Raw genomic sequence first — 71,301 nt, 5'->3', positions numbered from 1 at the left:
ACCTTTACCGCCTTCACTGGTTCTGATTTAAAAGAGAGGTAGAGCTGGGTATCATCTGCATACTGATGAACACCCAGCCCAAACCTCCTGATGATCCCTCCCAGCGGCTGCATGTAGATGTTGAAAAGCATGGGGGAGAGGACAGAACCCTGAGGCACCCCACAAGTGAGCGGCCAGGGGTCTGAACACTCATCCCCCACCACCACTTTCTGAACACGGCCCAGGAGGAAGGAGCGGAACCACTGTATGACAGTGCCCCCAGCTCCCAGCCCCTCAAGACGGTCCAGAAGGATGTCATGGTCGATGGTATCAAACGCCGCTGAGAGATCCAGCAGAACTAGGAAACAGCTCTCACCTTTGTCCCTAGCCCGCCGGAGATCATCAACCAGTGCGACCAAGGCAGTTTCAGTCCCATGATGAGGCCTGAATCCCGACTGGAAGGGATCCAAATGGTCCGCTTCTTCCAGGCGTGCCTGGAGTTGTTCAGCAACCACTCGCTCAATCACCTTGCCCAAGAATGGGAGGTTTGAGACTGGGCGATAATTGGCCATCGTGGCCGCATCGAAAGATGGTTTTTTAAGAAGCGGTTTAATAACCGCCTCTTTCAGCGGGTCTGGGAAGGCTCCCTCACGGAGGGAAGCATTCACCACCCCACGAAGCCCATCGCCCAGTCCTTCCCGGCTAGCTTTTATAAGCCAGGATGGGCAAGGATCCAGGAGACAGGTGGTTGGCTTCACTCGTCCAAGCAGCCTGTCCACATCCTCGGAGGTAACAGATTGAAATTGATCCCACACAACTTGACCAGACAGGACTCTAGCACTCTCCCGCCCCGGCCCTGCTCCCACGGTGGAGTCTACTTCTTCCCGAATCTGAGCGATTTTATCTGCAAAAAAATTTGCAAAATCATTGCAGGAGAACATGTGGCCCGTACTGGGCCCCGATGTTACAGGTGGTTCCGCTAAATTGCGAACCACCTGAAAGAGTCTCCTGCGGCTGTTTTCTGCAGATGCAATAGAGGCGGTGAAGAAAGTCTTCTTCGCCGTCGCTATCGCCACTTGGTAGGCTCGACGTTGAGCTCTAACCCGTGTCCGGTCAGATTCAGAATGAGTTATCCGCCACCGGCGCTCTAGCCGTCTCAACAATTGTTTCATTGCCCTCAGATCCGTGGAAAACCACGGGGCTCTCCGGGCTTCATGCAATCGGAGAGGGCGCTTCGGAGCCAAACAGTCAATAGCCCTGGTTAACTCCACATTCCAGCGGGCCACCAGGGAATCGGCTGAAAGGCCATCAACATGGGATAAAGCAACCCCAACCACTCTCTGGAAACCATTTGGATCCATTAAGTGGCGGGGGCGGACCATCCGAATCGGTCCCACCTCCCTGCAGAGGGGATGGGTCGCGGAGAAGTCCAGTTGCACCAGGAAGTGATCTGACCATGGCACTTATTTCGTTTCGCTTTTACTTAGTGTCAGATCACCAACATCCGTAGAGGTAAACACCAGGTCCAAGGCATGTCCGCGGCTATGGGTTGGGCCAGACTTATTCAGGGACAGCCCCATGGAGGCCATGCTTTCCACGAAGTCCCGAGCGGCCCCTTGTAAGGTCGTGTCGGCATGGATGTTAAAATCCCCTAGGACGACCAAGCTAGGTGTCTCCAGGAGAACATCCGCCACGACCTGAAGCAGCTCGGGCAGGGAATCCTTGGTGCAGCAGGGAGGTCGGTACACCAAAAGGAATCCTGTACTGCCCCTATTGCCCAACTTCCAGAACATGCACTCAGAAAACTGGGTCTTCCCAATAGGACGCCTGGTGCAAACTAATGACTTCCTAAAAATCACTGCAACCCCCCCTCCCCGCCCACATGACCTGGGTTGCTGTGCGTAAGAGAAACCTGGTGGACAAGCAGCGGCAAGGACAGGCCCATCTGCTTCATCCAACCAAGTCTCTGTTACACATGCCAGGTCAAGTCCTCCATCCATGATCAAGTCATGGATGGCAGTGGTCTTATGAATCATTGACCTGGCATTGCACAGCAACACTTTCAGGTCATGTGGGTATCCCTTGCTGATTCTAGTATTCATCCGGTCAGGACCAGACCCAGAGGCAGGGATAGTCCTCAGACAACGACTAAACCTGCCTCCTCTGTAATGACATGGTCTGGTCTTAGCGTAACTCCTCCTCCTACCCGTGTTCACTGAGATCGGTTGTCCCAGTGCATTCCCCCCTGTGAAGCATATCCCAGCCATTTTGTGGGCTGGGGCCCATTCCCCGGCAGCCCTGACCCCTCCCCTTAAGAACAAAATAACCCCTTTAAGAAACAAACAAACAAAAAAAACACACAAATAAGACAATATAAACAAAAAACAATAAAAATTACAAAAATTACAAAAACATAAAATCAAACAAATTCCCAGGCCCAATAAACATCCACCGCACCCCCCCCCCCACATACAAAAAATTCAAAAAAATGCTTCTCGCGGGGCTGACACCAGCCCTGCGAGATTGTTGATGGGTCGAGAGCCCGCAACCCCACCCCCTCTCTAGATCGGGAGTGGCTTTGTTTTAACTCATTACTGAATGTATTTTAAAAGGTAACTATCGTCAAACAAGGAAAATAAAAAATACCAACATAATTTTGTGATTTTACAAAGCATAATATAACTAATAATTTTCTTAAATTATTGGGGGGTTAGGGTTAGGGTTAAAAACGAATTTTTGAGGGGGCTCGGGCCCCCTCAGGCCCCATGGAGTTGGCGCCTATGGTCGTGACCGACTCTGGTGTTGTGGTGCTCATCTCGCTTTATTGGCCAAGGGAGCTGGCGTACAGCTTCCGGGTCATGTGGCCAGCATGACTAAGCCCCTTCTGGTGAACCAGAGCAGCGCACAGAAATGCTGTTTACCTTCCCACCGGAGTGGTACCTATTTATCTACTTGCACTTTGACGTGCTTTCGAACTGCTAGGTTGGCAGGAGCTGGGACCGAGCAACAGGAGCTCACCCCGTCGCGGGGATTCGAACCGCCGACCTTCTGATCGGCAAGTCCTAGGCTCTGTGGTTTAACCTACAGCACCACCCGCGTGCATGCCCCCAAATTCGCCAGGCACTACATTGTGTGTGGAGGTTTAACCCTTTTCTTCCCAGCTGCAATCACTGCAACCCCCACTACTGCTCTTGGCTATGAACCCAAGTTGGGGGTACCTTCCATTGGCGCAATAGTTGCCAATAGTTGCAAGCTATTTAAGGAAGCTAGAAGGTAGTGAAGCTGTAAAGAACATGTCTAAAAGTTGAGGTTTTATTAATAATGGAAACACCATGAATTCTAAGTAATTCAGAGTATTTTATCCACCACTTAAAACGCAAGCACTAAAAATACAGCACTTCAAAGGGTGCTCAAGGCAGGCCTAGTGCTTTCTCACTAAATTTCAAGAATTCTGCTAGAGCTGTGTGTAACAAGAACCACTTATCAGCTGTTTCCTCCAGTTATCGGACGCAGAAAGAGGGAGATTTGCCCAGAATTGTTTCCCTCCCAGTCCAACTAACGGAACTCTTACCATCTACCGAACAACACTTATTTTTAAAAAAATATTCATGTTGACACCACACAGATGGAGTCTATCTTTTCCCCAAACATCTCTCTCACTAGCAATGTGTCTGAAGAACTCCCAAGAGGAAATTTCCACTTTTTTTAAAAAAAAAAATAGCTATACAAAATGTCTATATTTCTCTCACCCACGCCTCCCCCACCCACTTTCTTTACTGTTCTCCTTCAGCTGAGTGTGTTTAAATACAAAAGCATGAGCAGTGCCAATTATTGCACTCATCTCAACTCTGTACTATCCAAGTAGCAAATACCGTATTTTTCGCCCCATAAGACGCACCTGACCATAAGGCGCACCTAGTTTTTAGAGGGGGAATGCAAGAAAAAAAATATTATTTAAAGGGGAGCGCTGAGCTGAGCCTGTATGCATCCCAGGCTCTGCTCAGCACTCCCTTTCGCGAGCCGCGTCGAGTGTGTGTGTGCAGTGCTTGCAGGCTTTTCCCCAAGGAGGGGAAGCTAGAACAGCTAGAGGGAGCGCTGCGCAGTGCTCACGCTAGCTATTCTGGCTTTGGGATACCCCCGTGAAGCCTCCGCAGGGCAGCAGGATGAAGGCTCCCCGTGCCCCACGGAGGCTTCCCGCGGCCAAGTCAGAAGCTAGAACAGCAAGAAGGAGCGCTGCGCAGTGCTCCCTCTAGCTGTTCTGGCTTCTGGAATAGCCGTGCAGCCTGCATTCGCTCCATAAGACACACACACATTTCCCCTTACTTTTTAGGAGGGGAAAAGTGTGTCTTATAGAACAAAAAAATACGGTATGTTCTTCAACCTCACATACTTTGCCTACAATTTAGCTGTCATCCTGTTTCCAGGGTTACCAGGCTCAAAACTTGCTGCTCTTTTAAGTGTCCCTCTAAGCACCTTGACTAGGTCCCCCCCACCCCCCAGGGGGGAAAAATTGCTTTGGAAGGGCTAAGCACAAAGCTTAAAAACTGAGGGCAGGAAAGTTTTTGTTTGTATTTGCTGAACTTGATTTATGTTGCTTAATGTGATGTTCTCCCTGGGTACGACATGCAAACGCCTCTTATTTCCTCACCATGACGAAATCTGTAAGTTAAATAAAAACATCCGAGAGCACGCACTGAATTTGATCCTCTTACGATCCCGGTTGCAACAAAGCATCACCCTTAAGACACCACCCCTGTCAGTCAACCCACATTACAGCTATTAACCTGTCTTAACAACAGCAAGGATGTCAACACCAGGGACATGTGCAGGAACAAAATTTTGTAATTCATTCTGCACCTGTGGCAAATCCTAGCTACCTATCAACACCCTTTCCCTTCTCTCTTATGTAGAGAAAAACCCCTCCAGGTTTAATTTGACCAATAAGAGGGATTTCCAGTTAGGTTTTGGTGAGGTCTTACTGGGTCCCTCCTCAGGCTGTTTACAAGGCACTTGTGCTGCTCCCAGTGGAGTAGCCTGGTGGGGGCACAGGGGTGGTTGCCCTGGGGCACAAAATTGTTAGGGGCACACAATTTCAGCGCCTGGTACTGCCTCAATACAGCCTCCATCACTGGGCTCCATTGAAAACAGCTTCTCTGTGCAAACCAGGAAATCACCACTCCAGAAACTTTTATCTCTGTGCCTGCGATTTCCTAGGTGACACATATGCTGATAGGTAGTTGAATGTGCATGTGTACTGCATCTGTTTCCCTCCTTCCCATCTGCTCCTTGTTGCCCCGGGTGCTAGCAACCCACGCTATGTCACTGGTGCTGCAGATGCAATTTAGCGCAGTGTGAGAGCAGGCAGCTTGGTTCAGGGATGGCTCGTGGGCCAGGAAAAAAAAAATATGTAAGGAAATCAGTGGGACGCTTCTGGCCCATGGGCCTTAGGTTGCTGACCCCTGTCCTAGAGGCTGCATTGCCACACATTTCCCTTACTCCCCCAATACAAGGAAACTTCAGGATGATCCAGGCTCCAGGGACCTACAAACTCAGGGAGCTCCAGCTCTCCACTCCCAGGCTCCACTCCACTCCACTCCTCAACAGTCTGGTGCTAAGGGCTCAGCCCTCTTTTCATCAGGCCCAGGAGAAATAAAGTTGGTGCTGCTCTCTTCTAATTCATCTCTTCTCTTTCCCCTGTGACTTTCTGAATTTAGCCACTCTACTGCTAGCTCATTTCCTTCTACCAGTCATAGCTGTCAACTTACAGATTTGAAAATAAGGGATCAGCAGCCTCGAAAATAAGGGATCAGCAGCCAAAATAAGGGATTTTCAGAGCACAGCTATGTTCAACTTCTGAGCCAAAGGCAGAAAGCCCAGCCAGCAGCCAAACAAAGCCTCAAGCGGTGGTTCCCACAGTGCAGCAACCCGGCAAAGGGGATACAGCAAGGAAAACCACCGTCACCTCTCTGCTGGGAAGCGCTGAGCAAAGGCGAGTCCCCAGGCAACGCGTCCGATTTGATCAGCACAAGACATGCAAGCGCAACCCCCCAGTCATTCTTAGACTCCTTATTGGGTGAGCAATGCAGCCAAGCAACACAGTTGGAGCCTCCCTCCTCCCTGGCCGGCAGGGAGGGAGGGAGAGGAGCTGCTTCCTTTGAAACCTGGGAAATCTAAGGGACATCATCAATAAGGGACAGCAGCGGGACACAGCGCTGGGATAAGGGAGTTTCCCGCCAAATAAGGGACGGTTGACAGCTATGCTATCAGTGGGGCTCTGTTTATGTGGCCTGGCACCTTTGGCCATCCCATTTTCTCCAGGTTTGGCAGGTGGTTCTTGTACCCAAACTGCCCCAGCCATAGCCTAGTTGGTGGCCTGATCTGAATGTTGTTTGCTTAACCATTAATCTTTTTTTCTTCTGTAAACAAGCTGTCCTACTCATCAGATGTTCTGTGTCCTAATAAAAGAGCACATTCTCTGCAATAAAGCCCTACGTTATTTGATTCTTAGTGCTGAGGAATCGGATCAGAGCTAATTCCCTCACGCTAGTGTCAATAGTAATCTGGCGCATTGTGACACTGAACGAAAGATCTTGTTCCAAGTACGGGTGCAATGCAAGAAGGACATGTGAAGTTGAGAAGACAGGTTCAAATGCCACCCTGGGAACTATGTCTGTGGAAGAATATGTTTTTGTTAGGCAAAGGGAAAGATAGGGCTGGAAGCTACAACTGGATTCCTTCCATCCTCATGTGCGCCTGGAAGTTGTCCCTGGCAAAAGGCCTGCTACTATGAAGCCCTTCTTAGGCTTCAAGGTTTTGAGAAACTATTATCTGCGGGTGTGGATGAATTTTCCCTTAACCTGTTGAGCTGTACCATTTTTTGTCCGGGCATATATTTTGGCACCTGAGGCAAACCACAAAACAGAGCTCTCCCTGCCAGAGAAGAAGTGAGGGGAGTGAAGATGTGCATTGGAAACTGGAGTTGGTGGGTACAGATCTACATGCAACACATTCCTTATGAGGCTGGATCTTCTGCCCCTATAGATCCTGCCACCTGAGGAGGTCACCTCACTTTGCCTCATGGATGGCCAGGCCCTGGGTGAACTATTTTTGGACAACAGAGTTAATGTGAAATGGGTTGAGCGATGGTTATCAGGGTAGTGATAAAGCGGGATATCAAATCCAAACTACTACTACTACTACTCCTCTTCTTCTTCTTCTTCTTCTTCTTCTTCTTCTTCTTCTTCTATCTGCCATCAGCACCTGCCAACAGTGGGTGCTTTTCCATGCATGACCTTTGCATGTCCTCCAATATTTCCCTGATGAAAACAGGGACAAGTTATTTTCTTGGAACACAGTGGGTCCAAGTGGTTGTCAAAGAAGCTCTCCTCCCAATGGCAAACGCAAAATGTGACAACTTTGCTTTGATTGGTGGAATTGGCACTGCTACAGGTGCCAGGATGCAGGTGGCGCTGTGGTCTAAACCACTGAGCCTCTTGGGCTTACCAATCGGAAGGTCGGCGGTTCGAATCCCCGCATCGGAGTGAGCTCCCGTTGCTCTGTCCCAGCTCATGCCAAACTAGCAGTTTGAAAGCATGCCAGTGCAATTAAATAAGTAGGTACCGCTGTGGCGGGAAGGTAAATGGCATTTCTGTGCACTCTGGTTTCCGTCACAGTGTCCTGTTGCACCAGAAGCGGTCTAGTCATGCTAGCCACATGACCTGGAAAAGCTGTCTGTGGACAAACGCCAGCTCCCTTGGCATGAAAGCGAGATGAGCGCCGCAACCCCATAGTCACCTTTGACTGGACTTAACTGTCCAGGGGTCCTTTACCTTTACCTACTACAGGTGCCACACAATTTCCGTTCTGCATTTATTTATTCAATTGTTTAGTGTGGCAGCACCTGCACTTGGGAACTCCTTGCTTATTGAGATCAAGCAGGCGTCTTCACGGCACTCTTTTTGGTAAACATTCTTGTTTAGACAAGTCTAGCCAGATGCTTAGAAAGTTGGTGAGATTTTAATGTTTTCGTATTTTAACCTTTGCATGTTTTAAAGTACGATTGTGAATTTTCCTTGACTTTTATCTTTCATAAGCTGCTTTGAGGGTTGTTGTTTTTTTTTTTTTACAATCAAGCGATATATAGATTTTATGAAATAAATGAAAAAATAAGAAAGGAAGGGGACAAACTCCGGCTGCTTGGATATCTGAACCAGCCATTCATGTAGCAAGGTTTGAGTACAATTCTTTGTGTTTTCCATTTCCATTTCAGATACCAAGTGTTCCGACAGCGAGATCTGCATGTAGTTTGACTTGTGTGGATAACATTGTTGTATCATTAAATAACCACAGCAAAACGAACACATTGCGTGCTTTTTAACAATTGAAATCTTGAGTTTGTCCAAGCGTGAGCAACTGAACATGATTGCTATGGATCTTGAATTTCTGAAATACCATGATTTTTACAATGAACTGCAAACCTAAGATCAGCTGATGAAAGACCTCCAGGGATGCAACTGGTTTACAACTCAAAGCTAGAGTTCTTTGCATGGGGAAACATTTTCTAGTATACAACTGCAATCAAAGGGAAAACTTCACCTTTTTGACATTCTGCCTGCCAAGCATCTTATTACCTGTGTGTGGCCGATTTATTTTGGGGCCTCCATGCCACCTGTAAGAGAGGAAACAAATTTGCCCATGACACAAAGGGCATTCAATTGTTATGCAACTTCTTATCGCCTTTTCAGGTTGAGCACAGGACCCAATCCACATAGAGTGTACTTGGCCCAGAAAATCCCTGATGCAAAGATTGACAGGGTTGCAAAATGGTTTTTACTGCTTGCACATTTTTCATGAAACACCTATCCAAGTTTTATTGGCCTGGAAGTAGTCTGGCAACCCTATGGGGACTTTGTTTGCTTTCCCCTCAAAAAACACACCATCCTACATGGCAGATTACTTGAGAAACTGAATTTCTCAGGAGCAGTTTATGATCTGGAGCAGTCAGCAGTCCGCGGCAGTGTAGCAGGAATGCCCCCCCCCCCAATCATTCAGTTTGTACAAACTTCACACACACTCACACTCACACTGCATACGCTATGCTTCTGTTATAAATTCATAGAAAATCAACCGTACATTGGATTTGCACTGTTCCACTTTTATTTTACTCCATGAAGGAAGGACTACAAAATGGGGAAGGTTTGATACAGGGCAGCCATAATCCCTTCAACATACCAGCACATCCACATGAGCCCTGCCCAGTTGCTATGCCAACCCTGATGGTCCTAGACAGAAGACCATCAAGATCACAAAGAACTTGCAAATGGGAGTGGATTCAGCACGGACTGGAACAAAGGACAATAATCAGCTCTTCCCTCTGGGGGCAGGAAACTGCCAACTCCCCTCTGTCACCTGGAAAGTACTCATGGGGAGGGGGAAAGGGGGAACCAGCCAGGTGACAGGACACTCAGGTTACCACCACAACTCCTCCCTCAACCCCTCCTTTCTGTGATGTATGCATGATGTTTCTGGGGGTGGGCTTGATCTACAGGATGGGAATTTCAAAAGTCTTTATAAGACCTTGCAAACCACTTTTTCTGTGTCCTTCCTCTCTCCTGCAAGTGAGGGGAGCACCCTGTTGCAGCAGTTCAATAAAGGCCAAGCCTACAGGCTGCTGTTTTGCTCCAAGTTATCCTGGTTGGTGTCTTTGTTTTTGTCCAAGGGAGCCCTCAGATTTTTCTGTTAACAGCAGGAAGGGGGCTTTTTACTGGGTTAACATGAGCCAAAATAGTCCTTAAGATTTTAGCGCTTTGCTTTGCTTTTAGGATGGAGAAGAGCAAGACATTTCCCTTGGGTTTTTCAGATGCTGACAAATAACTCCCGGATATTATCTCCTTGCAGAATTCTTCTGAACAGGCCGTCATACATTGGAGAACGAGTTTCTGCGCCCCCATCTATGGGTACAAATGTCTGCCACCGCGGAACACAAGCGAGGTTGTTCCCTATTGTCTGTGGGATATTCTTTCCCCTTCTCCTAACCAAGTTTCTGATTAATGATCATTCATTCCTAATTGTCAAATTTCTTTTCTTTCATCCTCTGTCTAATCAGCAGTGACAGAAGCCATTACGCAAATGAGAGCAGATGACTTCCCACAACTGTTGGCATCAGTAAAAGCCTTGTAATTTAAAGCTCTGGTTTGTAGGAGAAAGCTGTGCTTCCCCAAGGCATTCAGGCATCTGTTCCTGTTATTCTGCGAGAGCCTCCACTGTCTCTCCCTTCCCCTGCCAATTAATCCTCTGCTTGCAACAAATATTTGACTTTGCGAGGCAGTAATTAGAGCTTACGTTTCATTGTCGTGGCGAGATGAGAGCTCCTCCGCCTCTCGCACTAGGGCCGTCCACCAAGCTGGAGCAATAAATTACACAGAGGAGACCTACCAGCTTCTCAGCAGTTAACTCTAAATTAAACCCCAAAGACTAGGTCGACGAGGCACTGGAAAAAGACCAATGCTTTTGGGTAGCGGGTGCGAATCCTTCCGTCCTTCCAAGATGGGACCAGCCAGTCACACTTCTTTGAAGTCTCTCAGCCCCACTCACCTCACAGAGTGTTTGTTGTGGGGGAGGAAGGGAAAGGAGAATGTTAGCCGCTTTGAGACTCCTTAAAGGGAGTGAAAGGCGGGATATCAAATCCAAACTCTTCTTCGTCTTCTGCAGACTTGGACCTTGCTTCTAAGATGGAAGCGGTGCAATTGTTGCTTCTTACATGATCCCTTCCTAAGCCCCACCACCACCACCCACGGTGGAGACATAACCTTTAAAAATGTGCTTACTAGAACAAGGCTTGGTATAGACCAAGGGTCAGCAAATATTTTCAGCAGGGGGCCGGTCCACCATCCCTCAGACCATGTGGTGGGCTGGACTATATTTTTTTGGGGGGGGGGGGAGAACGAATTCCTATGCCCCACAAATAACCCAGAGATGCATTTTAAATAAAAGCATACATTCTACTCATGTAAAAACACCAGGCAAGCCCCACAAATAACCCAGAGATGCATTTAAATAAAAGGACACATTCTACTCATGTAAAAACACACAGATCCCCGGACTGCGCACGGGCCAGATTTAGAAGGCGATTGGGCCGGATCAGGCCCCCAGGCCTTAGTTTGCCTACCCATGGTATACAGACGCAACGTGTGGCACTGTGGTGTAAACCACTGAGCCTCGGGCTTGCTGATTGGAAGGTCGGTGGTTTGAATCCCCGCAATGGGGTGAGCTCCCGTTGCTCGGTTCCAGCTCCTGCCAACCCAGCAGTTTGAAAGCACGTCAAAGTGCAAGTAGATAAATAGGTACTGTGCCGGTGGGAAGGTAAACGGCGTTTCCATGCGCTGCTCTGGTTTCGCCAGAAGAGGCTTAGTCACATGACCCAGAAAAACTGTTTGCGGACAAATGTCAGCTCCCTCGGCCAGTAAAGCGAGATGAGCGCAGCAACCCCAGAATCATTTGCGACTGGACTTAACTGTCAGGGGTCCTTTACCTTTTTATGTGCATGCCGGGTTGTTATTTAGCTACATAAGTCAGCCTGGGGAAACCTGTAGTCTCTACAGCATTTACTGACTTGAACTGGTGTGGCGGCAGGGAATGTTCAGTCGCCCAGGGGATCAGAGTTTGCAGCCGAGCTACAAAGCCAGCGAGGGGAGAGCGAGTTGTCAGCTGAGTTGCGATTGAAAATCTCACACAGGGGTGATGCTGAAGGGAAGAGTGCAAGGGACTGAGAAACAGGAAACAGAAGGGTAGGTGGAAGAGAAGTGAAATGGCAAAGAAGAGGAGGAGGCTAGATGCAACTTCACAGTGCTTAAGTTCCCATGGGAGGAAGAGAAGAGGATTAGAAAGGTTGGCCAAGGAACAGGGTGGCAAAACGCTGGAATTCTGCCAGCTGTGCCTTCTCTTGTGAAAGCAACACTGAGACCTGGCAATCACGAGAGGGGTCAACAAGGGCCAAAAAACCAGATTAGGATACGTATATTGATTTGAACATAGGACGTGGGTGGCACTGTGGGTTAAACCGCAGAGCCTAGGACTTTCTGATCAGAAGGTCGGTGGTTCGAATCCCCGTGACGGGGTGAGCTCCCGTTGCTCGGTCCCTGCTCCTGCCAACCTAGCAGTTCGAAAGCACGTCAAAGTGCAAGTAGATAAATAGGTACCACTCCAGCGGGAAGGTAAACGGCGTTTCCGTGCGCTGCTCTGGTTCGCCAGAAGCGGCTTAGTCATGCTGGCCACATGACTCGGAAGTGTACGCCAGCTCCCTCGGCCAATAAAGCAAGATGAGCGCCGCAACCCCAGAGTCGGCCACGACTGGACCTAATGGTCAGGGGTCCCTTTACCTTTATTGATTTGAACTAAAGCAGCCCATTCTTGGGCTGCAAGCTACTAATTCACACAGTCTCTTGCATGCCCCCCAGCAAAAAAGGCACCCTCTTGAATTGTAGCCCAATCAACACTTTTATGATATATTACTGGTAGAGATGATGAATAGAATCTTCTGGGATGTCAGGGAAGGAAAGTCAGTCCCCTGTGCGACAAGCTCCCTCCCAACCACAACCAAATAAAGGCCAACAAGTGAGATATGAAGGAAGCACCAAGGTAAACACACCCACCATGTGGCAAGACCTGCTGTAAAAGGGATACTGCTCCCTCCCTATAAGCTGTTGCTCTAGAGCCAATGCGCTATTGAGCTGGGCTGATAACCAGCAAAGATTTCTCAATGTCTAGATTGGGGTTTCCCAAACTTGGGTCTCCTGCTGTTTTTGGACTGCAACTCCCATCATCCCTGACCACTGGTCCTGCTAGCAGGGTATGATGGGAATTGTAGTCCCAAAACAGCTGGAGACCCAGGTTTGAGAAGCCCTGGTCCAGATACATTGCCAAGACAAGGGTGGGTTTGTACGTACACTCCAGAAGGCCACGGGCAATGAACCTCCTTTGGAAGGGCTCTGTATGTTAGTTCCTGTTTGCCACTGAGCAGCTGCTTGGAGTCACAAGGCTCTGTTTACATTCCAGAGCGAGTGTGGTGTAGTGGTTAAGAGTGGTGGACTCGTAATCTGGGGAACCGGGTTCGCGTCCCCGCTCCTCCACATGCAGCTGCTGGGTGACCTTGGGCCAGTCACACTTCTCTGAAGTCTCTCAGCCCCACTCACCTCACAGAGTGTTTGTTGTGGGGGAGGAAGGGAAAGGAGAATGTTAGCCGCTTTGAGACTCCTTAAAGGGAGAGAAAGGCGGGATATCAAATCCAAACTCTTCTTCTTCTTCTTCTTCTGTTGGAAATCTCATGGGAGACTAGAGACGGATGTGACGTTACTGGTTTCCTGTTTCCTTTGTTTCGGTTGCTCTCTGCTTTCATAGAGAGAGGATGTATATTTCTTTGTTGTCTGTGTAATAAGAAATAAAGCATAGCATGCAGCCATAAATCTCATCACTTCCCTGTGCTGGATTCTCTGCTGAATGGGAGAACGTGCCTTGGAGCCTTATGAAAGGCTCAGGTCGTTCATTATTCGTCAGGAGGGCGATTCTGAAGGACTTGGAGGAAGATGAGCTTTATCAGCTTGGCCGAGCGGAGATCCCAACAGTGTAGGTGAAAATTGTAGTTCCAGAGATCTACAAACACAAGGTTCTAGCAACAGCACCAAGAGTCTGAGCACTACACAGCGAGCCTATGCCACAGCCCTCAAAGGGATAGCCATTCCCACAGTCCTGATCGAGTTCTCTGATAGAGAGGGCCATTTGTTGGGCAGAACAAAGGGAACACCATACTTCTCTTTTTGGACAGTTTTATTTTAAGAACTACGCTTCAGGATGCATTACGCCTTTCCCACATGTCCTCACACATCATCACAGAAAACACACACACACAGCTTTTCCCAATACCACAGCAGGGCATCAAAAGCATAGGATTAAAAAAACACAAAAAACACAAGAGAAGACAGTAACTTAATCAGTCCATCAGTGCATTGTAAACTGAGTTCTTGCACCGGTCAGGCGCAATGATTTATTTTTCTTCTTTTTTAAAAAAAACCAACCGTTAAAAAACTTTCAAAAGTTACCTTTGGCAAAAAGAAATGAGAGATCCGAAGGTTGTGTTTAAGTCCCATCCTCTCCATTCCAAGCGAGGCGAGTGGCCCCTTTCCGCATGGGCTCTATGCAACAGCAAAATTCCACAAATTGCTCCAGTCTCTGTTGGCACCCTGGCCAATACTGCTGCACATCCAGGGCACTTTCCGTGAAGCACAAGAATTGCTTTTGCCCTCAGGCAAAGGCAGAATGCATTTATTAGTACTACCATTTGCCAAGTCCAATCTTGCTCTTCAGAAGCCATTCCATCCCCTTTCCCGATCTATTATCTATGGCAAGAACTCTGGCATTCCACTGCTTCTATGTGGCTGGCAGAGCTAAATCAAACAGTAGGTTTGGCTTATGACAAAGCTCCATTGCTCCCTCATTAAAGAGTCTGACCTGCCCAGTGAAATCTGAACCACTACCCAGCTTTCTCCAGAATGTCTTCAGCTACTGCATTCTGAATTCACAGTAAAAGATTAGGAGTGTGATCCGTACAATAAAAGGATAAGAGTGTGATCTGTCCCAGAAAAGGTGAAGTCATGCTCAGGTGTTGTCCCAGCAAGCTGGTCATGACCTCTCTCCTGCTGGGACAAGCAAAGCTTTTGCAGCGAGGTCTTCTCAAAATTCTCCATTTCACAGAAAAGCACCTCTGTGGCAAAGGAACAAAGCTGGGATCTCTACTCAGCACTCTCGTCTTGATGAAACACAGCCAGAAACACCCACATTTCCTGCCAAGCAGGGAAAAGTGGAATAGAATGGAAAATAGAGGCTTCCACCCTACATAGAAGTCTGTCGAAAAAATCACTGCAATAAAGTGTTACTGTAACTTTGCTGTTCCCCTTCTCCACCTATTTATCCATTATAATCCAGTATGCAGAAGGCTGAGGATGGAGTGAAATTAACATTTCCATGTATGGAAAGAGAAACACAACACAAAGGTGTTTTTTACTGACAAAGGGCAATGGTGCTCATTGTGGAAAAGCCGTCCGGAGTGTAGCAAAGGGAATCTGTGTGTATGGGGATTTCAGCCCGGACTTCCAACAGAATTAAGAGGTCAGGCCCTCCAAAACGCTGTTTTCGATGTTAATTTGGCACAGCGGACTTGGAGGACTTTATTGTCTCCATCCCTACCTTCTCCCTCTGTGTACTTGTAACCATAATTTTGCTTTACATTAGAAAATTGTGCCATCAGAGAGAAGGCGACCTTTGACAAACACGGAAGCTAAACCTCAGAGAAGGGGTGGCGGGGAGATTTCTAATGCCAAGGTGCAGAGGGAAGATCTAAATGGCTTGTCTAGTTGCTTCTCTCACACAGGCAACTATGCAGATGCCAGCATGCAATTGCTTTCACTTCCCAGGCAAAATAAGCAGGCAGTGGAGTCTTACATGGCCAAAGGTTCTCTCCCGCTTCGGGAGACTCTCAAGACTTTGAGACTTACTGCGTCCACCCCTCATGCAACATCATACAATTCAGCTGGTGGGATGAACGCAAACGACTGGCAGGACCAATCTAAACTCTGCTCCCTCCCAAAAAAAGTATTTTGCAATGTGACAGGTGGCAGGCAAGTACCAGGCGCCAATCTCTGTATACTGGCAGGTTGCAGACACATGAGTCCTTGGCAGCTAGGTTCCTACTTCGTAAAGCACAGGATCTTCTGGAAGGTTAAGTGAAGTTGAAAGAGGGATGGACGGGAGTGTTTGATGGTACCAGTCACTCCCTACGTTGGTGCAGGACAGGGCAGAGTTGTGCCAGGAGCACCTCAGTCTTTCAATTTCTGCGTGCGATACTAGCGCCTAGTATCTTCCACTTGTCTGTGAAGCAGCTCACAACATCCACCACCGCAGAGGCCGAGGATTAGTCATACCGCCCCTTAATCATCATATTCAACAAGGGGCCCACCTGTTGAGACAACAACAAAGGAGTAAAACCACAAAAACTGTTGGCTATAGACATATGCCGAATGGAGTGATGTTTGCACAGCCAAAAATCTTCCCAAGATGAAAAACTGTAAACACAGCTGGAAAGAGCAGAACACCGTTGAAGTCAACACTAGAGGTTAATTCTGTGTCCAGGGCGGCTGTCTACCAGCTCCACCTGGTATGCAGGCTGAGACCCTACCTGCCTGTGGACTGTTTTGCCAGAGTGGTGCATGCTCTAGTTATCTCCCGCTTAGACTACTGCAATGCGCTCTACGTGGGGCTACCTTTGAAGGTGACCCGGAAACTGCAATTAATCCAGAATGTGGCAGCTAGACTGGTGACTGGGAGTGGCCGCCGGGACCACATAACACCAGTCCTGAGAGATCTGCATTGGCTCCCAGTACGTTTCCGAGCACAATTCAAAGTGTTGGTGCTGACCTTTAAAGCCCTTAACGGCCTCGGTCCTGTATACCTGAAGGAGCATCTCCACCCCCATCATTCAGCCTGGACACTGAGATCCAGCACCAAGGGCCTTCTGGCAGTTCCCTCATTGCGAGAAGTGAGATTACAGGGAACCAGACAGAGGGCCTTCTTGGTAGTGGCACCCGTCCTTCAGATGTGAAGGAAATATGTAGCTATCTTCTCTTTAAGAGACATCTGAAGGCAACCCTGCTTAGGGAAGTTTTTAATATTTAATGCTGTATTGTTTTTAACACTTGATTGGAAGCCGCCCAGAGTGGCTGGGGAAACTCAGCCAGATGGGCGGGGTATAAATAAATTATTATTATTATTATTATTATTATTATTATTATTATTATTATTATTATTATTACTGTGCATCTTCCAACCCATTCTCTTTTTTAAAAAAATATTTTTTATTAAGTTTTACAATTTTATAATCACCACAATCAACACTGTCTCAAAAGCAAAAAGGAATATAAATCTAGTGAGTCCACGTCTTTACAATATTTCTGTAAATACAACATAAATGGTTCCCAGTCTTTTTAAAAGTCTCTATTGTCCTTGTCTATCTTCCAACCCATTCTCAGTAAAGGATAACAGGCTTGGAACTCAACATTAATGTTTGGAGCCCTCACCCCAGTAGAACAAGCAGCCCTTAAAATCACTGTCAATTGTCACTTGTTTGCAACACCAGTGTGCAATTGTTTACAGAGGTTTTCCCTAACCGTAACATCTATTGAACTCCGAAGACCTTTGAAACCCTGCCCCTTGGGTGAATCAGCCTACTTTTGAAATCCGCCACGTTTCCTGATGTATATAGAAGATCTTATTGTATCTTAAGTTTTGAGAGATGTCAATTTGCCAACGACGTAGTGCTGAACCTCAAAAGTTAAACCGGGATGTCACTTGGCTTTGGGCAAATAGTACCAGAGATACCTCAAATTCGTATGACTCTATTAAAACCCACATTTTGTAGCGGATTTGCTTGTGTTCCTTTTCATTTTAATACCACCCTGGCATCTTCGTAGATGATGTCCGGAGGTATTTTATAATAAATACCATATTTTTTGCTCTATAAGACTCACTTTTTCCCTCCTAAAAAGTAAGGGGAAATGTGTGTGCATCTTATGGAGTGAATGCAGGCTGCACAGCTATCCCAGAAGCCAGAACAGCAAGAGGGATTGCTGCTTTCACTGCGCAGTGATCCCTCTTGTTGTTCTGGCTTCTGAGATTCAGAATATTTTTTTTCTTGTTTTCCTCCTCCAAAAACTAGGTGCGTCTTGTGGTCTGGTGCGTCTTATAGAGAGAAAAAATACGGTACATAAATATATGGCATAATTTATAGCCTTTCTTTTCTCCCAGGGTTAACCCTTCATGCATATCTAAGGAACTGCAAACGACTGACAGAATTAGGCTGTTTTGGTGCTCTCAGGGCCCAATTAGAACTCGGGGGTTTCTGTGCAACTTAGCCCCCGTGGCCCCCAATAACAGTTTCCAGGTTTGTCCTGTACCTCTTGTGGGTTTCCAAGCGCCTCGCCCAGCATTTTCTCTATGTTCCTCATTATTGCCACCTTCTGATGGGCCTTTAGGGGATATTCAATCCTTTTGGGAGTTGGGGCACCCTGGGAAAAACACAAACACATATTTACATTACAGGTTGGTAGCCGTGTTGGTCTGCCGTAGTTGACACAAAATTTAAAAAATGCCTGCCAGTAGCACCTTAGAGACCAACTAAGTTAGCTATTGGTATGAGCTTTCGTGTGCATTCAGTGTATCTGAAGAAGTGTGCATGCACACAAAGCTCATACCAATAACTAACTTAGTTGGTCTCTAAGGTGCTACTTGGGACGCGGGTGGTGCTGTGGGTTAAACCACAGAGCCTAGGACTTGCCGATCTGAAGGTTGGTGGTTTGAATCCCCGCAACGGGGTGAGCTCCCATTGCTCAGTCCCTGCTCCTGACAACCTAGCAGTTTGAAAGCACGTCAAAGTGCAAGTAGATAAATAGGTACTGCTCTGGCGGGAAGGTAAACAGCATTTCCGTGCGCTGCTCTGGTTCACCAGAAGCGGCTTAGTCATGCTGACCACATGACCCGGAAGCTGTACGCCGGCTCCCTTGGTCAATAAAGCGAGATGAGCACCGCAACCCCAGAGCCGGTCACAACTGGACCTAATGGTCAGGGGTCCCTTTACCTTTAGGTGCTACTGGAAGGAATTTTTTAAATTTTGTGTCGACATATTTACATGTGCTCATACTCTCAAAGAGGATCCCCCCACACACACACTTAGGAAGCTTCCAAATCAAAACAAACCCATGGGTGGTGTATAAATAATAAATTATTATTATAATAATATAGACAAAGAGACTAGCATCAAACTTGCAGCGCTCACTCTGGTTTCTGGTTTGGGAGGTAGCAGAAAAACCAAAAGGAAACAGCAGGATCATAAGTTTGTAGCACTTCATGTTACTTGAAAAAACTAACACACACACACCCAAGCACAATAAAACAGTGGCCAATAAAACAGTGGGGGACAAGAGAATGGTTGGTATTCTATTAGCAGCCAAATGGCACAGAGTCATACTAGAGGTCACTGCACAAATGCTGGTCTAGGAAAGGGCTCCCTAAAAGAACCATCACCATTAAACAATTACCGTATTTTTTGCACCATAACACTCCTAGAAAGGGGAAATGCCTGTGTGTGTTATGGAGGGAATGCCTACGGGTGGCGGGGGGGATCTGCTGCAGTCGTGAGCAGAGGATCCATGGTTCCCCTTCCTTCCCTCCTCCGTGGCTTGCTTTGAAACAGCAAAGCGGGAGAAGAGCCGCTGAGTGAGGAGGAGAGAGGGACAGAGAGCCTGCTTCTTTAAAGGAGCAAAGCAGGAGAGGTTGGTTCCTTTAAAGCAAGCAGGCTCTCTGTCCCCCTCTCCTCCCCACTCAGCTCGCTACATAGCAGCAATGTTTTTCAGCTCGCTAAGCCAGGGATGAGCGGGGAGGAGGAAGAAAAGCAGAGCCTGCTTGCTTTAAAGGAGAAAAATGGGAGAGGAGAGGAGCCTCCTCCCCTTAAACCCCTCTTCTTCATTATTAGCAGCATCCTTCTCCACCAACGCCACGCGTGCTCCTTGTCCCTTGAGTGCTTTTCCTTCCCTCCCCACTTAAAATGTGGTTACAAAGCATGGATCCACATGGATCCTCAGGATTTTTGCACTGGGCTACTCCAAACTCACTGTCAGATCACATGTCTGTGGCCACAGCATGAACTACAAAAATCATACATCCACTGTTTTGTTTAGAATATTTTTTTTCTTGTTTTCCTCCTCTAAAAACTATGTGCGTGTTATGGTTGGGTGCGTGTTATAGAGCGAAAAATACGGTAGGCATTATTTCAACCCAAGGAACTACATACTTCACAGAGGCCCTTCTTTGTGTGCCTCCTCCACGGTAGCTCCAGAGGGTGACAGCATGAGAAGGGGGTCTTTTCTGCAGTGGCTCCCCATGAGTCTTCATTACATATCTTTAGGTGTCAGGTGAAAAAGTTTCTCTTTAACTAGACCTTTGGCTGATTAGCATTCTATGTCCTTTTAAATATGTTTGCGGGGGGGGGGGGTATTGGTTGGTTTTGCTTTTGTTCTGTTATGTACTTTGTGTTCTCCTTTTGTATTTTTATCTTGTGAACTGCCCTGTGTTCTTTGGATGAAGGGTGGTATGCAAATTTACTGAACACCAATGTAGCCCTACAAATTCTTTAAGAGATGGAATTAAGAACACAGGCCAGGTTTGGAAGAGTTAATGTAACTCTAGGGAACCTTAAGCAGCCCTCAGAGGTGTGTAGAATGAAGAGGACAGATTTTATAACGCAGCAACGTCAATACTGCATTACACCACACAACAAATATTTCAAGTAGCAGCTCTATGTTTCTGTTCTGTCCATGCGCAAAGTTCTCTTCTGCCAGCAACAAAAGCCAGTGACATGTTTACCTTGTACCAAAAGTTTACAGTGATGGTAATTCCTCCGTTCAGCAGAGACTCGATGTGATGCCACCTGAATAGAATAATAGAAAGGCCAGGGAAATTGTATACGTTTCCAATTCTAGCCACAGAGAATTTAAGAATTAACAACGTCAGTGCTACAGTATCAATGCAGACAGCTCAGCTTGAGCCTTTGTTATTCTTTTATCCCCCTGGCTTCTATCCTACTTGCTTTTCGTGCCAGGGAACTATGCTATGATTATCCGTGACCTCTTGCTGTTTCAACAGTGGTGCCTCGCAAGACGAAAAGAATCTGTTCTGCGAGTCTCTTCGTCTTGCGAAGCAACCCTATTAGCGGCTTAGCGCTATTAGCGGCTTAGCGTCTATTAAAGGCTTAGCGGTTTAGCGGCTTAGAAAAAGGGGGGGAGAGGAAAGAAATCGCAAGACTCACAAGACGTTTTCGTCTTGCGAAGCAAGCCCATAGGGAAATTCGTCTTGCGAAGCGCCTCGAAAAACGGAAAACCCTTTCGTCTAGCGGGTTATTCGTCTTGCGAGGCATTCGTCTTGCGGGGCTCCACTGTATTTGTACTTATTTTAAGTTGCTTGGTGGATCACACTCCCATGAATGGGTGCTCTCTTGCATGTGTATACTTTATCTCAGAATACAAAGCAAGCATGCTTCCCGCCTTCAGTACCAACCTGACAAAGGTAGGTTCACTTTCATTCTAAGTTGAAAGGGCTACGGGAACCGAAGGCAGGCACTTTCTCTCTTTCCCCTATACTTTTACTTCCTGTGGGATGTGCGCCATTTCCCATTTAAGTCCCATAGAGATTGGTACATGGACAGATCCACATCCGGCTTGGGTCACACTTACTCTACCCTTACAGTAAAGGAGAACTCACTCCATGAGATTAGCCTCAGCTACTTGGGGGTTTTTTTAGAAAACCAGTAGAGATGGACTAAAATATTACACAGTTGTGTATGAAATGTTCAGTGGTTGGAACATTTTGATCCTGTGTTGAACTGCCATGGCGAGAGTGCGAAAGGATAAGCCTCACCTTACTTAAACCCACCCGCCCAAATCCAAGCTACTAGCAAATGTCAAGGATGTTTTTATTTTTCCTCTCTCTTCTGGCATGAGAACACCTTAAAACACAAAAGCCTATTTATCCTCCGTATCTTGAGGATAAAGGAAGCACTCCCTCCCTTTTGAATACACAGAGAAGGTAAAAACTGTAGGCCTTACAATACATCTGAGTCAAAAGAGAAAGATCCATAGGCCTCTTGTGAGCCCAAGGTTCCCATTCCTTAATCTGGGGCCCTGGGTTCTGCTGCAGTTGCCCCATTCCCACACCACCCTGTCCAATCCTCCGTCTATGCTCATTACCAATACATGGGGATATAAAGCACATCGCCTGGGCCCACCACTGTCTCATAGCCAACTACGTTCTGGAAATTGGGAAAGCGCTCATAGTCAGGATTGTCGAAGTCAACCTAGCAAAACAGGAGAAAAGAACATGTCACTGAAGAGGCTGAAGTCACAAAGGTCATCTAGAGAGTTCCCCAGGGTATGGTCCTTCCCATTCCCCAATTCCCCTCAGGTAAACCTGCACGAGCCCAGGTAGAGACAACAACCTGCTGCATACTAGTCACAAAAGTTAACCTGGAAAGTCAAGTGCTAGACTAAATTCTAGATTTAACCCAAAGTGTTTTCTTCAAAGCAAAATCAGTTAACACAGTATTAAGACAGACAGTAATAGACTGTGTTTGTCTCCTAAGTGCACATCAGTAAATGGTAGAAAAGAGGTCTGTGTTGCATGTCTGTACTATAGGTAGACAGTAAGCAAATGAAATGGGGAAGGTTGGGTTCAGGCTGAAGTCCAATCATGAGCTAGAATCTTGCTTTTACATTTTTTTTAAAAAAAAAGATAGGCTACCTAGAAATTTGGTAGGTTGTTTAGATACCTTGGTGGAAGGCAAATTCCATCCCATTAATTTGTTGTCCCTGGACAAGGCTACACATACGGTTGTAAAAACTGGTTACTCATGCCAATGTGGAGTGCACATGTTCAGAAGACAATGCACTACTCACCTTGCATCCAATAGTATAGTGCTTTCTTAGTATAGTGTAACGTATAGTGTATAGTATGGATGCTGCATACTGGAGAGCCAGTGTGATATAGGGATTAGTGTGTTGGGAGTAGAATTTGGGTCAAAGCTCCGATCAGCCACAAAGTTCTGTGTGTGTCCTTGGGCCAGCCACTCTCTCTCTCTCTCTCTCGGAAAAACCTGCCTCAGAGAGTTGTTGAGAGAGTAAAATGGGGAAGAACCATCTTGAGTTCCTCAGAGAAGAGGCAGGATGCAAACGCAATAATGTGGGACGTTGCTGCGTTTAATCTGGAGCACAGCCACACTTTTCCCCATGGCACTGAATCACATGCAATCGTTTGAAAAGAAAGCAGGGTGTGTTTGTGTGCAGAAACCCCACATATAAGCACCTGCTTGCACACTGGGGTTTCTTTGCAGCACAGTTGTTGCTTTTCATGTCTCTTTCCTTCAACATCAAGGGGTTAGGCTAAATTATCAGACTAAACACCAGCAAGTAAGGCCTGAACAGGACAAAGAGACGTTGACCACAAATAACAGGAGGAAAATACAGATCACGTTTTGCTTGTGACCTCTTTCAGGCTGGTCATTGTTAGACAGGACATAGAAGCCTGTGTGAATCTTCCATCTGATCAGAACAAAGGATAGTATTCAACTCAGTTTTACTCAGACCCACTGAAATTAAAGAATGTGAATAAGTTAGGTCCATTCATTTCCATCAGTCTACTCTGTGAAAAACTAAGTTGAATGCCACCCAAATATTTAATATCACATACTCCTACAAAGTAGGGGCCATTTGGCACAGATGTCGCCTTACCTGGCTCTGCCGATCACATGGGTGGTGCACAGGATAAGGGTAGAGGCACTCAAACTGGTCAGGGGAAAACAGGATGCAACGCTTGTATCCCTTAATCTGAGCAAAGAAGTTCTGCTGCTCGTCATAGTGTGCTGGAGTCACATTCCCTTCATAAAAAGAAACAGAGACACCGTAAACCTGACAGCCCTCTAAACACAAGTATTAATAATGAGGGTGTGCCTACATTACAAGTAAACCGTTAGAAAATAAAGTTTTAAGAGCATGTTGGGCAATTTAACAACACTCTCAGGACCCACTGAAGGCAACAGCTCCCATCATTGTGTAAGGAAAGCCACTGACAAACCAATTCAAAACCAGTTTAACGGCTGTGGTTTAGAGGTTTTCTGAATAATAGTTATCCATACAGAGAGCTATCCAAAGCAAGGGAGGTAGTGTAAAGGTTTTACTGTAGGCTGTCTTGTGAGAGATTGTCCTGAAAGGCAGGATAGAATCATTACCTTACAATGGGTGATCTGCACTGGTCATGCACCAAAATAAATCAAGTTCTACGTAAGGGGGGATCTAAACAGTGTATTCAGTTATACAGAGGACACTTAGGAATGTATGTCATCGGTTTATAACACTTGCATCATCTGGGTCCTCGCAACAAGACAGTAGTACACATTACAGGACAAGGAAGAATTAGTTACATGCAAAAAGTCCTTCTCACTAGAGCAGTCAGATAACTGCCATGCGGCCTATTTGTGCAGCCAGAGGGAATGGATGCATGTGAAAGAAGTAAGAACCAAATAAGAAAAGTGTGGTTTATCTTTTCAGATGTAACCTGTGAACAAGAGGCCCTCGGGTAGGCAAAGTTATGCCCTCGAGACGTTTGGACTCCAACTTCCATCATCCCTGCTCGCTGGCCATGCTGCCTGGAGTCCAACAAGATCTGGGAGGCATAATGTTGGCTATCCTGGCATCTATGGACTACATCCCTGACACTGCTTCTTTGAATCAGGCTTCTGAATCACCTACGTCAGATTTTCGTATATGAGATAACAGGGGCTAGATGTTGGGTGTTTGTGTGCAAAAGGAATCCCTAAGAAGTTGTCTATGCTAAAAGCAAAATGCAATGAGTTGTCCAAAGACCTTTAGGCACATTTAAGTCTAAGGCAGATCTGCTACCTTCCATGCCGATCAGTAACAAGTTGGATGTCAGCTGACCCCAGCCTCGCTTTGCCTGTTGCCTGTTAATCCAATTCCAATTGAAGCCCAGGAAATCCACCACGATTTTCCTCCCAACTGTGTCGTTCAGAGTCTGCTGCAGATAAAGCCTGCACATGGCAGAAAACAAGGGGGAAAGGAGAATTTTACATGTAGGTCTGCAAAAAGGAAGATCTTGCTTGCCATTTTTCATTCATTTTTAGCCAGTGCCTCAAAAATACATTCACTTACAGTGGTACCTCGCAAGACGAAATTAATTCGTTCTGCGAGTTTCTTCGTCTTGCGATGTTTTCGTCTTGTGAAGCACGGATTTTGGAAAAGCTTCAAAAATCACCAAAGTCTTTAAAAACCTCAAAAAAGGCTACCACACCGCGTGCTATGAGTTGCTCCTCGAAGTCAAGTCGCAACTGCACCCCCTGAATGCACGGTTTTAAGAAAAAGGAAACAAACTTGCAAGACAAAGGAAACAAACTTGCAAGACGTTTTCGTCTTGCGAAGCAAGCCCACAGGGAAATTCGTCTTGAGAAGCAACTCAAAAAACGAAAAACTCTTTCGTCTTGCGAGTTTTTCGTCTTACGAGGCATTCGTCTTGCGAGGTACCACTGTATATAGAAACCTGATAAGCAAAGGCTAACTTCACCCAGAGGACTGCAGATTTAAGGAAAGGATTCAACTGAGCAGTACCAAGTCAATAGAAATTGGGCAGGTATACACATGCAGGATGACCCATCTGTTCCCTGATGCACACATGGTTTCAGGTACTCTCATTCTCAGAGATCAGTCTAGAAGCTGTCCTATCTTTGTATCCTTTCAGACAGGATGCAAAACCTATCTTCCAAAAGATCTACAGCAGTGGATTAGGGACTGTGACCTAGTGTTAATACTGCTGTTGATTATACTGATCATGATAATAGGTTCCTAGCCTGCCTTTTAGGGTGTATGTCCTCCAGATGGGTTGCAACAAAGTAAGATACACCATTAAAATAGCAGTAAAAATAGCTAGCATTAAAATAGCAGTAGCAGAGTAAACAGTTCTCATATATAACCAACCATAAAACAACCCATAAAAAGCCCTTGTTTATGATGCTCTTATTTTCAAAACTGCATCTTTTTATTATTTTTATTCTGTTATTTTTATAGGAAGCTGCTTTGAGCATTGGGGAGGATGGACAAAAATGCCAAACCATTTTTCAAAAAGAAAAAAACCACACGCATCCAGTTGTACAACTGGCGAATGAGCGACTCCTTGATTCTGCTCACTGCAATCAACAAAGGAAGCAAAGGGTTTCTTCTCCCAAGCTGTGCAGCACTTCCTTTGTTGTAGCCTTTTTCTTGGCTTTAATTACACAGCCACTTCCCAATGACTTTAATAGGAAAGGGAGCACCAGAACCAGCCCCCCACTAAGTCCAGAATCCTACTTCTTTTCCCCATCACCTTGAGGGCTGCCCAAAGGAACACACTTATTGGATGCCTTCAGCAGCAATACTAGCACAATAACTACTAGATATGATCCTGTTGCTTCAGGAAGACGCTTGTGCATGGTAAAAGGGGGATGAACAGGAAAGTGGAGGAATTCCCTACAAGGTAGGAAGTACAGGATTTGACCGTGTGAAGAGAGAAATATATTCTGTTTTGGATCAATCTGCACTGTGACAGAATTTCTGTATGATGTAGAATGTCTCACCGTTTCCTTCAGTTTAAAACCCTGCAAGCAGCTAGCCAGGGATGATATCTCAGACTAGTCGCTTAGAACAGAAGTAGAGAACCGCGGGCCTGGGGGCCAAATGAAGCCCTCTAGCCCTCTCTATCTGGCCCTCAGGACTCTTCCTGCCCTCAGAACTCAAGGGGCTGCCCTTGAGACTGACCCAGAAACTCCAGTGGGTGCAGAATGCCGCAGCGAGACTCCTTACGGGGTCCTCGCTGCGAGATCACATTCACCCGGTGCTATACCAGCTGCACTGGCTCCCAGTGGAGTACAGGATCAGGTTTAAGGTGCTGGTTTGAACCTTTAAAGCCCTATACGGCCTAGGACCCTCGTACCTACAGGACCGCCTCTCCTGGTATGTCCCACAGAGGAACTTACAGTCTTCAAACAAAAACATCTTGAAGGTCCCAGGCCACAGAGAGGTTAGGCTGGCCTCAACTAGAGCCAGGGCTTTTTCGACTGTGGCTCCGATCTGGTGGAATGCTCTGTCACAAGAGACTAGGGCCCTGCGGGACTTGACATCTTTCCGCAGGGCCTGCAAGACAGAGCTGTTCCACCAAGCCTTTGGTCAGGGCACAGCCTGACTCCCTCCTTTGGCAATCTTCACAGAACTCTAGCCCAATGGTTGCCATCAATTTGATTTGAATTAATTTTATAATGAAATGATTTTAGAATGTTGTACTATTTTACTGTTGTTAGCTGCCCTGAGCCCGGCTTCGGCTGGGGATATAAATAAAATTATTATTATTATTATTATTATTATTATTATTATTATTATTATTATTTTCCTATGTCACACCCTTCACCAGTCCTGCTTCACAACTTACTTGAGATAAAACTTACACCAGTTGCTCTATCCACTCTGGCCCCACCCGCCACTGAAATGTGTCCCCTAAATGAGAATGCAGCCTTTAGACTGAAAAAGGTTCCCACTCCTGCCTTAGAAGAACTCAGTCCATGTCTCACGACAGAACCAAACCGCCAAGCCACCAACCGATGTTACCTTTCTCCACTGTCCTGCTGTTCTATTTCTTGGAGCTGCTCAACGAAGTCGCTGAATTTCATCTCTTCCCTGCTTGACTTAGGCTTGAAGTTCTTAACGTTTGCCATTTTCTTCTCATCGTAATACAGGAACTTGTGTGTGCTTGCTCTATATACCGAAAAGTCCCCACTCCCAATGTTCTCCTGAAGATAATCCAGATCCCATTTTAGAGCAGGGAACACCAGATTTGTATCTGTCAACACCACTGGCTCCTAGGAAAGACAAGAAAAAAGCAAAAAGCATAGCAATGCAAAATCCCAAGGTAAGGTGGGAGGTATCTAGCTCTCAGCCACAAATATTCAGGCTGATTTTGCAATTAGGAATAAGCAATGGAAGGAAAGTAGCTGCAACTATTCACTGCCGTCACTCATAAAGCACAGCCTTACACACTGACGACAGCTCGATACAGCGGAACACTAGAAGTCAAAAAGAAGAATGGTGATGGGTTTACCTTTCTGATTAATGCTCAAGCCATGAAACAAAATGCTTAACTCTTCAATAAGGATACTCAAATAGTGTTCAAAACTGAGATATATAAGCAAGGCACCAAATGGCAGCTTAAACCTAGGTTATGGTCACAACACAATGCTTATTTGTCAGGGGTTGGACTAAATGACCCTCAGTATCCCTTCCAACGCTACAATTCTACGATCTGAACTACGTTGCTTGACTGTAGCTTGCCCTTACAATTCATTTGCCCCAGTATGCAAGAGGGAGACACACACACAATGGAAATGGAATTAACTATGGTCTAAGGCAGAGGTTTTTTTCACTGGCTTGATGGAGATGCTGGCTGCCAACATGGTGCCCAGAAATCTCCATATAGTCACAACTGGGCCCAAGCCAGTAGCAAAATATGCCTGGCGCCCAGGAAATTTCTAACACTGTACTCAAATATTAGAAGCAAACACAGATTTGCCTCCAAATACCTCTATTGAGAGGTCTTTGAAGAACTTAAAGAGTTGTTTGAAAGGGTATAAGGCAACAAAGTATGAAAGGCATTCATAAGAGCATAAGAAGAGCCCAGCTGGGTAAAATCGAGCAAAGGCCCATCTCATCCATCATTCTATTCTCACCGTGGCTAACCAAGGACCTAAAGCAGGCTTCCTCAACCTCGGCCTTCCACATGTTTTGAGACTACAATTCCCATCATCCCTGACCCCTGGTCCTACTAGCTAGGGATCATGGGAGTTGTAGGCCAAAAATATCTGGAGGGCCGATGGTGAGGAAGCCTGGCCTAAAGGGACACCTATAATGGCACTCTCCCTTGTGAACCCCAGCAGCTGATGCTCAGAGGCACACTGCTAATTATTAGTAGCCTTATTCTCCAAGAATGTGTCTAATCCCCTCTTAAAGTCACCCAAGTTGGTGGCTATCACTCCAATGATGAGAATACATCAGCCTTGGAAATAAATAATTGGGGAACAGAAGGCGGGCAGCAGAAGGGCCTACTTTTTCTGCCTATCCTAAAGCTGCTCACCTTCCATTCCGCAATCAAACCACTATGGTGCTGCTTCTAGTTTTGCAGACACCCAAAACCTTGCCGTCAGTCCAATGCCCCAGTTTACCACAGCAGCGCCACTTGCTTTTTCAAAGCCCTTTTTTAGTTGTAAATGCACAGGAACGGTAATGCTGAAACAGGAACAATATCAGCAGGTTTTTCATATAGCAACTGCAGAATAAAATATAATGAGTAAAAAGGGGATCCAGGTGACTAAGAAATATTTTGCAACAAAAATAATATAAAAACCACCCTCTTCTTTCCTCAGCCTATGTGCCACAAATCACTAACCTGTGCATGCGTGGGCCAGCTTGCCTTTATTTGAAGGTTGCTTGTCAAAAGTGAATATTCCTACCATGGGGGTGTTTAAAAGAGGAGGTGGGAAAACTTCTTTCTATGCCCCCCTTCCCCCCCTATTTTTTCAAGGTTGAAGCCTCCTGATCCAGCAACCCTACTCCATCATGTGAACCTTCCCAGGATCTGAGATCTTTGAGGAAGGCCCTCTTCTTGGTCCCGCCACCCTCATAGATACAGAGAGGGCCTTTTCTGTGGTGGCTGCTCCCAGGCAACTTTGGAACACCCTCTTTCCTATCCTTCTGCTGGCAGGTGAAGAAGACCTTCTGGAAACTGACCGCTTTTAATTAAAGGGCTGGTGCCATGCTGTTTTGATTATAATTCTGTGTGTGGTTTTAAGCATATGTGTAATTAGTTTTAACTCTATCAATGTTTAATGGTTTTTATAATGAAAGCTTCCTTCTCTGTTTTTAGCTGATTTGTTTTTAGCTGTAAGATGCCTTGAGTCTCTGTTTGGGGAAAAGGCAAGGTGTATATTTAAGAATGTATATGTATAATAATACTGGAGGCACACTAATGAAGGCTGGTGGCAAAGCGGGGAGAAGCAGACAGGTGGGCATGGGTGGGTCGCTCTCAGCAGAGGGGACCCCCCACTTCCTCCAGGAAGGTAACTCAGGCCTCCATCCCTCTCACTGTAAGCTGCCTTAAGTCACTGTCAGGGGAAAAGGCAGGGTATAGAGTATTACAGAACTGTAGAGTTGGAAAGGATCATCTAATATAACCCCTGCAATTCATGTGTGTGTGTGTGTGTGTGTGTGTGTGTGTGTGTGGTAGGAATAGACAAGAATGTATAAATGCATATACATACATGTGTATGTGTAATAATAATAATATTGGAGGCACCCTAACAAAGGCTGGTGGCAAAGCGGGGGGAAGCAGATGGGTGGGCCTGGGTGGGTTGCTCTCAGGAGAGGGGACGCCCCACTTCCTCCAGGAAGGAAACTCAGGCCTCCATCCCTCTCACTGTAAGCTGCCTTAAGTCACTGTCAAGGAAAAAGGCAGGGTATACAGAATTGGAAGGGACCCTGATGATCATCTAGTTAGTATAACCCCTACAATGCATATGTGTGTGTGTGTGCGCGCACGTGTGTGTGTCAGTGTGTACACCCCCCACCCCCACCCATTTGGGGGTATGGATAGATAGATAGGAATGAATGTATAAATACATATACATATTTGTATGTGTGTAATGATAATAATAATAATGCTGGAGGCACCCTAACCAAGGCTGGTGGCAAATCGTAGGAGAGGGGGCCAGGGCATTCGCAACCCTCCCTACCCCTCCCCGGGTCTCAGCACCGGGGACCCCTCTCCCCTTCCTCCCGTCCGCGTATATATACACACACACCCGACCCCCACACATTTGGGGGTATGGATAGACAGACAGGAATGTATAAATGCATATACATATTTTTGTGTGTGTAATAATAATAATGATTGAGGCACCCTAACCAAGGCTGGCGGCAAACCGTAGGAGAGGGGGCCAGGGCGTTTGCAACCCTCCCCGGGTCTCAGCACCGGGGACCCCTCCCCCTTCCTCCCGTCCATATATATATATATATATATATATATACACACACACACACACCCGACCCCCACACATTTGGGGGTATGGCTAGACAAACAGGAATGTATAAATGCATATACGTATTTTTGTGTGTGCAATAATAATAATAATAATGCTAGAGACACCCTAACCAAGGTGGCGGCAAACCGTAGGAGAGGAGGCCAAACCCCACACCCTACCCCTCTCAACCCCCACCCCCCACCCCCCCCGGTCTCAGCACAGGGGACCCCTCCCCCCTTCCTCCGAGGGGGGGCGTGTGTTTTGTGTCTGGGAAGGAGCCCAACCCGCTCACCTCGTTCTCGATGAGCTCCTCGGCCCGGGGGTCCCCGTGGCGGAGCCTGGGGATGGGCCGCGTGGCGAAGCCGTAGCGCCGGAACTGGGCTTCGCTCCAGCCTCGGTGGGGGCGGCCCCCGACCTCCCGCTCCTCCTCCTCCTCCTCCTCCTCGCCGCCGCCTTCGGGGCCCCTGGGAGGAAGGGGGGGCGGAGAAGGGCCCCCGTTCTCCTCAGCAGCAGCCGGGGAGGGGGAGGAGCAGGACGCGGAGGCCTCCGCCATCGCCCACCTCGCGACGCTGGGCAGCCCGGGGACTCTGGGCGGCGACGGCAGCGGCGCCTCGCTCGCTCGCTCCCTCAGGCGGAAACGGCGGGCGAGGAACATCCGGGTACTCCAGGACGGGCCTGTTGTTGTTGTTATTGTTGTTGCCGACGTCGTCGTCCGCCAGGAGAGGGGAAGACTTCCGGTCGGCCCGAACGCAGCGGCGACCCCTGGCGGGCGGCGGAGGAAACGCGCCCTGAGCCATCAGCATCTCTGCTTGGAGCACCTTTGGTAAGCAGCAGGGCCGGCGGCGCAGGCAGTTTTTGGGTGCCTGAGGCAAGAGGGCACATGCACGCAACCTGCCCGATGGTGTGAGTGAATATCTTCCTCGGGAGCAAGAGGGCAGGGAGGCAGCTAAAGATTTGGCTTTTCGACCTGGCTTGATTTGCATCCCAAAGCGGATACCAACAATGTAATGAAATGGAACGTCACAAATGCAGTGTAAATCAAGTACAGTGGTGCCCCGCAAGACGAACGCCTCGCAAGACGGAAAACCCGCTAGACGAAAGGGTTTTCCATTTTTGAGTTGCTTCGCAAAACGAATTTCCCTATGGGCTTGCTTCGCAAGACGAAAATGTCTTGCGAGTTCCTGCGGGGTTTTTTTCCTTCCCCCCCTTTTTCTAAGCCGGTAAGCCGCTTATCAGCTGATCCGCTAAGCCGATAAGCCGCTAATAGCGCTAATCCGCTAAGCCGTCAATGGGCTTGCTTCGCAAGACGAAAAAACCGCTAGACGAAGAGAATCACGAAACGGATTCTTTTCGTCTTGCGAGGCACCACTGTAAAATAATTAAGGTGGGGTATAAGAGACGCGGGTGGCGCTGTGGGTTAAACCACAAAGCCTAGGACTTAACCACAAAGCCTAGGACTTGCCGATCAGAAGGTCGGCGGTTCGAATCCCCGCAATGGGGTGAGCTCCCATTGCTCGGTTCCTGCTCCTGCCAACCTAGCAGTTTGAAAGCACGTCAAAGTGCAAGTAGATAAATAGGGACCGCTCCGGCGAGAAGGTAAATGGCGTTTCCGTGCACTGCTCTGGTTCGCCAGAAGCGGCTTAGTCATGCTGGCCACATGACCCGGAAGCTGTACACCGGCTCCCTCAGCCAGTAAAGCGAGATGAGCGCCGCAACCCCAGAGATGGCCACAACCAGACCCAATGGTCAGGGGTCCCTTTACCTTTACCTTTATAAGAGAGAGAAAGAGAGAGAGAGAAATCTGCTCTTGGCATGCATAGGAAATTATTTGCAACTAAAATGGCTGTCTATTCTATTTTTCTTTATTTCCTTTATTTCATAAAAAAAGATACACCACTTGGTTGTTGTTTTTAAAAGAAAACCTTTAAAAAGAGAATAAAACCATAACGTTAACTAGCAATCCTACGCTGTACACTCGTGAGTTTTAGTCAATTAAGTTCTACTCAAAATAAACACATTGAAATTAACTAACCTAAGTTAGCCAGGTCTGTTAACTTCAGCGGGTCTGCTCAGAGTAGGACTGGCATTGTGTAAACGTGTGTTGATAATGATATTTTTTTTGGCGTTCCCCTCTCAAAAATTTTTGGGCTGCTTTCAGGCTTGTGGAGGTGGCTGGGAATCACTTTGTAATTTGGTTGGTGGGGGAATGTGATATACAGTGGTACCTCGGGTTACATGCGCTTCAGGTTACATACACTTCAGGTTACAGACTCCGTTAACCCAGAAGTAGTACCTCGGGTTAAGAACTTTGCTTCAGGATGAGAACAGAAATCGTGCTCCGGCGGCCGCAGGAGGCCCCATTAGCTAAAGTAGGGCTTCAGGTTAAGAACAGTTTCAGGTTAAGAACAGACCTCCGGAACGAATTAAGTACTTAACCCGAGGTACCACTGTACTGTACAGAGCACGCCAGGCACCCCTGTCTTCCACTGCCTCCCGCAGTTTGGCCAAACATGCTGGTAGCTTCGAGAACACTATCCAACCATCTCGTCCTCTGTCGTCCCCTTCTCCTTGTGCCCTCCATCTTTCCCAACATCAGGGTCTTTTCCAGGGAGTCTTCTCTTCTCATGAGGTGGCCAAAGTATTGGAGTCTCAGCTTCAGGATCTGTCCTTTCAGTGAGCACTCAGGGCTTTTCCTTCTGAGGCACCTAACCATAAGCCTGCATTTTTATCAAAGCTTCTATATATTTCAATCAAGGCTTGTATTTAAAAATGAGCTTAAAAAAAAAGGATTTTCAAATGTTTCATGCCAGGCAAAAGACCAGCTGCCTAAAAGAACCTTGGCAAGATGTTTTTCCTCCTAAGACAAGAAGGGCCCCATTGATTTATAGCAGAAAAACAATTCTCAAAGTCATAAAAAGGGAAATTACATATGCTGCCCCAAGGTTGAGAAAACACCATTAGAAATGGGCAAATAGTAAGATAATACCAATGTGCCTCCCAGTAAAATGAGCCAGATCTTCTTTCTAAGGTTAAAAGGCCAGGAGCAATGGGGAGAAACATTTAGCTGGAAAGAGAACATTTTTGGGGGAAGTCTTTTTCTAAAGCTGTTTCTTAAACTAAGAGAGTTAAAAAAGGTTAAAATGTGTTAAATGTTGGAAAGGCAACTGGCTTGGCAGAAGAAGCAGCTTCTTCCTATTTTATTTTGAGGCTGGAGAGGAGGGGGAAAGGGGGAGGTGCAAACTGAAGAGGCTTCTTTTAAAAGCTGTGTTTTATTGAGTTCCTTCCTTTTTACTTTGAAAAGCTTTATTCTTTTAAGAGGCTACCTATGATAAATGTATGAAATATATTGGCTTAAATGTAATTATGCAAAGGATTTAAGGAATGCTAGATTCTTATTTCATATGGTTGTAAGAGTTGTATTTATCCTGAAATTAAGTCAGCCACCAGCCCCCCCCCTGCCAGACAGAAGACGCCATCCGGGCAGTCTTGATATATGGTTGTCAGGCATTTGTTTAGAAACATTAAATGAAGGAAATCTTTCAATGTTGATGTGAAACTCAAGATCCTTGACATCTGTTGAACATAAAATGTAAGATTAAACCATCTGTTTTAGGAGGCAATAGGGCAAGAAGGGCAAAAGGTGAGCTGGTAATTAAGATTCCATGTAAGATATATTATTACTTATTTGTCATTTATATATAGCTCTTTGTCTCCCATATAAGGGCAAGGAAATGGGTGTATCTTTTGTGGGTGTATCTTTTGTGATTGGTTCTAGCAAACAGCCAATAGGAATTTCAACCAGGCTGATTGGACAGAGGCAGCCACAGGAGGAGCAAAGGGGGCTGGATTAAGGGAATATAAGTGCTGGCCAGAATGGCAGGAGGCAGGCCAGAGCTTGGTAACCACGTACCACTGAGCCTCTTATTTATTTGTCTGACAAATAAATTACTATTTTAATTTCTCTATTGCTGCGTTGAATATTTCATTCCAGCTAAGCGTTAACCACAAGCAGGGTGCTACATTTTATGGTGCCCTGTGACTCGGATAAGTGGTCTGCTGGAACGCAGCCCCTTCGCCCTACTGGGCAGGGTACAAGAGAGAGGACAACTGCTTACCCAAAGCGCGCACTGGTAATTTTTTCCAGGGGGAACGCAGAAGACTCGTCTGTCTGATACCCTGCTCACTGGCGGCGACGGACCGGGGGAAACAGGGAACCAACCAAGGGTAAGTGCACAAAGGGATTTTTGGCCCTCCAATTAATTGGGAGGAAGAGAAGTCTTGATCAAACTTCTGCGTCTCAGTAAGGGGAAACTGAGTACGCTAGGTGGTTGGGTACATCAGATGGTGATCTGGTGTAGGGAAAGGGAAAAATTGGGAGGTAGAGTGTGGTGAAGTATCCAGCGCATTGTATGTGTGAGAAAGTACAGAGCAATCTGTAGCTGACCCGAGTGTGGAGTGGGCAGTACTTCGGTTCCTAGTAAGGCGACTTCACTAGGCAAGGAAACCCACGAAGCGCGTCTGTGAGTGACTGAGTGGATACTTCACAGGGCCATACAATGGGAGTTGGGGGTTCAAAGGGGGAAAATACACCTCTTGAGTGTATGTTAAATAATTTTAAGAAAGCCTTCTCAGGGGCATATGGTGTCAAAATGACGCCAGAGCGCTTGAGAACGTTATGTGAACTAGAATGGCCAAAACAAATTACTGGATGGCCATCCCAGGGAACCTTTGATATAAATTTAGTAAGCAAACTTTGGACTGATATCGCCAAAGAAACTGGAGGGTGCCCAGAACAATTTCCATATATAGATTCCTGGCTGAGCACATTAAATAAAAATCCTCCATGGATAAGGGAATGCAAAGTCAAACGATGCAAATTATTGGCTGTAAAAGCCGAAGCTAGGAAAGGAATCTTGCCAAATAAACTCAAACCCATTTTTGAGGGGCCAGAGGAAGAGGTGCTTCCACCTCCACCCTATGCTCCACATCGAAGGGAGCTTAATCCAAACACTCCACCAGTTGTAACCCCAAGGCAAGAAACTGGAATGAATAATGGGAGTGGAGTCACAGAGCTTGATTCCTTGATAGATTATGATAAATATCTTCAGGAGGCATTGGAGTTCTATAATAAAGCCCAAGCAGAAGTGGTTATTCCACCTGTGACTCCTAATAGACCTCCATCTACAGTCTCCTTTAGTGGAACAACTGATTGCCCACCCCAAACCCCTGTGCATCCAAGTCCCAGAGAAATATTACAGAAGTTACAGGGAGACCTTGCTCGGTCAGCAAGCAATACAGCCAGGCGTATAAAGCTGCTAAAAGAACGCCTTGCGACAGATACCATCCCCTATGATTTGAGGCCCCTAGAGCAAAGTGAAGAGAAAGATCACGTAGTAGCCCCTCTTAGAAGAGTATTTGATGCACTTGAGGAGCCTGCACTGGTTAATGGGCAACCCGGACCACGGCCACCTCGAACTTCGACCCTGCAATATATTCCATTCACAACTACAGATCTGATGAATTGGAAAACACACACCCCATCTTTTGCAGAAAAACCTCAGGCTATGATGGACTTGGTGACTTCAATAGTAAATACTCATAGCCCTACTTGGACAGATTGTCGCCAGCTCCTAAATACTCTGTTCACCACTGAGGAAAGGAGAGACATAATTGAAAAGGCACAGATATATTTGCGTGAGCAGGCCAGAGCGGGAAATATTTATAATATTGACCGTCATCTCCAAGATAACTTTCCCTTGGAAGATCCTAATTGGGATCCAAACAATGCAATTCACCTGGCCAGACTTACCACCTACCGCCAGACACTTGTGCAAGGTATCCGCAGGGCATGCCAGAAGCCCACTAATATGTCTAAAGTTTCAGAAGTAGAACAAAAACCAAATGAGAGTCCGGGAGACTTTTTAGAGAGGCTGCAAGAAGCCTATCGTATATGGACTCCTTTTGACCCTGAAGCCCCTGAAAACAGTAGAATGATTACTGCTACATTTGTGGCCCAGTGCGCTTCTGACATTCGTAAGAAAATTCAGAAATCAGAAGGATGGGAAGGGATGCTGATGAGCCAAATTATGGCCATTGCACGCCGAGTTTATCGGAATAGGGATGAGGCTGAGAAGCAAGAGAAGAAGAAGTGGCAGAAGGAAAAGATGGTAATGCTAGCCACAGCAGTGAAGCAAGACCACCGCCCCTTAAATGGAGGGCGAGGGCGAGGAAGGAATCCACCACTGGGAAGGAATCAATGTGCAAATTGCAAGAAGGAGGGTCATTGGAAGCGGGAGTGTCCTGAACCCCTGAGGTTGGAAGAAGTACGCCCAGGCCCAGGCCCAGGCCCAGGCTCCGGCCCAAGAAACCAGGGACGGGGACGGGGAATGATCCGAGATGGAAGATATCAGAGACCAGGACAGGGACGGAGTAGAGACAATTTCATTGGACTGGCAGAAGAGGATTTTACCCAAGACTAGGAACGACCGGACTCCATAAAGTTAGGCTTCCAGGAGCCCACGGTCACGATTCAATTAGGGAGCCATTTAATAGACTTTATGATTGATACTGGGGCTGAATACTCAGTACTCCCAGAACTATTGCAGAAAAAGGCATCCAAAAGTGTAGTCATTAAAAGTGCTACTGGACAGTCAGCCAAGAGGTCTTTCCTCCAACCTTTGGAATGCCAGATTGGGGGACATCGTTTAACCCATCAGTTTTTGTATATACCTGAGTGTCCAATACCTCTCTTAGGCAGAGATATGCTGTCCAAATTGCAGGCCCAAATCACTTTCACTCCTCGAGGTCCAGAAATGAAACTGCCATCAAAAGCAGCAGGAATAATTACCCTCTCAGTACCTAAGGAACAATCATGGCGCCTAATGTCAGCCTTGCAAGTCCAACCCACATTGGATACAGAATTAAACAAGCTCCTCCGAACTCTACAGGTGCCACCAGGAGTATGGGCTGAAAATAGCCCACCAGGAATGGCTAAGAATATAGCTCCAATTGTAGTAACCCTAAAACCTATGGCTACCCCTGTATCTGTAAAGCAATATCCCTTACCCCGGCGAGCAGCGGAGGGCATCCAGAAACATTTGGACCGCCTATTAAAATATGGTCTGCTTAAGCCTTGCCAATCAGAATGGAACACACCCCTTTTGCCTGTTCGAAAACCTGGGACAGATGAATATAGGCCAGTGCAGGACTTGAGGCTCGTAAACCAGGCTATCGAGACCTTGCACCCAAATGTACCAAACCCATATACCTTGCTGAGTTTGATCCCACCAGAAGCAACATTTTTTACTGTATTGGACTTGAAAGATGCATTCTTCTGTTGCCGGCTGGCACCACAGAGCCAACCTATATTTGCCTTCCAGTGGGAAGACCCTTTGACAGGAACAAAAGGCCAGCTAACCTGGACAAGATTGCCCCAGGGATTCAAAAATTCCCCAACTTTATTTGGCACTGCCTTGGCGAGGGATCTAACAAGTTACCCCTCAATACCGGGAGAAAAGGTGGTTCTGCAATATGTGGATGATCTTATACTAGCTGCAAAGGATTTTGATACCTGTAAAGAAGGGACAGAGGAACTGCTCCACTTGCTCTGGGAAGCTGGCTACCGAGTTTCCCAGAAAAAGGCACAGTTATGTTTAGAAAAGGTCAAATATTTGGGCTTTGACATCTCACACCAACAACAAGCATTGAGACCAGAGAGGAAAGAAGCTATTTGCCTTATCAAGGAACCTACCACAAGAAAACAACTTAGGGGATTCCTGGGAACAGCAGGGTTTTGTAGACTATGGATACCTGATTTCAGTAGTCTGGCCAAGCCCTTACATGAAAGCACTCGAGGTGCAGAAAAGGACCCATTCGTATGGGGACCTGAGCAGAAACAAGCCTTTTTAGTTATCAAACAGCGACTTATGGAGGCACCAGCCCTTGGATTGCCTAATTCGGAAAAACCCTTTCAGCTGTATGTACATGAACAGAATGGGATTGCAGCGGCAGTCCTGACCCAGAGATTAGGAAGTTGGAACCGTCCAGTAGCTTATTTGTCTAAACAATTGGACTCAGTAGCAAAAGGATGGCCTCCATGCCTAAGGGCAGTAGCGGCCACTGCGAGCCTTGTCAAAGAAGCTGATAAATTTACCTTTGGCCAGACGATGTATGTGAATGTACCTCATGCTGTTCTGACACTCATGGAATATAAGGGTAGTTATTGGCTAACGAACCCAAGGATGGCTAGATACCAAGGCCTATTGTGTGAAAATCCCAGGATTCATCTACGAGTAGTGAATATGCTCAATCCAGCGACTTTGCTGCCCCTACCAGAGGTAGATGATGAGGAATCACATGATTGTCTCCAAGTAATGGATGAAGTTTATTCCAGTAGACCTGATCTGAAAGATGAGCCATTAAAAAATCCAGATGTTGTATATTATACTGATGGTAGCAGTTACCTGCATGAAGGTGCCAGACGAGCAGGATATGCTGTGGTCACCAATGAGGAAGTTGTGGAAGCTGAGGCTTTGCCTGCTGGCACCTCAGCACAAAAGGCTGAACTTATAGGTTTAACTAGAGCTCTGCAATTGGCAGCCGGATGTAAGGCAAACATCTATACTGACTCAAAATATGCCTTCTTAACCCTGCATGCACATGGAGCTCTATGGAAAGAAAGAGGTCTAATCGGAGCCCACGGGAAGGCCTTGAAATATGGACCTGAAGTAGAAATCCTGTTAGAAGCAGTATGGGCTCCAGAACAGATTGCTGTAATGCACTGCAAAGGTCATGGACGAGGAAGGGATCCAATAACCAGAGGAAATCATGCTGCTGACAAAGCAGCCCGAGAGGCAGCCCAAAAGCCTGTGGGAGGATTTATAGCAGCCCTCATACCAGAGGTAGTTCCAGAAGATGTTAAACCTCACTATACCCCAGAAGAGAGGAAGTGGGCTGAACAGGAAGGAGCAGTTGTGAAGGACGGTTGGATGATCCTGCCGGACAATAGGATTTATGTACCTCATCATCTAGCAGGCACAATTGTAAGAAATTATCATGAATCTACTCACCTTGGCGGTACTGCAACTAGAGAGAGTCTCAGTCGGAAGTTGTATATTATTAATCTATCACAATTAGCAACTTGCATTTCACAGAAATGTGTTCTTTGTGCTAAAAACAATCCCAGGCAGGGACCGGTACAACCTCCTGGAATTCAGCATGTGGGATACGTCCCCATGGAAAGCCTAATTGTGGACTTCACAGAGCTGGTCCCTTCTAAGGGATTCAAGTATCTCCTTGTGTTTGTAGATACTCTTACCGGATGGGTTGAAGCTTTTCCCACCCGAACTGAAAAGGCACGAGAGGTAACTAAAAGACTCCTCACTGAATTGATCCCAAGGTTTGGATTACCTAGATGCATTGGAAGTGATAATGGGCCAGCGTTCATTGATCAAGTAGTACAAGATGTATGTCGAGTCCTACAAGTAAAATGGAGACTGCATACAGCATATAGGCCTCAGAGTTCAGGGAAAACTGAAAGAATGAATCGGACTCTGAAAACCCAATTGGCAAAATTAACCCAGGAAACGGGATTGGGATGGGTAGATGTGTTACCCATAACACTGTTTCGTGTTCGGTGTGCACCCACAAAAAGACTTAAGTTGTCACCTTTTGAGCTCCTGTATGGGAGACCGCCCTCCTTTGTTCAGGATATTCCAGCTGACCTTAAACAAATAGGAGACCATGTGACACAGGAACAAGTGCAATCTCTCTCCCGTGTTTTTGTTTCTCTTAACAGGTGGGCCCTCGAGCGCACGCCGTGCAGCATTGCCGAGCCGATTCATCAGTTCCAGGCTGGCGATAGCGTATGGGTGAAAGAGTGGAAACGTGATCCACTTGCACCTAAGTGGCGTGGACCTTACACCGTCTTGCTCTCTACTCCAACAGCGGTGAAGGTAGCTGAGGTGACCCCCTGGATTCATCACTCTCGTTTGAAGAAGTCTGAAGGCAGTTGGACGTGCAAAGGTGACCCCTCTAATCCTTTAAAACTAACTCTCTCCAAAAACCCCTGTATCTAGCCCTACCGGGAACGGGCTAGGTCACGGGCAACATTTGACGACCGGCCTGCTGCAGCCACAACCTGGAAGCTGGCTGACCTGCGCACGCCTGAAGCTTGAGGAGCGTCTGAACCAGCGACTGTGAACGGAAAGATTCTCTAATACAATTGATTGACTGCCCCCCTTGTGGAACAATTATCAGAGATATTACTCATTGGGGATCCTCGGGATATATGTTTTGGTCTTGGTGGTTCCCCATTTCTGTTACTGGGGGAATTATATTGGGGCTAATAATTATTTGCTATCACAATAAGGTAATCTTTTGTGGAAGGAATGCATATACTAGACATCAACATGATTTTATTAATCCTGATCCCTTGGGAAGGGGAAGGGTCCTTGAATCTGACCAAATTGGCTAAATATGGATTCAGCCATGACCACAATATGTGGGTAGGTTTAGCTGAAATGGTAGCTAATGTTGCAAATAGGACCAATTGCCTTGTTTGCTCTCTTGGGCCAGATGATTCAGAGGGAGGTATGCCCTTATTACCGATACCATTAGATGCTATTGGTATGGTAAGCGAAATGCCACACCAAACTGAAATACAGAATTTCCCCGGATGGAACTCAACTAAACCATTACGAGTTATACCTGTACAAGGGGAATTCTGTGTACATAAATCATCAGATGCAGCTGATTCTCCCATGATAGGCTCTTCTCATTGTCACTATACTTGGGATTATAAGAAGAATAGTCATACCTGGGCACACGGTACTACCTATCGAACTCGGAATGCCTTGCCCTGTGCACCTCCTTTTATTCATGCATGGAAAGTGGTGTGGAACATAACTGTGACAGAAGAAGGCAATCTAACATACTGCACTGTGAACTCTCTACCCCTTTTGGTATTTCGCCTTCTGTATTCCCCGTACCAAAAACCTCAGACCCGATGGTTGTGGTGGATATGTGGAGAATGGGCATACAAGAAACTCCCTTCCAAATGGAGTGGGACTTGTTTCTTGGGTTGGGTATTACCACCAATGTGGATTATGCCCACTAGTTCGGCCAGGCGAACACGAAGGAATGCTGATATTTCTCATATAGCAGGAGGAAGTACCCAAAGTTGGAGCGGTACTGATGATTGGCCGCCAGAGCGCATTATAGCCTATTATGATCCTGCCTCCTGGAATCCTGGTGAGCTCATACAAGGGGCACGGGATCCTATTTATAATCTAAACAGAATAATTCGATTGCAAGCAGTAGTGGAACTTGTAACCAATGCAACGGCCCAGAGTTTGAGACTTATTGCACAACAGTTGGATGAAAGTAGAGCCGCCATTTTGCAGCTGAAAATGGGAATGGATTATGTACTTGCCAGGCAGGGAGGCCTATGTGGAGTCTTGAACTTGACAGGGAATGCCTGTTGCTTTAACATTTCTGATAATGGTGAGGCAATCCGTGTGTTGGCCACAAAGATGGAGAATATAGCACATGTCCCAGTACAAACATGGGAAGGATGGGATATGGGATGGCTCACCAATTGGTTACCTAATGTCACAGGACTCAAAGGGATACTATTGTCTTGCTTGTTTTTCTTGACAGTAGTAGTATTGGTTTTATGTATGATGCCATGTATCATTTCATGTTTTAGAAGTACAATTAGCAAGATGGTTTCAAATGAAACTCTACCTCATATCATGGCCCTATACAGAGCTTTACCTCAGGAATATGATGAAGGTCAAGCTATCAAGGACACTTGGGATGAAGGTCCTTGAGCTTGAAAGGGGGGAATGAGGCACCTAACCATAAGCCTGCATTTTTATCAAAGCTTCTATATATTTCAATCAAGGCTTGTATTTAAAAATGAGCTTAAAAAAAAAGGATTTTCAAATGTTTCATGCCAGGCAAAAGACCAGCTGCCTAAAAGAACCTTGGCAAGATGTTTTTCCTCCTAAGACAAGAAGGGCCCCATTGATTTATAGCAGAAAAACAATTCTCAAAGTCATAAAAAGGGAAATTACATATGCTGCCCCAAGGTTGAGAAAACACCATTAGAAATGGGCAAATAGTAAGATAATACCAATGTGCCTCCCAGTAAAATGAGCCAGATCTTCTTTCTAAGGTTAAAAGGCCAGGAGCAATGGGGAGAAACATTTAGCTGGAAAGAGAACATTTTTGGGGGAAGTCTTTTTCTAAAGCTGTTTCTTAAACTAAGAGAGTTAAAAAAGGTTAAAATGTGTTAAATGTTGGAAAGGCAACTGGCTTGGCAGAAGAAGCAGCTTCTTCCTATTTTATTTTGAGGCTGGAGAGGAGGGGGAAAGGGGGAGGTGCAAACTGAAGAGGCTTCTTTTAAAAGCTGTGTTTTATTGAGTTCCTTCCTTTTTACTTTGAAAAGCTTTATTCTTTTAAGAGGCTACCTATGATAAATGTATGAAATATATTGGCTTAAATGTAATTATGCAAAGGATTTAAGGAATGCTAGATTCTTATTTCATATGGTTGTAAGAGTTGTATTTATCCTGAAATTAAGTCAGCCACCAGCCCCCCCCCTGCCAGACAGAAGACGCCATCCGGGCAGTCTTGATATATGGTTGTCAGGCATTTGTTTAGAAACATTAAATGAAGGAAATCTTTCAATGTTGATGTGAAACTCAAGATCCTTGACATCTGTTGAACATAAAATGTAAGATTAAACCATCTGTTTTAGGAGGCAATAGGGCAAGAAGGGCAAAAGGTGAGCTGGTAATTAAGATTCCATGTAAGATATATTATTACTTATTTGTCATTTATATATAGCTCTTTGTCTCCCATATAAGGGCAAGGAAATGGGTGTATCTTTTGTGGGTGTATCTTTTGTGATTGGTTCTAGCAAACAGCCAATAGGAATTTCAACCAGGCTGATTGGACAGAGGCAGCCACAGGAGGAGCAAAGGGGGCTGGATTAAGGGAATATAAGTGCTGGCCAGAATGGCAGGAGGCAGGCCAGAGCTTGGTAACCACGTACCACTGAGCCTCTTATTTATTTGTCTGACAAATAAATTACTATTTTAATTTCTCTATTGCTGCGTTGAATATTTCATTCCAGCTAAGCGTTAACCACAAGCAGGGTGCTACACTTCAGAATGGAGAGGTTTCATCTTCTTGCAGTCCATGGGACTCTCAAGAGTCTCCTTCAGCACCAAAATTCAAAAGCATCAATTCTTCGGCAATCAGCCTTCTTTATGGTCCAGCTCTCACTTCCATGCATCACTACTGGGAAAAACATAGATTTAACTATACGGGCCTTTGTTGGCAAGGTGATGTCTCTGCTTTTTAAGATGCTGTCTAGGTCTGTCATTGCTTTTCTCCCAAGAAGCAGGCGTCTTAATTTCGTGTCTGCTGTCACCATCTGCAGTGATCATGGAGCCCAAGAAAGTAAAATCTCTCACTGCCTCCATTTCTTCCCCTTCTATTTGCCAGGAGGTGATGGGACCAGTGGCCATGATCTTCTTTTTTTTTATGTTGAGCTTCAGACCATATTTTGCGCTCTCCTCTTTCACCCTCATTAAAAGGTTCTTTAATTCCTCCTCACTTTCTGCCATCAAGGTTGTGTCATCTGCATATCTGAGGTTGTTGATATTTCTTCCAGCAATCTTAATTCCGGCTAGGGATTCATCCAGCCCTGCCTTTCGCATGATGAATTCTGCATATAACTTAAATAAGCAGGGAGACAATATACAGCCTTGTCATATTCCTTTCCCAATTTTGAACCAATCAGTTGTTCCATATCCAGTTCTAACTGTAGCTTCTTGTCCCACATAGAGATTTCTCAAGAGACAGATGAGGTGATCAGGCACTCCCATTTCTTTAAGAACTTGCTATAGTTTGTTGTGGTCGACACAGTCAAAGGCTTTTGCATAGTCAATGAAGCAGAAGTAGATGTCTTTCTGGAACTCTCTAGCTTTCTCCATAATCCAGCGCATGTTTGCAATTTGGTCTCTCATTCCTCTGCTTCTAACATACGCTCCACAGTATTCCGCTCTTAAGGTTACCAGAGGACACTTTACTGCAGCCAAGGTGTAACTCCATCGACTAGTCTTAAGGTCATCGTTGAGACACCAGCCTAAGCTTAATTCTTCTTGTGGTCTGCCCACTCAGAACCACCTAAGCTGCTTTTCTCTCACACCTTATTTAGTTTGGCCAAAGGTGAGTCTCCCCACAGCAGGAAGATTGCCAGGTTGGTGCAGCAGCTACATCTTCTCCTTCCACTGGGTTTCAAAGTAGATGGTGCAATACTTTGAAACATTCCCTGAGGCAGTTCCATGGAGCCTGCTTCCAGGTCAGCGGACATGAGATTGCAGCTTTGAAAAAGTGGAGAAACTTGCATCGGATTCATCAGGGATTATGGTGTTACGAAAATTACGGGGGGGACGGGGGACGGGACATCTTTAAAGTTAAATATTATGGCTGAATGTATCCTTTCAATATAAAATCATCTCCTTTGCCAGTTCACTCCATTCCTAAGCTATTTTCCCCTTGAAAAAGGTCTCCAGGAAGTTCCCAGAGGTGACAATTGCTGGGCTCATTGTTAGCCAAAGGAAGCCAAATCTCATCACCTGACTCGCCTCAGGCTCCAGACATGCAAAGGAACTTCTATTGTACTTTTGGGTGGTGGGTACTTAAGACATATTTGTCTATGCTAATCTTATACCTGAGTCTTGCCCTGCCATGTCTGCTTATACTTTTGGGTGGTGGGTACTTAAGACATATTTGTCTATGTTAATCTTATACCTGAGTCTTGCCCTGCCATGTCTGCTTATGCTAATCTTGTACCAAGGACTTGTCTGGACATGTTTGCCAAGGTTAACCCCTCCCCTTTTGTGACATGCCAGCGATGTAGCAAAGATGTAGCAATGATGTTGTACAAACTGTATTCTGGGATATGGTGGGAAAGTTTTAAAAGTCTTTGTCACGCCATCCTCGGGGTTCAAATTTGCTCTTTGAACCTATTGCGCAATAAACTTTGGTCTACAGCTATTTGCTCCGGTTGGTGGCTGGACTCCTTCCTTTATTCCGCAGGGACCCGAGGGCTCTGCCTGACGAGCTGGGTGACTGAGCAGCCTCACACCTAGATTTTTCCATAACAATGGTCTGCAAATGGCTGGCATAGTCCACCACAGCTCACAGAGCTCCACAGTCTGGTTTGGCTGGAGAGTGAGTCTTTCTCTGAAGAGGGAACTTCCTCTCCCAAAAAGGTTCCATGCAATATCTGGAGAGACCTTTCTTCTGCACTGAGCTATGCCAAGCCTGTCAACGTGAGGCAGCAAAGTATACTGAAAGCCCTTCTTGGTCCACATTTCAACAAACATTGGCTGTACCTCGTGGTTCGTGAAGAGAGCTCTTAGCCACAAGTCCCAGTTTAGACGACACCTTGAGTTAAACCAGGGGTCAGCAACCTAAGGCCCATGGGCCCGAAGCGGCCCCTGAGCCAACCACTCGGCAAGTCCCGCGCGCTGTGCTAAACCAGCGCAACACGGCATGGGGACTCTCTTCCACTGCTCCAGAAATCGCTTCTGCGCATGCCCAGATGCCGGAAATTGCGTCTGTGCATGTTCGCAGCGCCGGTAATTGCTTCTGCGCATGCCCAGACGGAAATAACTTCTGCGCAGGCGCAATTTTCGGCGTCTGGGCATGCGCAGAAGCAGTTTCCGGCACCGCGAACATGCGCAGACATGATTTCCTGCATCGCGCTTCACCAGTCTGGCCCATGAAGGATCTCCACGGGAGTGATCCGGCCCATGCCGACCCCTGAGTTTTTTATTATTTTTTTAATGAGAATTTATTTGTTTTGGATATCCAGCAGCAGCAGCAGCAGCTCTTGATGGTTGGACTTGGCCACACACTCCAACTCGTCCTTCTTCTTGATGGCATAATAATAATAATAATAATAATAATAATAATAATAATAATTTAAAAAAAAAAAATTATTTATACCCCGCCCTCCCCAGCCAAGACCGGGCTCAGGGCGGCTAACAACCAATAATAATAAAAAGTTGAATAAAATACAATTTAAGAGAATTAAGATACAACATTAAAACAATTAGGGAGCAATCTCTTCATAGGAGGAGAAAGGAAAAAGAAAGAGGGGGAGGGAATCAAACTGATTCTGAGCCAAAGGCCAGGTGGAACAACTCTGTCTTACAGGCCCTGCGGAAAGAGATCAGATCCCGCAGGGCCCTGGTCTCAAGAGACAGAGCGTTCCACCAGGCCGGAGCCAGTGTTGAGAAGGCCCTGGCACTGGTTGAGGCTAATCTATCTTCCTTAGGGCCTGGGACTTCTTGAGAGTTGGAGGAACCCTTAGCTGCATTGATCAGCTCATCTGCTAGACACTCAGCTATGGTCTTTATGTTGCAGAAGGCAGCTTCATGAGCCCCAGTGCAGAGCAACCAGATTGACACGACGCAAAGGTGACACATCAACAGCTTGTCTCCTCACTGTGCCAGCTCGACCAATACAGGTAGAGTCTTCACAAGGGCCACTGTTTATAATGGCATTCACCAGGACTTGAAGGGGGTTCTCTCCTGTGAGCAGATGGATGATCTCAAAGGCATGCTTGATGATGCGCACAGTCATGAGCTTCTTGCCATTGTTGCATCCATGCATCATCATTGAGTTAGTGAGGCGCTCAATGATAGGACACTGGGCTTTCCGGAAGCGCTTGGCAGCTTAGCGTCCAGCACTGGGTTGCAAATACTTGGCATATTTCTCCTTCACTGCAATGTAATCCTGCAAGGAGATGTCACTGATCTGCACATCATCTGTACTCCATTTCCCAAACAGCTTGATATCAGGGGTCTCTGCCACAGCAGGGCTTCGCTCTCCTCCCCACGTCCCGCTCGCTCACAGAGGCAGAAAAGGGCCACGCACGGGGTTACTCAGAGTCTTATGCCGACCCCTGAGTTAATCCTTGGCAGGGCAGTAAGAAGGACCAGGGCATAGCTGTCAATTTACAGATTTGAAAATAAGGGACCAGCAGCCAAAATAAGGGACCTGCAGCCTTATTCCAGGCACTCCAGTCTTCCTGTCCTCCTGCAGTCTGGACAAACTCATGCTGGTAGCTTCGAGAACACTGTCCAACCAACTTTGTAACCAGAGGTTCAACTGAATAGAATCTGAATCACATGCACCACAAGGCCTATGCAGCCTCAACTTAAGATGGCTCCCCGGCCTGGCTTTGCACTGCAAAGTTTACAGCAGCACGTGCAAGAAAATGGCGTCCAGCATTCAAAAACCCCCTCAGCTTGCATTAACTAGCCACACACACACAGCCTCCCCCCCCCCACGAGATCTCCTTTCCTTTTCCCCCACCATGTGCCCCACTCCAGATAGACCTTTTCGCCGGCAAGGGTGAGTGGGCCGTTGATGACGTATCCATCCGATTCCGATCGGAGCACTCAGCACAGGTATGTTCAACTTCTGAGCCCCTCTGAGCCAAAGGCAGAAAGCCCAGCCAGCAGCCAAACGAAGCCTCAAGGAAAACCACCGTCACCTCTCCGCTGGGAAGCGCTGAGCAAAGGTGAGTCCCCAGGGAATGCAGCCGATTTGATCAGCACAAGGCATGCAAACTCCACCCCCCAGTCGTTCTTAGACTTCTTATTGGGTGAGCAACACAGCCAAGCCACACAGTTGGAGCCTCAGTTGGCTGGCAGGGAGGGAGGGAGAGGAGCTGCTTCCTTTGAAATTTAAGGGACATAATTTAAGGGACATTTAAGGGACATCCATCAATAAGGGACAGCAGCGGGACATGGCGCTGGAATAAGGGACTGTCCCTTCAAATAAGGGACACTTGACAGCTATGGACCAGGGGGGAGCAAGGTGGCTCTGAAGTCCACTCTGGGAGCTCCCTCAGTCACACAGCCTTGTCAAGCCAGGTTAAGGTATCTTATGAGAACATGAAGCTCAACATTTGCGTTGCATATTTTATGTGCTTGCCCTTCTTGCAGCAAGCAACAGGCCTCCCTTTCTGGCTTGTGCCATCTCTTTATTTCTGCCCACCCCTTGCTAAAATAGATTTCATTTACTCAGCCATGGTTAGAATAATATTGACTTTAAAAGTTGAAATGGCCATTGATGTAATCTTTCTCTCCATGTGGCAAATTCTAGCAAAAGTTAATGAGAATTTACAGGGCAGAGTTTTATGGGATGGAGGGATCAATTCCAAATAAGATCAATTTTGCATCTCACCTCATTATGCAAATTGCCTTTTTTGGAATGGTATCAATATTATTAAAGTTAATATCCAAATCTAATTGTCTTGTCCTGGCCGAGCTGGGAAAATATAAACAGCTGAAACAGCATGCTTACTTTCAGATATATATATAATATTAGCATGACTGATGCATTATCTTGCATAAGATCAATATTAACATTAATGAAGCCTACATTTTACTTCATTACATAAACTCTGGCGTACTAGTTCTCATTTTTTCTCCCGTTATTCACATCAGACATAATGGGGAATGTCTCTGTAACGATCTCTATTATAAACCTCTGCAGATCAAAACCCATTCCAGATTATTTATCATTAAACCCATTTGCTCTAATGACAACATTAGTTATAAACATACTAATTTAATGAAGACAGTGATAAACCAGGTATACCTACATCTAACTGCTGTTTATTCTCAACACGAATGTGTTGCTTGCTTGCTCTTTCTGTTTCTTCTGCCTTTTTTCTTATTTACAGAACCCTCCCCTGTGCAAGCAGACCTGGAAGACATGCTGCTACTGGGAATTTTACATTGGCATATTACAGTATCAGGAGGAATATTATGGCTTAACTTTGCATCAGTGTAACCCCACTACCAGAGCAACCTCAACCGTGTGTAGTGATAGGTGGAATCAGAGATGTGTCATGGGAGGAGTACAACCTAGTCAGCAAAACAGTGTAATTTTACCCCGGGCAGAAGAGGTGGTGTATATGTTAACTGTTATGTACTGAAGTTCTCAGCCTGGGCCAGCAGGGGGATACTGTAGATAGTTTTCACTCAGGTCCACATATGCAAATAAGGGATTGAAAGTGGCGTTCAGTGATTGGATAATTACAGAAAATGGTTACTGTTGCGTTCTAGTGGAGCTCTATATAAGCAGGCTGGCTGAACCCTTCAGTTCTGTTCTGTTCTGGCCTGTGAATAAACAAGAGCTGTTTGAAGAATCGCTGTGTCGTCTGATATGGTCACCCACAACTTAACATTAACACTCATGTTGAACTCAGCAGACCACCATAAAATACTTACTCCATCTCCTTCCACCCTGCCTGCGCAACCCCCGTGGATTCTGACTATGTAGCCAGTTACTGCATATTATTATCATCATCATCATCATCATCATCATCAAGGGGACGCGGGTGGCGCTGTGGGTTAAACCACAGAGCCTAGGGCTTGCCAATAAGAAGGTTGGTGGTTCGAATCCCCATGACGGGGTGAGCTCCCGTTGCTCTGTCCCTGCTCCTGCCAACCTAGCAGTTCGAAAGCACGTCAAAGTGCAAGTAGATAAATAGGTACCGCTCCGGCGGGAAGGTAAACGGCGTTTCCGTGCGCTGCTCTGGTTCGCCAGAAGTGGCTTAGTCATGCTGGCCACATGACCTGGAAAACTGTTTGCGGACAAACGCCGGCTCCCTCGGCCTATAGAGCAAGATGAGCGCTGCAATCCCAGAGTCGTCCACGACTGGACCTAACAGTCAGGGCTCCCTTAACCTATTATCATCATCATTATTATTTCAATTTGTATACCCACCCTTTATCAAAAGGGGCCGCGAGCTTATCTGGGAGTAAGCCGTGTGGACTTACTCTCGAGTAGATAAGCTCAGGCTCCACAGGAGCCATGCTCTAAAATAAATAGCAAGGAAACAGCCATGAGGTTTGTTTAAACAAGAAAATAACAGGTTTGGAATTGGAGTAACAGGTTTGGAATTGCCCAAGAAAGATGTTAAATTATTTTTGTATGCCACAACTGCTGCTTGTATTTTGTTTAGCTAAAAAGTGGAAAACCCAAGAATTACCAATGACAGAAGAATGGCAGATGAAGCTGATGGATTTTTCGGAGCTAGCCGACCTTACCGGAAGAGTCCGCGACCAGAAGGAGGAGGAGTATCAGGAAGATTGGATTAAATTTAATGATTACTTAAATATGTTAAGTTAAATTAACTGAAAACAGCTTGCAATTGGTTTAGGATTTTATTTAAGTGATGAATTAATATGTTTTAATTTCATAATGTGAAGATCTAAGGATTTAATGTTTAAGTTAAATTTTATAAGGACTGTGATTTGGAAAACTGTTAAAAGGATATGCAATGAAATTCAACCAAGGGGAAGCGAGGAAGTCACTTAACAATGTTAACAAGTGTAATTTTTAATAAGGCTATGATTTATGTTTGTTTGTTTTATGTGTTTGTTTCTTTATAATGTTGCGAAAACCAATAATGTTTTTTTGAAAAAATAAAAATAAAACGCGACAATTAAATTAAACGTTTCACTTTCAATTGAGGGAGAGCACGAAGGCCCCGTCGCCCTGTCTCTTGCTTGGGGGGGGGGGGGGGCAAGAAACCACAGAAACAACCAGCGGAACAACCAGTCCTTCATCGCGCGTGCGCTGTAAATCGACCCATTGTTTTCCCGTGAGGGAAAAGGCCGCTTCCGCCCGGCAGGCGTCGGCGACGGCGCGTCCTTGCGCGCGTGCGCACGCGGAGGCATGGCGTCAAAAGCAAGCGCGGGGCTTTAGGTCCTGCGACGCAAAGGCTGGGGATGATGGGAGCTGTAGTCCAAACGGCATCCGGGGAACCAAGGCCGGCATTTCATGCGTCTATGATGTGCGTGACGGAGCGCGCCGCGCGCCTCCCCCCTTCCTTAGCTCCTCCCCTTTCCGCCGTCCAAGGCCAGAGTTCCTTTCGGCGCTTGAAGGGCCGCCATGGCGTTCGGCGGCGCCGCTGTCCGGCTGCGGCCTCTCCAGCTGCTGCGGCCGCTGGCGTGGAAGGCGGCGGCTCCGAGCGGCGCCCGTGCCGGTCCGTGAGTTGCTGCTGCTGCCGCCGCCGCCTCCGCCGCTTCCCATGGGGTGGTGCAGAGAGGGGAGGTGGGGAGGTCACCTTCCCCTCAGGCAGGCGGGTTGTGGGGGTCAGCATCCCTTGGGGGGGTCACTGCCCCACAGGTGGGCGTCACCTTCCCCTCAGGCAGGCGGGTTGTGGGGGTCAGCATCCCTTGGGGGGGTCACTGCCCCACAGGTGGGGGTCACCTTCCCCTCAGGCAGGCGGGTTGTGGGGGTCAACATCCCTTGGGGGGGTCACTGCCCCACAGGTGGGGGTCACCTTCCCCTCAGGCAGACGGGTTGTGGGGGTCAGCATCCCTTGGGGGGGTTACTGCCCCACAGGTGGGGGTCACCTTCCCCTCAGGCAGGCGGGTTGTGGGGGTCAACATCCCTTGGGGGGGTCACTGCCCCACAGGTGGGGGTCACCTTTCCCTCAGGCAGGCGGGTTGTGGGGGTCAACATCCCTTGGGGGGGTCACTGCCCCACAGGTGGGGGTCACCTTCCCCTCAGGCAGGCGGGTTGTGGGGGTCAACATCCCTTGGGGGGGTCACTGCCCCACAGGTGGGGGTCACCTTCCCCTCAGGCAGGCGGGTTGTAGGGGTCAACATCCCTTGGGGGGGTCACTGCCCCACAGGTGGGGGTCACCTTTCCCTCAGGCAGGCGGGTTGTGGGGGTCAACATCCCTTGGGGGGGTCACCTTTCCCTCAGGTGCGGGGGCCACTTTCTCAAGTGGAGGGGTCACCTTCCTTCAAGGTTCAATGACTGTCAGATGGGGGGGGGGTCGCTTCTCCACAGGTGAGGGGGGTCACTACCCCAGGTGGGGAGACTACATTCCCCTGAAGTAGGGGGAGTCACCTTCCCCTCAGGTGCGGGGCCACGTTCTCAAATGGAGGGGTCACCTTTCTTCAAGGTTCAGTGACTATCAGATGGGGAGTCACCTTCCTCTCAGGTGGGGGTTACCATGCTCTAAGGTGGGCAGGTCAGGTGGGGGATGAGCATCTCCTCACACAAGGGGTTCACTTCTCCACAGGTGGGGGGTCACATTCCCCTGAAGTAGGGGGAGTCACCTCCCTCTCAGGTGGGGGTTCAGCATATCTTCAGATGGGGGGGGTCACCTCAGGTGAGGAGTCACATTCCCCTCAGGTAGGGGGAGTCACCTTCCTCTCAGGTGGGGGTTCCCATGCTCTAAGGTAGACAGGTCAGTGACTACCAGGTGGGGGGGTGAGCATCTCCTCACACAAGGGGTTCACTTCTGTACAGTTGGGGGTCACATTCCCCTGAAGTAGGGGGAGTCACTTTCCTCTCAGGTGGGGGTTACCATGCTCTAAGGTAGACAGGTCAGTGACTACCAGGTGGGGGGTCAGCATTTCCTCACACAGGGTTCACTTCTCCACAGGTGGGGGTTCAGCATCTCTTCAGATGGGGGGGTCACCTCAGGTGAGGAGTCACATTCCCCTCAGGTAGGGGGAGTCACCTTCCTCTCAGGTGAGGGTTACCATGCTCTAAGGTGGGCAGGTCAGTGACTACCAGGTGGGGGGGTCAGCATCCCCTCAAACAGGGGGTTCACTTCTCCACAGGTGGGGGGGTCACATTCCCCTGAAGTAGGGGGAGTCACCTTCCCCTCAGGTGGAGGTCACCATGCTCTAAGGTGGGAGGTCAACATCCCCTCACTTCTCCACAGGTGGCGGCCACCTCAAGGGGGGGGGTCACTTTTCCCTCAGGTGTGGGGGTCCTCTTCACCTGGGGGTCCATTGAACTGGGAGGAAGTTGAGGCTGCGATGGACCTACGGGTGCCACCAAACACCTGTTTTCTGCGTTTGTAAGAACTTGGTTGCTTAGTGAGGTAGCGCCTACCACTTTGGAACTCCCTGCCTATTGATCCCAAGCAGACATTTTCACTGCACTCTTTTGGCACCTGCTTAAAAAGACATTCCTGTTTAGGGGAAGCCTACCTAGGTGCTTAGAGGATTGAGATGGTTTCTAACCTCAGTGTTTTAATTTTTTGTACATTTCAAGGTTCTCGGTTTTAGCGTCTCTGCTTTGAGGGTTGTTGTTGTTGTTTTACCATCAAGTGGTGTATGAAATAGAAGAAATGGTCAGAGCAGCCTGCTGGATCAGGCCATTGGTCCTTCTCGTCCAGCGTCCTGTTCTCCCAGGGGCTGACCAGGTACCTGTGGCGAACCAGCAAGCAGGAACTGAGCACCAGAGCAAAATCCCACACTCATGGTTTCCAGCAACTGGAATTTGGAAACATTCACTGCCTCCATGTGCTGAGGGCAAAGCCATTAATAGCCCTCTCCTCCCCCATTAATTTGTCTAATCCATTCTGGTTGATGTCCACCTCTTGCCTCCTGTGGGAGAGAGTTCCACAGTTTGACTATAAGCTGCATGAAGAAGAGCTTCCTTTTACCTGTCACTGCATAGCTCAGCTGATATGGGACAGCTGCATGGTGCTGATAACACCAAGATTGCAGGTTCGATCCCCATATGGGATAGCTGCATATTCCTGCATTACAGGGGGTTGAACTTGATACAGTGGTGCCTCGCAAGACGAAATTAATCCGTTCCGTGAGGCTCTTCGTATAGCGGTTTTTTCATCTTGCGAAGCAAGCCCATTGACAGCTTAGCGGATTAGCGCTATTAGCGGTTTAGCGACTTTTAGCAATCCGCTGATAAGCGGCTTATCAGCGGATCAGCTGATAAGCGGCTTAGGAAAAGGAGGGAAAAGGGGAAAAAACCCGCAGGAACTCGCAAGGCATTTTCGTCTTGCGAAGCAAGCCCATAGGGAAATTCGTTTTGCGAAGCGCCTCCAAAATGGAAAACCCTTTCGTCTAGCGGGTTTTCCGTCTTGCGAGGCGTTCGTCTTGCGGGGCACCACTGTAATCCTCAGGATCCCTTCCAACTCTACGATTCTATGAATCTTCCAACGGTGGCTGCAGCCCTTTTGCATGCTGGCTTTGGGAGACAGCTCCATGAATACACAGTGCCTTTATCACTGAGTAAAAGAGAGTGGGATTGGGCTGTGGCTTGGTTTTTCATTGTTTTCTAGTTTTCTTTTTGTGCTGTGAATTTAGTGGGGCTTCATTCCTGAATGCATGTGACCAGAGGGTCCCGGGTCCCAGATTAGAATTCTCTGTTCAGTGGCACAGAGGATGATGTGGCTTTAAAAAGAGAAAGAGAAAAAAACCCAAAGCCAGCTCCTGCCAGCACAATATCTGGGCTATTCACGTCTTCTCAATTTTCTCTTTCGCTTCTGTCATCTTCATCACCATCGTCACTTTTAATTTGCATACCGCTGTTCTGTATTGCTATACACAAGGCAGCTTACAAGCTGAAGAGGCAACAAAATATGCAAGAAAGTTCACACACCTTACAACGATCCAATACAAATAATTTAAAAATGACTTAAAATAAACATGTAAAATAAAGAATATTCAGTAATCCATCAGCCTGTAATACACAATAAAATTAAACTCTCAAAATATCAGCCAATAATGATTAAAGAGAAATTTACTCTCAACAGTTACAATAAACCATTACTAAATTATATCAATAAAAATAACAAGTCATAAAATACCACAATACATTAACTATGTAAAAAAGATTGACTTAAACAACAAGGTCACATAACTTTTGAAATTATTAAAGGAATCCCCCCCACTCCTTCCTTCCTTCCTTCCTTCCTTCCTTCCTTCCTTCCTTCCTTCCTTCCTTCCTCCCTCCCTCCCTCCCTCCCTCCCTCCCTCCCTCTCTCTCTCTCTCTCTCTCTCTCTCTCTCTCTCTCTCTCTCACACACACACACACACACAGCCTTCGCAGTCACTTCTGCTATTCTTAAAGCTGTGGCCTGGGAGAGGCTTTTCTAGGGTACCTTCATGCCAAACCTCCACACCCCCACCCTTATTGATTAGACTCTTCTGGTCATTCTACCCCTCGCCCCCTAGCTGCCGCTGCGCTTTATGCAGAATGTCGCGCTCTTTCTGCATAAAGGGCAGGGATTTGTGCTTCTGGATCTCTTTGCTTTAGCTCTCATTTTGAATGGCAGGTGGTGACTGAGGATGGAACCGCCTGTGATTCTAGACTTACATGCAGGGCTGCTGGAAACACACCCATGTTGGGGTTGTTTCTGCAGATTTTCCTGTGTTATGTGAGCTCGCTGTCTGTTCCCCTACACTTGCTCCACATCATTGATTGTCACAGAAGTAAGAAAAAATGCAGGGAAGTAACACTACTAGATCTGGCAAAAGTATTAGATTGTGAAGGGGGAGAACATTGTCATTTTCAGTGGCAACCCCACTTGTTTTGCCGTGAGGTGAGTGTGCTGCCGAACACAGCTGTACACTTATTTCCTTAACTGAATTCAAAGCTTCCTTTAATGCAGGCCTAAATGAATTCAGCTTTTTGTTCTACAGCACTGTACTGTTCCTGCTCTGAACAATCTATTCTTTGTAAGCTGCTATTTCCCCCTGTAGCCTTGGGCTTAACTTGCATTTCTTCCTCTAGCTTCGGACATGCCAAAAGACTTGCTGCCTGGGCCTTACCCCAAAACTCCGGAGGAACGGGCAGCTGCGGCAAAAAAGTACAACATGAGACTGGAGGACTATGAACCTTATCCAGATGATGGCATGGGGTGAGGTATACTTGACTCAAAGATTGGGTGATGTGGGGAGCTGGGATTGTGAAAAGCATATGCCTCTCCTGGTGTTGTTTGCAGACACTTGGGTAAAATAAACATAATATTCATGCTTCTTGACTCTTCTCTGCCTACCCCACCCCCAGCAATAATAGATTGTTTTCATGAAGTTCAGACAATGGGGATCCAACCACACAATCCTGGGAACCCCTTGGACTTTGCAAGGCCAGCCAAAAAGGAAGGGACAATTTTAAGCACATATTCAGGTCAATACTGTCTCTCTCAGCATGAGCCACATTAAGATATTTGTTCATCTTCACATCAACTCAGTGACTTGGGTTATTAGTCCGTTTTTTACCAAGGAGTAATGAAAACTAGGGAAATGAACCTGCATTAGCAACATGAGGTCAGGGCAGTGCCTCAGGATTTTAAAATAGGGAAAATTCCTACCCTATCCAAACCCACTTGAGAATGTTAAAAGGTAAAGGGACCCCTGAAAATTAAGTCCAGTCGCAAACAACTCTGGGGTTGTGGCCCTCGTCTCACTTTAAAGGCTGAGGGAGCCGGCGTTTGTCTGCTTCCACAGACAGTGTTTCCAGGTCATGTGGCCAGCATGACTAAGCCGCTTCTGGCGAAACCAGAGCAGCACATGGAAACGCCGTTTACCTTCCCGCCGGAGAGGTACCTATTTATCTACTTGCACTGTGTGCTTTTGAACTGCTAGGTTGGCAGGAGCTGGGACCAAGCAACGGGAGCTCACCCCCTCGCAGGGATTTGAACCACCAACCTTTCAATCGGCAAGCCCAAGCGGCACAGTGGTTTAACCCACAGCGTCACCCACGTCCCTGTGTTGAAAATGTTAGTAGTGTGGGTGGCCAGTGGGTTAAATGACAGAGCCTAGGAATTGCCGATCAGAAGGTCGGCGGTTCGAATTCGCCAGATGCAGCTTAGTCATGCTGGCCACATGACCCGGAAGCTGTACGCCGTCTCCTTCGGCCAATAAAGCGAGATGAGCGCCACAACCCCAGAGTCGGTCACAACTGGACCTAATGGTCAGGCGTCTCTTTACCTTAAACTACTCCTTTAGAATTACAGTCTACACTGTGGGGAATCCATAACTGATAGGGGAGCTTAGATTTGAAGTGAAGGCAGGAATCCAAATGCAACAGGGGTTCTCAACTGGTTTGGGCCAATGAATATATTGGGTAATTCTGAGCAAATCCTGGGGTGCCGGTTGCAAAATGGTTGCTCTGGGGGTGCGGGTGACAGAACACCAAATGTTTGCCATATCTAGAAAGAGACAGGAATGCAAAATGACGTGGGCATCCCCTTTCCATCAACAGAAAAAAGGTACCTACGTCAACCACTTCTGCATTCACTCACAGAGAGCAGTTCTTTGCACGCCTTCTGTGTTCAGAATGGAAGGGAGGGTTGATGTCCAATCATGGCATCCAATGAAATGTGGGCATGTTTAAGGGGACCTGTTCAGTGTAAGAGATGCTGAGCCAATACACACAAGCACTGAGCAGGTTGGGCAAATAGGCCCTCATGCATTGCTGATTTGGAGGGCAATATTTACAGAAACCTTTTTAACAGACTCCATAGATACCCAGGGAGTCAGGTTGGTGACTGCTGAAATACAACAACATTAAGTCTAAAGTTTTTAAACGTAAGTAAACAATTCCATGTTAATGTTGTCCTTCTGTAGTATGAAGCTCTTCAAGACTCATAATTGAGAAACATTGGCCTAATTCATGGAGGAACCTCTCCCTTAGTTCACATTTGTAATAATATTAAAGTGGCACTAGCTGCCACTGTGACATAAACTCCCTCCTTCCTGATTGGAATTTGGATCTTTTCTAACCCTGTGATATATATTTTTAATTAAGTACACAACTCCGAATGGGTTTTGTTTCCATGACTTAGTGGTATATCACACTATATCCCGCAGAACCTGCAAACTAGGAAAACTGGGAAATGGTAAAACACAGGCAAATTGCTTTTTACAGAATGAAATGGCTGAGTATTTTTTAATGCATAAACATAAGAGTACTCAGATCTTCATAGGATGCTTTACCTGCTTTCTCTTCTGCTCTTGTATTATTGTTCTTGTAGGCATTTTTCTGTTTGTCTAGTGCAATGGATTTATGGTGACTTCCTTATATACTTTTCATAGTTACGGAGACTATCCCAAGCTTCCTGACCGATCCCAGCATGAGAGAGATCCTTATTATCAGTGGGACCATCCTGAGTTAAGGCGTAACTACGGCGAGACAGTAAGGATGATAGTTTTTTGTGTTCCATTTCTGTGATTTCAGTTTGCAGTCCATATTTGTCTGGGTTAGGGAGAGTATCACCGAGTTGAGACTTTTTACTGAATCACATTCTGATGCTTCCAAGCTCAAAAGATCTTTCTGTTCTTGAATTTGCTTAGTGTACACACATTGACGCTTTAGAATCCAAGTTTTGAGTACGAAAATGATAATTGTATGCGTTTTTAAAATAGATTCTGACCTTGCAGATATTTTGCTCTCTGATTGCAGTGTATGAAGTCACACAGTGTCATCAATACCTGTGGTGCTTTGCAATGTAACACAAACTAAGCAGGTCCTTTTCATAAGAACTTAGTCTAAACATGGATAGGGAGGGGACAGAAAGGTGCTGGTAATAAGGGGTAAGCAGGAACAACTGAAGTTATAGGCGCATAGGACATGTTTTCACCTGGAAACACAGATTTAACAAGGGAGGGCAAATATTAGAGAGAGATCTTTATTAGTGGCTTGAAGATTAATCATAGAAGGTGTATGCATTCAGGGGGATGATGTCACCTAGACATCATCCAGACGTCCTGCTATGCAGGGGGTTGGACTAGATGATCCTTGGGTCCCTTCCAGCTCTATGATTCTATGACGTAAACAGCATCAAGGATAAATGGATGGCTCTGTTTCAGGGAGCAGGAGGTCTCTAAGCAGATCAGGGCAACAGAGTTGGAGGAGTGAAGATCACAGGCGAGAGTATATTAAGATACAAAACAGAAAAAGTCATCATGGGATGATGTCTCATCACAGCAGAGTCCCTTATTTGCAGAAAAATCCAGTTTTTTGTTGTTTTTTGTGGGGGAAGCAAAACAAGTCTGGAAGGGGAGCATGCGAGGAAACTGGGTGTGTCCCCCTCCTGGTTTTTTACTGGGTCTTCACAGCTAACTTTGTTTGCTTGTCACATCTGTTCAAGGGGAAGATTTATTCCTGCGATGTGAACTAGTTCACGTCTAAGTTTCCCCATAGACAACCACTGGTTCATAGTATTAGTAGTGAACATGTGTGAAGCCCTCTCTCATCTCCATAATAACCCCAAGATAACTCACAGGTGCTGTTGGCCGTATATAACCACGCCTCCCCTTTGTCTTGACCAGCTGCATTGGCATTTTGATATGTTCATCCGGAACCGGGTTGACACATCTCCCACTCTCGTGCCCCGGAACACAATGTTTAAGTACCTCTTCGGCTTCATTGGTTTCATGGTCAGCATGTTTGTTCTTGGCGAGATATTTCCATCCTACCAGCCTGTGGTGAGTTACAAGTCAGCCTTTTTGAATACCAGTGTTAAGTTGTGGGTGAACATATCAGACTACACAGCGATTCTTCAACAGCTCTTGTTTATTCAGAGGCCAGAACAGAACTAACTGAAGGGCTCAGTCAGCCTGCTTATATAGAGCTCCAGTACAATGTTACTGTAGCAACTTTCTAAAACTATCCAATCACTGAACGTCACTTTCGATCCTTCATTTGCATACAAACTATCCAATCACTGAACGTCACTTTTGATCCTTCATTTGCATAACTATCTACAGTATCCCCCTGCTGGCCCAGGGTGAGAACTTCAGTACATAACACCCCTCCCCACCAAGAAAAGGCGTTAGTTACAATTGTAATTGTTTTCTTATATACAGCACTACACGTAATGGTTCATATCGGTTACATTTCACATACTTCCACATACTTAGACCAACAGTGTTACATGTCCAACAACATAGTCCTTTAAATAGCCTTGAATAGCCTTTAAGAGAGGGTCTTGAATATCTGGCTGTGACAGCCCTCTAAAGCTCATACCTAGACTCCAGTGCCCCATATCATCGGGGGGGGGGACACCACTTTCTGTCTTTTGTTAAAATATTTGGGGAACCTCAGGCTAGGGAGTCATCTGTGCTCCTCAGGACTCTCCCTAAGCCATTCCCCTCTCTCCAAGCCACACTTTCTGTTGCCCAGCTGGAATGTGTCATTGAACTGTGATCGTGCTTCTGGTTTGCCTGCATAGAAGAGGGGTGGGGTGTAAACCTTGTGAGTTTATTCTTCTTCTTATTATTATTATTATTATTAATAATAATAATTAAATTTTAATTAACTATATTGTTTTAATTAGTGTTTTTATAGTTGTTCTGATTTTGAGTGGAGTGCCCTACCTGGGTGGATGGAGCAGCCAAGTAATTTCGTTGTCCCCGAGAGGGGGCAATGACAATAAAGATATTATTATTATTATTAAATTTGTATATCGCCCTACACCCACAGGTGTATTCCAGCATGTGGCTGGAATGTAATCTGCTGTAGCAAAGTCAGAGTTGCAGCCCTGGATGGATCCCCATAAATAAATGGTGGCCCTGAAAACAAACTATCCTTGAACCCTGAACTTTTGTCTACAAGGATGGGGTTCTTACTGCTCACAATACAGTGGTACCTCAGGTTAAGTACTTAATTCGTTCTGGAGGTCCGTTCTTAACCTGAAACTGTTCTTAACCTGAAGCACCACTTTAGCTAATGGGGCCTCCACCTGCCGCCATGCTGCCGGAGCCCGATTTCTGTCCTTATCCTGAAGCAAAGTTCTTAACCTGAAGCACTATTTCTGGGCTAGCGGAGTCTGTAACCTGAAGTGTATGTAACCCGAAGTACCACTGTAGATTGTTTGGCAGGTGATAATCATCTGTCTTAAGTGAGAAATGCCCCCTGCAGGTGGCCAGGTGAGCAAGTGAAAAGTGGGGGACAGGGTCAGATTCAGCATGTGGGTTGGCAGGTATTTTGTTGCTTTGAAAGGGCTCACCTGGGCCTCTTGGTGTGAAGTTCTGTACTCTGTAAACGTGTAGTGTGATGAGTTAATTCTCGCTGTCTCCTGTTCTCTGCAGGGCCCAAAGCAGTTTCCCTACGGCGACCTGCATGTGGCACGAGGTGGGGATCCCAGCGAAACACCTGTGGTGAAGCACTATGAGATATAAGAATGGCTGGAACTGCAACTCCTCTTTTACCCTCTCTGATCAGGATTATCTATAAAACAAACTGTACATCTTCCCAAGATCCTGGTGTGGTTTTTTTTTTGAGGGGGGGGTGGACAGGACGGGAGGGCACAACCATGAGAAGCCTCTATTTAGTTATTTCTGATTTGTATGAGTATGTTGTACAGTGGGCCGTGTGGACTTAGCATGCATCGCTCTAAAAACCTAAAGAGAGTTCTTTTATGTGTAACCTTGTTTCCTTCAGAACCTTTTGCATCGTGTGAGAATCGGCACACAAAGTATGATCAATACAGCATGACTCAGAAATGTTGTAAAGTAAAAACAAAAGAGCTGCAACATTCTGACAAACATCCAGGTTATTCAGTTAAGTAGCACTGGACCAGCTTATTTTTGAATGAGAGGCAAACAGTTAGCAAAAGAAAACAAGCCAATTTCAGCTACTGTGTGGTTGGCTTGTCAGGCTAAGGCCTGGGTTCAAATCCCTATTCCGTCATAAAATTAACTCTTGCCAGTCACAGCCTGAGCTATGTGTCTGGGTTTTTGTGAAAGATGAGGGGGAGGTCAGTTATATATGCAGCTTTGAGCAGTGAGATGTAAATGTGATAATAGATAAAATAATCTGTCTTCTGTTTAAAAATCCATTTATCCATAGTAAGGAAACATTTATCATTATTATTATTTATTAAATTTGTATATTGCCCTATAACTTTGGGTCTCAGGGTGGGTCACAAGATAAAATCAGAATATAAAACCACTAAATACATAATCAAAAGCAACCCAGTAACCTCCCCTCCACCACCACTTGTACAGCGCCAGCAAACAGTACCAAACTGCAATGACGGAAAATCCGAAAAGGTGACTTCAAAAAGAAAGCATTTCCTTGCCTTCCATCAAAACCTAGCTATCAACTCGCAAGGAATTGTCACAGAAATCCATAGATCGCAAGTTACTACCCAAAAATATCCCCTCAGGCCTGAAACAAGCAGAACCAAATGAGAAGTCTCACCATGTGTAAGAGATAAAAAACAAGTCAGCACCAGTAATAAAAACAAACAAACAAACAAACAAACAAACAAACAAACAAACAAACAAACAGGGTATTGAAGAATAAATGAAGAAGTAGAGGAGGTACAGACAAGCCTTCAGCAATGTTAACAGTGGATAAACCCTTGGAATGAGTGTGAGAATAGAGGCGTTGCATAAATAAAATACCTCTATTTTTTTTATCACGGAGGCTATACAATGCAATACAATTGGGTGAAGGGAAATTCTAATTTTGTTTCTCTGGGTTACTTGACACCAAGCCAAAGAAAATGATCCTTCGCATAGTGGTACGTGTTCAGTCCGAGTGCATTTTAAAGATCACTTTATAAAGATGTCTCGCCCCAGCAGCATGAGCAGGTCAGTTCAACAACAAAGCTTGCTGTAATAACAAAACACCATTCCACCAACATTGCTGCAGTGCTGCTTAACGACAACCTGGCGATGTAGTCCGATCCTTGATGCGAATGAGCATTTGGACTAAATTTAGCCACCGGCACATGCGGGGGAGGGGGGAGCAGCTGCAATGCCATGTGAGGGTCAGAGAGAATGCTCCCACTTCCCCCCTCCCCGTGTAATTATAAGGGGGAAGGGAGTGGAGAATACAGGCCAGAAAAGGCAGTGACTGTTAAGACTGCAGAGGATCAGGCTCCTCAGATACAGATAGCACTGGGATCTTAACGCCTTCCTGAGAGTAAACACCAGTGGATACAATGGGACATACAAAGCATTTGTAGGCTGAGATGTACCGTGAGAGGTGCAGAGGGAATCCGGGTGCAAGAAAGTGACAGAACAAGCAGAGTGGGAAGGGTGATGGGTCCAACTGATGGGTTCAACTCTCTTTTGCTTCCCAGCCAAATCAATCAGTCGGTTACGAAGCCTCGTGCTCCATTGGCTTGCATACAGACTGGTTGCACTTTTAAAAATTCACAAACACAAAACCCGGTGTATTGATGCCAATTTGTTTATCAACCTGGGAATTGCCACGCAGGAGCACCCTGCAACATTTAGCGGCTGGCCCTGCTTGCCTTGTGCTCTGTTTCTGCTCTTCAGAGACAAGAACAGCTTCTTACGTTGCCAAGGCTGCAACAGTCGGACGTAAGAGAGAGGTAACCAGGGTAACCCCGATTTTTCCAGAAGTGCAAAAAATGGGAGGTGGGAGGGGAAACTGTAAAAAGCACCCAGAACAGCCTGGTGAATATGCTAGGGGGGCAGGGGGTATGAAAGCCAGTTGGTGGGAATCGAATAGAGTAGCTTGGGAAGAAAAATAAATGAAGAGACACATAGATATAAAGTTGTTTAGTCGTGTCCGACTCTTCGTGACCCCATGGGACCAGAGCACGCCAGGCACTCCTGTCTTCCACTGCCTCCCGCAGTTTGGTCAAACTCATGCTGGTAGCTTCGAGAACACTGTCCAACCAACTCGTCCTCTGTCGTCCCCTTCTCCTTGTGCCCTCCATCTTTCCCAATATCAGGGTCTTTTCCAGGGAGTCTTCTCTTCCCATGAGGTGGCCAAAGTATTGGAGCCTCAGCTTCAGGATCTGTTCTTTCAGTGAGCACTCAGGGCTGATTTCCTTCAGAATGGATAGGTGTGATCTTGCAGTCCATGGGACTCTCAAGAGTCTCCAGATATAAAGTAAGGTAAAGGTAAAGGGACCCCTGACCGTTAGGTCCAGTCGTGGCTGACTCTGGGGTTGCGGCACTTATCTCGCTTTATTGCCTGAGGAATCCGGCATACAGCTTCCGGGTCATATGGCCAGCATGACTAAGCCGCTTCTGGCGAACCAGAGCAGCGCATGGAAACACCGTTTACCTTCCTGCCGGAGCAGTACCTGTTTATCTACTTGCACTTTGACGTGCTTTTGAACTGCTAGGTTGGCAGGATCCGGGACTGAGCAATGGGAGCTCACCCCATTGCGGGGATTCGAACCGCCGACCTTCTGATCGGCAAGCCCTAGGCTCTGTGGTTTAACCCACAGCGCCACCCGCGTCCCAGATACAAAGTACAGGCAACCTATTCATCACCACCCGGCAGGGCAGTAGAAAAAATTCTGCAGTTCCTGCACTGCTAATAGCAGTCTGAGGACAGCTGTCTTTGGGGCATTGGGAGTGTGTGCTTTTTGCATACACACACCCAAGCCACTCCTCCTGTCAGATGTCGCTCCCTGGAAATATGCTCTTTTGAGCTGGGATCCACTCTTCTGCCAAGGGGCAGGGCAGCTTCCGTCAAACTGCCCTTGTGCACTGTGGCTAACCCACCAGGAGCTACGCTACTGTTAGGAAAAGAAGCAGCAACGAAGCCCTGACGCCCCAACCTTCTCCAGCTCGGTAGTGCTGGGAACTGGAGAAACAACACAGCTACACCTTCCCAGTCTTGGTGGTGCTGCCTGGAAAAGAAAATGGGGGTGGGAAATGCAACCACAAAGCTGTTTAGGACCAGCAAAGCTGCTGAGAACTTAAAACCGAGGGCTGCTGTGATGTGAGTGAAACAACAATTGCAATATCTCAATTTAGGTGAGCGCCGTAGCCACTGCGATAGTTTTATTATTTTTTTTAAAAAATAATATTTATTACTTTTAAACACTACAAAAAAGGAAAGAAAAAAGAAAAAAAGACAAAAAAGACAATACAATACAATATAAAAACATTACACAACACTAACACAATAAGCTAAACAAAACAAAAACAATTTAACACACATCATACAATTTCAATATCATATCTTTCATTTGCTTGTTTCAACGACCTCCTCACACCTCCCTTTTCGTATTCCACTTCTGTTAATTGTTTCAGCAATTCCTTTCCATCTTCCTCTGTTTTCTGTCATATAGTTATCTTAACATATTTTAACCTTATTTTCCCTTTAATACTCTAATAATCTATTTATACTTAATTCCTTATAACATTTCTGCGATAGTTTTATCCCGCTCCCAGACCCTCCAAGTGTCCCTATTTTCCAGGGACAGTCCCAGATTTACTGAAGCCATCCAGGTTTCCGATCTGATACTGGAATGTCCTGTTTTTCCTTAAAGGTAAAGGTAAAGGGACTCCTGACCATTAGGTCCAGTCGTGACCGACTCTGGGGTTGTGGCACTCATCATGCTTTACTGGCCGAGGGAGCCGGCGTACAGCTTCCGGGTCATGTGGCCAGCATGACTAAGCCGCTTCTGGCGAACCAAAGCAGCACATAGAAACACTGTTTACCTTCCCGCTGGAGTGGTACCTATTTATCTACTTGCACTTGATGTGCTTTCGAACTGCTAGGTGGGCAGAGCAGGGACCGAGCAACGGGAGCTCACCCTGTCACGGGGATTCGAACTGCCGACCTTCTGATCTGCAAGCCCTAGGCTCTGTGGTTTGACCCACAGCGCCACCCATGTCCCTATTTTCATCAGAGAAATGTTGGAGGGCATGGAGTTATGTGACCCCACCGAGCCAAGGAGATAAGTAGCTATACAGTCTTTAGAAGACATCTGAAGGTAGCCCTGTATAGGGAAGTTGTAAAATGTTTAATGGTGTATTATGTTTTTATAGATGTCAGGAGCTGCCCAGAGTAGCTGCAACAACCCAATCAGATGGGTGGGGAATAATAAGAAGAAGAATGGAATAGAATTTCTCTATTTTCATTGGCGAAATGTTGGATGTTATCATAGAATCGTAGAGTTGGAAGGGACCACGAGGGTCATCGAGTCCAACCCCAGCAGTGCAGGAATCTTTCACCCAACAGTGGGTTTCAAACCCACAACCCTGAGATTAAGAGTCTCATGTCCTACGAACTGAGCTATTGCAGCTTATGACAAGAGAAGGTGCCAACCAACACGAGGGGTTGACTCTGCGCCAGCTACTTTGGGTAGTCCCAGCATGCCTTGCTTGCAAAGCCCTCTCTCCTAAGAGCACTCAGCCTTGCTCCTATATCCAAGTGGTGGCAACTTTGAGCGTGCCCTGTTTGCTGCGCTGTGCCATTCCCATGCAGCCAAACACACACACACATATATCCCCATCTTCACACAGAGCCAGCTGTGTGTGAGAGCATGTCACTTCCCTTCTAGAGGGCAAAATGCCTCGAGGAGAACATGGCGCCCGAAGCCTCGATTGCTGTGGGTACATTTGATGGAGGCAGAGGGGGCTCGATTGTTTAGCGGGATGGGGTTTGTAAAGGCACTTGCTTTGAGTATAATACTTGCACTAACTTCTATTGAGGGAACAGTGTGAGTCCCCGCAAAGTCCTTTCTCCAAGTGTCTTTGAAGCCAAGAACCCATTGAAAGGAAGAAAGCCCTGAAGAGGGGATTAGTTTGTTCAGCAGCTGTGAATTTCAGTGGGAGGTTGATGAACTCCAAAGTCTTTGTTTAATTTCTTCCCTCTTGTAAATGGCCCTGCTGGAGGGGAGAGACCCACAGGACTAAAACAAGGAAGAATCCGAGCAGCGGGGCGCTGTGTACCCGCCACAAGGACTTTTCCCAAACACTTTCGGGAAAAGGTGTTGTTGAAGAGAGCCAGTGGGGATTAGCATGTGAAATGGACTTTCCATTGACTCCGCCGTGGGGAGGGAGAAAGGCAGTTGGGTGTCTTGGTTATTGGACTTTTGTTCCCTCGCGTCACCCTCCTCTTGAGGCCCGCTAAAGAGGTTTTGATTGGGAGGCAGCTGGGTCTGTGTTGTCTCGCTCGAGATGTGGCCACCTGGGAAGCCCAATGTAAATATTTCTCCTCTCAGGAATGCACCTTCATTAAGGAGAAATGAATATGGGGAAGCATCCAATATGCGAGGACAATGGCCCGCTGCCTCGGCCGCTGGGAAGCCTGTTGCTCCGGCCGACCCTAGGCTGGCCCTGCACTGCTGTGAGGGGTCAACGCACTCTGCAGCTGTGTTGCACCGGCATATGTGGCGCAGAAAGGAGCCTTCGGCCAAGTTCCCAGAACCCCGTCTGCTTGGGCACCCGCCTGGAGGGAAACCGTCCTGCGCTTCGCCAACAGGTGTCACTCTGCTGAATGGCACGGCTTGGAAGGCCGCAGCCCCCAAGCGCCAATTGTGTGGGGAAGAATGCCGGCCATGAAAGAGGGGGCCCCCGTGGACCAGACCGGGTTGGGCCTTTCTGCTTCCCAACACGGGTGGAAGGGCAGCGTCAGAGAGCTGCTCTCTCAGGTCCCCCCCCATCCTTGTGCCACCCCCTCCCCACATTTGCCTGTCGACTAATTGGCACCGAGACAAGGAAAAGGGAAGAAAATGAGCTTTGCAAGAAGGGGAGGGCGGTGCAGAAAAGTGATCTTTATTTCTCTGGCTCTGCACTCAACGTGCAGCCCCTCTGAGCTTCTCAGGCATGCTCTTTCTGAGGTGCAAAACGGGAAGGAGAAGGCTATTCTTGGAGAGGAAGCGCGCAAGTCTACAAAAAAAACAGGCCTTGCGATGATGCAGTGCTTCCTCAGATAATTTGGGAACATTCTCCACAAAAATGAAAGGGCCAGTGCGCTTCAAGTTCACCTGTCATCCCCCTGGAGTTGCTGCTTTACTCCCACCACAGTAAATATAACAGGGGCAAGGGGTGATTCATGGCTTATCTGGGTCTCTCGACTCTCCCGGGCTAAACTCTTCAGTGGCCACAGGTAAAGGTAAAGGGACCCCTGACCATTAGGTCCAGTTGTGGCTGACTCTGGGGTTACGCCTCCCATCTCGCTTTATTGACCAAGGGAGCCGGTGTACAGCTTCCGGGTCATGTGGCCAGCATGACTAAGCTGCTTCTGGCGAACCAGAGCAGTGCACAGAAACGCCATTTACCTTCCCGCTGGAGCGGTATCTATTTATCTACTTGCACTTTGACGCGCTTTCAAACTGCTGGGTTGGCAGGAGCAGGGACCGAGCAATGGGAGCTCACGCCGTCGCAGGGATTTGAACCGCCGACCTTCTGATTGGCAAGTCCTAGGCTCTGTGGTTTAACCCACAGCACCACCCGCGTCCCCCAGTGGCCACAAGCCACTCCTAAACCTGCTTTGGTGTTTTTTAAATAGCAGAACTCACAATGCTAATTGTGTAGGACATCACTCTTAAAATATTGCAGGACAGGCTCACCCGCAGGAGTAGTTCTTGCCTGTTTGCAGTTTCCCAGCAGTTCTTTTCTGCTGCCCTGCACCTAGCAGATGGATATCTCAGTCTGCAGCAAACACTTAAAATAAAATAAAATGAAAATCTTTGTTTAAAAAGGGGCCTCCTTTGTGGCCAAATGCGAAAGCTGGTTTGCATTGTTCTTGCACTCTGGTTTGCCTGTGGTTTGCATGTCCTTTGTTTCTCTGATGAAAATAGGAGCATGAAAATAGGGACAGAACTACATAAATGGTATAGAAACTTATTTAGCTATGCTACTACAGCAGCAAGAATGTTGCTTGCCCCAAAGTGGAAACAAGGAGAAGTCCCAGTAAAGGAAAGAATGGATACAAAATGGATATGCAGAAATGGCGAAACTTACCGGAAGAATAAGAAATCAAGATGACAAACTTTTTATAAAAAAGGGGAAATGGTTTATTGAATATTTGCAGATAAATTGTAAACAGATAAAAACACTGGCAGGATTAGTGTAACAACCTTCCGTTTTATATTTCCAGTAGATAAATAAACGAGCAAGTTAAATGAACCTGGATATGCAGGAGGTATGAAAAAATAAAGTTAAGGAACCGCAGAAAGAGGGGGAAGGGAGTCAAATTTTGAAATGTTAAATTGATTGCAAAACTAATGAAATGTATAAAATTGAAAAGTATAAATAAAAACAAGAAAGAAAAGAAAACAGGAACATCCTATGCATGCATATTCGCATCTACATTGGTCACCGTGTGCCAATTGCAACCTCTACGCCTAACCTAGCCCCAGAGCCAAAATGAAGGCATTTGGCACTTGGCTTCAAAGGAGGACACAGATCAGTTGGTTAGAGCGTGATGATGATAATGCCAAGGTTGTGGCTCTGATACCCATATGGACCACTTGCATATTCCTGTATTGCAGGGGGTGGGACCCTCATGGTCCCTTCCAACTCTTCAATTCTATGATTCTATGATAGAGCTGCTGGTCCTCAGGGCCAGATTTAGGTTTGATGAGGCCTTAAGCCAGGGGTCAGGAACCTTTTTCAGCTGTGGGCCGGTCCACTGTCCCTCAGACCATGTGGTGGGCCGGACTATTTATTTTTAATTTTTTTAATATATTTTATGAACGAATTCCTATGCCCCACAAATAACCCAGAGATGCATTCTAAATAAAAGGACACATTCTACTCATGTGAAAACACCAGGCAGGCCCCACAAGTAACCCAGAGATGCATTTTAAATAAAAGGACACATTCTATTCATGTAAAAACACGCTGATTCCCGGACCGTCTGCAGGCTGGATTGAGAAGGTGATTGGGCGGCATCCGGCCCACGGGCCTTAGGTTGCCTACCCCTGCCTTAAGCTACTGAAGGTAATGGGGCCCTTTATATGTCACTGTTTTTGTGTGTGTGTGTGTGTGTGTTGAATATATGCTATATGGTAATTTATGGACCTACGGTAATAGGTATCTGAAGCCATTTGCACATGTTGCCATGAAACCAGTCCATGCAGAATGTAGGCACCCTATACAGTGGTACCTCGGGTTACATGCGCTTCAGGTTACATACGCTTCAGGTTACAGACTCCGCTAACCCAGAAATAGTGCTTCAGGTTAAGAACTTTGCTTCAGGATGAGAACAGAAATCGTGCTCTGGCGGTGCGGCGGCAGCAGGAGGCCCCATTAGCTAAAGTGGTGCTTCAGGTTAAGAGCAGTTTCAGGTTAAGAACGGACCTCCGGAACGAATTAAGTATTTAACCCGAGGTACCACTGTATATGGAAATGAGCAAACCAGTGATATTTTAGGGAGTAGGCTGGCAGGAGGGGCCCATTACAGTGGTGCCCCGCAAGACGAATGCCTCGCAAGACGAAAAACTCGCTAGACGAAAGGGTTTTCCGTCTTTTGAGGTGCTTCGCAAGACGAATTTCCCTATGGGCTTGCTTCGCAAGATGAAAACGTCTTGCGAGTTCTTGCGATTTTTCCCCTCCCCCCCCTTTTCTAAGCCGCTAAGCCGCTAATAGCCGCTAAGCCGCTAATAGCGCTAATCCGCTAATAGGGGTGCTTCGCAAGACGAAAAAACCGCAAGACGAAGAGACTCGCGGAATGGATTAATTTCGTCTTGCGAGGCACCACTGTACTTGCATCAGGCACATCCAACAGGTAGATCATGATCTACCGGTAGATCAGTGGATGTCAGGGGTAGATTACTGGTAGATCACTGGCTCCCCCCAAGGAAGCTCAAATAAAAAAAGCTCAGCAACTTTGACCTGAACCCCCAGATCACTGCCAGTCTTTAACTCTGTGAGTAGATAGTAGTCTCTTGGGAGTTGGCCACCCTGACTTACATCATAGGAGCCTACAGAACAGAAAACACTGTTGCTGTTTGTAGGTTTTATTTTATTTGTTTTCTATCTTATATTTTGGAAATGTACATC

General features: G+C 46.6%; 2 protein-coding genes, 1 long non-coding RNA gene and 1 pseudogene across 4 annotated transcripts; 1 reads left to right on the top strand and 3 right to left on the bottom strand.

Annotated features, from left to right (window-relative positions):
- Window positions 1-13,782: 13,782 nt before the first annotated feature.
- Window positions 13,783-31,551, bottom strand: HIF1AN (hypoxia inducible factor 1 subunit alpha inhibitor). Its single transcript, XM_081864362.1, is given in 9 exon segments — window positions 13,783-15,985; window positions 17,979-18,089; window positions 20,443-20,506; window positions 21,822-21,928; window positions 23,358-23,503; window positions 24,525-24,673; window positions 27,273-27,523; window positions 31,026-31,355; window positions 31,357-31,551. Coding segments are annotated over 9 exon segments (1,383 nt in total). The 5' UTR covers window positions 31,537-31,551; the 3' UTR covers window positions 13,783-15,940.
- A 15,324-nt stretch (window positions 31,552-46,875) lies between these two features.
- Window positions 46,876-48,052, bottom strand: LOC309342730 (small ribosomal subunit protein uS7 pseudogene; annotated as a pseudogene). The gene is made up of 2 exons: window positions 48,021-48,052; window positions 46,876-47,663 (listed from the first exon to the last, which is right to left on the bottom strand). The product of its transcript is annotated as a small ribosomal subunit protein uS7 pseudogene (transcript).
- Window positions 48,053-51,669: 3,617 nt separating this feature from the next.
- On the top strand, window positions 51,670-61,811 carry NDUFB8 (NADH:ubiquinone oxidoreductase subunit B8). The gene is made up of 5 exons (XM_081864445.1): window positions 51,670-51,827; window positions 56,351-56,477; window positions 58,657-58,756; window positions 59,893-60,048; window positions 61,654-61,811. The coding sequence occupies exons 1-5, from the start codon at window positions 51,734-51,736 to the stop codon at window positions 61,741-61,743; spliced, it is 567 nt and encodes a 188-aa protein (XP_081720571.1). The 5' UTR covers window positions 51,670-51,733; the 3' UTR covers window positions 61,744-61,811.
- Window positions 53,251-55,548, bottom strand: LOC309343180. The gene is made up of 2 exons (XR_014157157.1): window positions 54,723-55,548; window positions 53,251-54,373 (listed from the first exon to the last, which is right to left on the bottom strand). It is a non-coding gene; the product is annotated as an uncharacterized lncRNA (long non-coding RNA).
- Window positions 61,812-71,301: the final 9,490 nt, after the last annotated feature.

This window comes from Podarcis erhardii (genome assembly GCF_964252035.2).
Source record: "Podarcis erhardii genome assembly, chromosome: 5".
NCBI lineage: Eukaryota > Metazoa > Chordata > Lepidosauria > Squamata > Lacertidae > Podarcis > Podarcis erhardii.
Note: the sequence above shows the minus strand (reverse complement) of the source record. Positions and strands in the feature narration are given on the sequence as shown.

Bases quoted from the DNA above. Each gene is read 5' to 3' on its own strand.
- NDUFB8 (XM_081864445.1), top strand. From the start codon at position 51,734: ATGGCGTTCGGCGGCGCCGCTGTCCGGCTGCGGCCTCTCCAGCTGCTG. The intron at 51,828-56,350 runs GTCCGTGAGTTG...TTCTTCCTCTAG, and splicing joins TCCGAGCGGCGCCCGTGCCG to CTTCGGACATGCCAAAAGAC. The intron at 60,049-61,653 runs GTGAGTTACAAG...TGTTCTCTGCAG, and splicing joins TTCCATCCTACCAGCCTGTG to GGCCCAAAGCAGTTTCCCTA.